This window comes from Phyllobates terribilis, unplaced genomic scaffold (assembly GCF_046119375.1).
Source record: "Phyllobates terribilis strain yellow unplaced genomic scaffold, ASM4611937v1 Scaffold_5__5_contigs__length_657084704, whole genome shotgun sequence".
In the NCBI taxonomy this organism is placed as follows: Eukaryota; Metazoa; Chordata; class Amphibia; order Anura; family Dendrobatidae; genus Phyllobates; species Phyllobates terribilis.
The window spans coordinates 512,024,394-512,096,482 of NW_027362765.1; the positions used below are offsets into that span (position 1 = coordinate 512,024,394).

The following is a 72,089-nucleotide window of genomic DNA, read 5'->3' on the forward strand; positions in this document are numbered from 1 at the left end:
TAAGGTTTTTGTTACAAATGGAGAGGTGGTGTGAATGATGGCTTAGGAGTGTAGTGATCTTGAGTGAGCCTGGTGGAGGTGTGACATGTAGTGAGTAATACATTTAGGGGTTAGATTGAGTTCTCTTTTAAAGACATGAACTTCCTTATCAGCTTGAATACCAGGTTTTTCTCCATTTTACTTAAAATGTCTTTTCAGTATTATCACTTTTATATCTGTCATAGTGCAGAGCAGTAGAAACGTGTCCTGGGCAGTCATAGATCACACTTCTCTGTCATCTGATAGACGACTCTAGGTTTGGTAAATGCCATGAGAATGTGACCTGCCTGACTGCATTGTGCCAGCTGTAAAGTTTGGTGGAGGAGGATAATGCTATGGGGTTGTTTTTCAGGGGTCGGCCTTGGCATCTTAGTTCCAGTGAAGTGATTTCTTAATTTATCAGCATAGAAGATATTATGGACAAATGTATGCTTCCAACATTGTGGGAACAGTTTGGAGAAGCCTTTTTCTGTCCCAGCACGACTACGCTCCAGTGCACAAAGCAAAGTCCATCAAGGCAAGGTTTGGGGAGATTGGTGTGGAGGAACCTGACTGGCCACACAGAGCCCGGACTGTGGGATGAACCTTTGGGATGAACTAGAATGGAGATTGCTAGCCAGGACTACTCATAAATAAAGGGGCAAAAATTCCCACAGACGCCTCCAAAATCTTGTAGAAAGGGACCAACTTCAAATTAATGCCTATGGATTTAGGATGGGATGTCATAAAATTCTGTATCTCTATACTTATGTCCATATGGTGTATATGTATAATAACAATACTGTAGAAGAAAAAGAATGGATTATAAAACGCTACTGCGCATATGTGTTCTTGGGTCTGTGTGTGTGTGGGAGTGGGGGAGTTTATCATTTGTAACAATTTACTGTATGGGATTATTTACATACATTTATAAACCCTCCATAGACTTTATTATACATAATTATATTGAATACCATTGGCTGCTGGGTGCATTCTAGAATGTTGTGACATCATAGGATCGACACCATGGTCACCTCTGCTGGACATTATGACATCACGAGGACTATACTGTATAAGCAACTGCTCACCCAGCATTCCGTTGAGGGTTATAGTAGGAGTTACAGTTACAGTATACATGTCTTACACTTCTGTCCTGTCCTTATTATTTCCCATTTCCAATCTATATAAGTTTCTGATTTCTTATGACAAGCTTCCTCTACTTCCCAACTCTCATATCCCATACATTTTTAACGAGAAAACCTTATATTTGTTAGTTAGTTTTGGTAATATGTACTATTGATACAATTGGCATTTAAGAGTAGGTCACTTATAAGGAAACCTCTCTCTTTTTATCCAATTCAGGTTTCTGCAGTTACTTTAGTAAAATGATGAGCACAACTTGGGAAGCAATTTATGTAAGTGCAAAAGAAGAAATGTCATGTAATTCAGGATAGTGATTGTAATGCTGTCTCTATACGTATATATAAAAATTAATTTCTGTTGTCTGATATCCGTTCTTTATACACGGCCAAATGCCTGGACCAATCAGGTCTGTACGATTACGATGATACCAAACTTACATTTTTTTTTTTTTATTTAAAGGAAATCTGTCAGCAGGTTTTTGCTACGTAAACTGAGGACAGCATGCTCTAGGGGTTAACACACAGATTTCAGCGATCCCTTTCTTATCAAGCTCCATGCTGTTTGCTTACAATGATTGTTTTAGGACCAGTAGCTTATCATTGCTGTGACTCTCTAGTCCAGGGAGCCCTGGTCCAACACGCCCCTCCTGTGACAGGCAGCTTACTGTATATGGACATTGTATATACAGAGCCTGGTGTGGGCGTGGTTAGTTGTGGTGTGGGTGGGGTTAGCTCTCACAGCTCTGCTTCATTGCTAAATCTATGAACTCTGATTGTGTGAGAACAGCTGCACCCAGTAATCTATGTGATATATCGTTGAATTCAGCTTCTCTTTACCTATATCAGGCTGCTCACAAATGAGGTGGAAAAAAACCTGCTGACAGATTCTCTTAAAGTGGTAATTAAAAAAAATCTGAATTTCGTAAAAAAAATAAATAAATAATAGCTTGAGTCTCCATTTTTGAATACCAGTAACATTTTATTCCATGGAGCTGTGTGAAGGCTTGTTTTTTTGCGTGGTGACCTGATGTTTTTATTGATACAGTTTTGGGATAGTTACAAAGCTTTGATCACTTCCTAATGCATTTTTGTTGAGTTGTAGTAACCAAAAAACCTGCAGTTCTGGCTTTTTTTTGCTTTACAGTTTTTACAGATTGGGTCAATTACTTTTATATTTTCATAGAATGGACTTTTCTGAACATGTTAATACCAAATATGTGTATTCTTTTATTTTTTTTCCCTTTCTTTCATTTTAACTGGGTGATTCGAAATTGTAAGTTTTTTACATTTTTAAAGCTTTTTTTTTATTGCTGTTTTACTTATTTGTTAGGTCCCTTACAGGACTTGAACCGGCGATCATCTGATCGCTTGTGCTACATACAGTAATACAGCAGTATTGTGTTATACAGTAAAAATCACTGTCTTCTGACACCCAACCACAGGCTGGATGTCACATGAGAGATCACATACCAGGCACGAGGGCGTTTAGCCGGCTCCTGGCTGTCGTAACAACCCATCAGATCACTGTCAGAAACAGCGACATTAAGCCGGGTATCAGCGGCAGTCAGCGGTCACGCCTATTGCTGCTGATAGAGGATGATACCATCTACATAATATAGCGACATCTGCCCAGTGTGGAGTGGGCTCTGCTTCTGAGACCACTCCAAAGTCTCTGACACGCTCCATGACAAATATATTTATCATGGGGCAAAAAAGGGTTAAAACGATATAGCGTGCAGTACCCCGAAATACGCATAACTCTTGCATTCAGCAGATTTAGCAATGCAGCTCTGCCAGTTTGCCCCCATCTAATAACACATAAATATGGGAAAAATGGCCTCAGCTTCAGAGATTCACAACACGCAGATCATTTATTCACCATATTTTATACTTGAATAAGTGGCTAATAAAGTCAGATGTCACTGAGTTGTCAGCAGATGCCTGGTCACTTACCAGGCTGTTTATGGACTATATTAATGCTGCATGGGGCACAGACTGTCTATGGACTATATGAATGCTGCATGGGGCGCGGACTGTCTATGGACTATATGAATGCTACATGGTGCACGGACTGTCTATGGACTATATGAATGCTGCATGGTGCATGGACTGTCTATGGACTATATGAATGCTGCATGGTGCACAGACTGTCTATGGACTATATGAATGCTGCATGGGGCACGGACTGTCTATGGACTATATGAATGCTGCATGGGGCGCGGACTGTCTGGACTATATGAATGCTGCATGGGGCACGAACTGTCTATGGACTATATGAATGCTGCATGGGGCGCGGACTGTCTATGGACTATATGAATGCTGCATGGGGCGCGGACTGTCTATGGACTATATGAATGCTGCATTGGGCATCGACTGTCTATGAACTATATGAATGATGCATGGGGCGCGGACTGTCTATGGACTATATGAATGCTGCATGGGGTGCGGACTGTCTATGGACTATATGTATGCTGCATGGGGCGCGGACTGTCTATGGACTATATGTATGCTGCATGGGGCGCGGACTGTCTATGGACTATATGAATGCTGCATGCAGCACGGACTGTCTATGGACTATATGAATCCTGCATGGGGCGCGGGACTGTCTATGGACTATATGAATGCTGCATGGGGCACGGACTGTCTATGGACTATATGAATGCTGCATGGAGCATGGACTGTCTATGGACTATATGAATGATGCATGGGGCGCAGACTGTCTATGGACTATATGAATGCTGCATGGGGCGCAGACTGTCTATGGACTATATGAATGCTGCATGGGGCACGGAATGTCTATGGACTATATGAATGCTGCATGGGGCACGGACTGTCTTTGGACTGTATGAATGCTGCATGGGGCGCGGACTGTCTATGGACTGTATGAATGCTGCATGGGGCGCGGACTGTCTATGGACTGTATGAATGCTGCATGGGGCGCGGACTGTCTATGGACTGTATGAATGCTCCATGGGGCACGGACTGTCTATGGACTATATGAATGCTGCATGGGGCACGGACTGTCTATGGACTATATGAATGCTGCATGGGGCACGGACTGTCTATGGACTATATGAATGCTGCATGGGGCACGGACTGTCTGTGGACTATATGAATGCTGCATGGGGCGCAGACTGTCTATGGACTATATGAATGCTGCATGGGGCACGGACTGTCTATGGACTATATGAGTGCTGCATGGGGCACGGACTGTCTATGGACTATATGAATGCTGCATGGGGCATAGACTGTCTATGGACTATATGAATGCTGCATGGAGCACGGACTGTCTATGGACTATATGAATGCTGCATGGAGCATGGACTGTCTATGGACTATATGAATGATGCATGGGGCGCAGACTGTCTATGGACTATATGAATGCTGCATGGGGCGCAGACTGTCTATGGACAATATGAATGCTGCATGGGGCGCAGACTGTCTATGGACTATATGAATGCTGCATGGGGCGCGGACTGTCTATGGACTGTATGAATGCTGCATGGGGCGCGGACTGTCTATGGACTGTATGAATGCTGCATGGGGCGCGGACTGTCTATGGACTGTATGAATGCTGCATGGGGCGCGGACTGTCTATGGACTGTATGAATGCTGCATGGGGCGCGGACTGTCTATGGACTGTATGAATGCTGCATGGGGCGCGGACTGTCTATGGACTATATGAATGCTGCATGGGGCACGGACTGTCTATGGACTATATGAATGCTGCATGGGGCACGGACTGTCTATTGACTATATGAATGCTGCATGGGGCACGGACTGTCTGTGGTCTATATGAATGCTGCATGGGGCGCAGACTGTCTATGGACTATATGAATGCTGCATGGGGCACGGACTGTCTATGGACTATATGAGTGCTGCATGGGGCGCGGACTGTCTATGGACTGTATGAATGCTCCATGGGGCACGGACTGTCTATGGACTATATGAATGCTGCATGGGGCACGGACTGTCTATGGACTATATGAATGCTGCATGGGGCACGGACTGTCTATGGACTATATGAATGCTGCATGGGGCACGGACTGTCTATGGACTATATGAATGCTGCATGGGGCACGGACTGTCTGTGGACTATATGAATGCTGCATGGGGCGCAGACTGTCTATGGACTATATGAATGCTGCATGGGGCACGGACTGTCTATGGACTATATGAGTGCTGCATGGGGCACGGACTGTCTATGGACTATATGAATGCTGCATGGGGCATGGACTGTCTATGGACTATATGAATGCTGCATGGAGCAAGGACTGTCTATGGACTATATGAATGCTGCATGGAGCATGGACTGTCTATGGACTATATGAATGATGCATGGGGCGCAGACTGTCTATGGACTATATGAATGCTGCATGGGGCGCAGACTGTCTATGGACTATATGAATGCTGCATGGGGCGCGGACTGTCTATGGGCTATATGAATGCTGCATGAGACACGGACTGTCTATGGACTATATGAATGCTGCATGGGGCACGGACTGTCTATGGACTATATGAATGCTGCATGGGGCACGGACTGTCTATGGATTATATGAATGCTGCATGGGGCACGGACTGTCTATGGACTATATGAATGCTGCATGGTGCACATACTGTCTATGGACTATATGAATGCTGCATGGGGCACGGACTGTCTATGGACTATATGAATGCTGCATGGTGCACATACTGTCTATGGACTATATGAATGCTGCATGGGGCACGGACTGTCTATGGATTATATGAATACTGCATGGGGCGCGGACTGTCTATGGATTATATGAATGCTGCATGGGGCACGGACTGTCTATGGATTATATGAATACTGCATGGGGCATGGACTGTCTATGGACTATATGAATGCTGCATGGGACACGGACTGTCTATGGATTATATGAATACTGCGTGGGGCATGGACTGTCTATGGACTATATGAATGCTGCATGGGGCATGGACTGCCTATGGACTGTATGAATGCAGCATGGGGCACAGACTGTCTATGGACTGTATGAATGCTGCATGGGGCACGGACTGTCTAAGGACTGTATGAATGCTGCATGGGGCACGGACTGTCTATGGACTATATGAATGCTGCATGGGACACGGACTGTCTATGGACTATATGAATGCTGCATGGGACACGGACTGTCTATGGACTATATGAATGCTGCATGGGGCACGGACTGTCTAAGGACTGTATGAATGCTGCATGGGGCACGGACTGTCTATGGACTATATGAATGCTGCATGGGACACGGACTGGCTCTCTGCTCATAGATAGATTTATTAATTCTAAGGCAATCTTGTGCAACAAACTTAAGAACCCCTTCATTATCCAGTGTAATAGAAGCCTATGAGTATGTGCTGAACAATGTAAGAAGCTGAAATATTTCATGGACTTTATACATTTTTCTGTGTTACTATTACAGATGGCAATTTCCAACATGAGATGTAAGTATTCACATTCTCACCCGCAATTATAGCATTTATACCTCACGATGTTTCCCCAGCGCCCTGCCCCGGTCTGTGCAGTGGGAGGACTGAGGCTTTGCACAGCAGGCACGACCTATTGACGTAATGGGACCTGCTGAGCTGAGTCTCAGACGCACAGGGGCAGGATGAATGGTGGACCAGGAGCAGTAATATTGTGATGACGGTTGGGTGATGGGGGAACAGAGCCAGCGCTCCCCAGCACTCACGGCCATGTGGTCTGCTGCTATGGATGTAACACCCCTGTGCTCCAGTAGTTACAGTACAGCGGAAACCTGACAGATCAGATAATCGTGTAAGGAAATCTCTGTACAATAACGTTGGAAAGGAAGGGCTCATTCACATGTATATTTTTGTACCAGGTGCGCTGTCAGTATTTTTCACTGGCCCTCATATTCTATGGAGCTAGTAACATGTCAGCTTGGGGAGAATTGTGGACTAAACTCACCCATAGACTGACTACTAGGAGAAACTTCCACCAGCTTTTTCCCTTTTTTGCATATAAGAGAAATGGATGACATACTGATGATAAAAATGGGCACACAAACCCAAAAAGAACAAAAAAGATGAAAATCGGATGCAAGCACACTAATGAAAACTAGCTGGTTTGGTTTTATGCAGATTAGAATAAAATGAAGTGTGAATACGGCCTAAAAATAAGTCACCCATTGCAACTGAGTGACTTTTATTAAATAATTCAGTAAATCTAATTCTAAACTGTTGTTTGTCTTTCAGCCACAGAACTAATTTACAGGTAAGAGTCTTTCCTCTCATTGTATAGAGGTGCGGTACGCATGCACCACCTCGGCAACATCCTACCGGGGCATCTCAGAGCCGGAGGTTCCAGCGGACGGATCCCCAGAATCAGTACCTTATTCCCTATACTGTGGAGAGGGGAGAACTAAGTTGGGACATATTTTTAATAGTTCAAATCAATTACCAGTGTTATACAAAAGTCCTAGTTTATCCCTTACCGAACGTACAGATTGATATGTTTTTTTTGTGCTATAGATTGGACCCCCTGAAAATAATTCTTCAGGACCTGAGTAAAAACATTAAAGAGAAGTTCACAACAACGTAAGTGAAAAATGTAACGATCTAATATAAGTAAACCTTATAGATCATACAATGATATAGAGGTTTCCTTATCTCAGATGACTGATTCTTTTTATTCAGGTACAGAAGTTACATGTAAAGCATCGTGAAAATTAAAAATTTGGGGCTAAAACAACATTTTAGCAAGAGAAAACAATTTTCATTTTCACATCCACATTTTAAAAAGTTCCATGAAGAACCTATGAGTTCAACATGCTCAACACAGCCGTATATGAATTTCTAAAGTTTTCAATGTGACAATCTAATGTTATCCAATTCTGTGCAGTACCCTTGGACTCAAAAAGCTTCCTATACCTCTGGATAATATCCTTTCTGCTGTTTAGGCACCTTAGGGGCCGTGCAAATGTGACATGGTGCCTGCAATCTATTTCAGACAAATTTGTGTTCCAAAATTCAAATGGTGCCACTTCCCTTCTGAACCTGCATTTGTCCAAACAGAGGTTTCTTACCACATGTGGGTATCAGCGCACTCAGAAGAAACTGAGTAATAAATTGAGAGGTTAATTTTCTTGTATTATCCCTTGTAAAAGTGAAAAAATTGGGTCTAAAACTAAATTTTAGAGGAAAAATTAAGTTTCTTTTTTACATTTCACTTTGCATTAATTCCTGTGTTGCACCCGAAGGGTTAAAAAAGGAACAGGTTTTGTTAATTTCTTGAAAAAATGAAAAGTTGCTGCTAAACTTTTAACCCTTCTAACATCCTAACAAAATAAAATGATGTTTGAAAAATGATGCAGATATAAAGTAGACATATGGGAAATGTTATTTATTAATTATTTTGTACAACGTGACTAACTCGTTTAAGGATATAAGAATTAAAAGTTTGAAATTTACAAATTTCTCTTCATTTTTATCAAAATTGCGATATTTTCACAAATAAACGCAAAAAATATTGACCTAAATTTACTACTACTGTATGTACAATGTGTCATGAACAAAACAGTCTCAGAATCACTAACCTACATTGAAGCATTTCAGAGTTATTACCACAAAGTGACACTGGTCAGATTTCAATAATTTGGCCTGGTCATTAGGGTCAAAATGGACTCGGTCACTAAGGGTAATGGGAACCAGGAGAAAACACACATGAGCCACTATTGTAGTATGGCTTCTTTAGAAAGAAAGCCAGGTTTACCAAACGCTGACTACCGTACCAGGGCTAGGAGTCACGGAGGCCCCAGCGTCCAGGGAGAGTGATCTCCAAGAGAAGGCCCTACCACCAGGTCAGCAGGTGCAAGTGAGAGACAGAAACCAAGCTAGGCCTAGCTCCAGGCAGGTCAGAAACTTAGCGAGGAAAGCCACGGATCAGGAGGCCCTATACCCGCTCACTGGGGAGAGTCTAAAAGTGCACCCTTCGCCCGGAGTACCCTGGACCGTGCCTGTATCAACACCAGTAAAGGTACTGAAGCTTACGCCCGTGTGAGTGTCCGTCTTTCCTCCGGGACTGTCCCGCCGTCTCTCACCAGCATCCACCACCTACTCCTACAATGCCCTGAGGCCCGCTCCACCTGTGGGGAGCCGTCCCAACTAAGCTGCCCAAACACCGGCCTCAGAGGACTGTCACAGCGCTGGTAATCCTCACCAGACACCACAGGTGGCGTCACGACCAATCCACAAATCCCCTATAAATCTAATTCCCCCTTTTTCAAGAGCGACCCCAGGGTACGGGCCCGGGAGCCGACTACCGCGACATCCCCAAGACCAGGCAAAGGCCCAGGCGCCGAGTCGTTCCCATCCCCTGGGTGCGACATCGCTCTTTCTGGCGTCACGAACAGGATCTCGTGCCCGTTGCCACCGGGTACTGTGCGCCTTTATTGAACTGAACTGTGTGTTAAACTGTGGTGAAGATCGTCGCCATTATCGCGCTGCAGCGTGGGAAGAAGAGGGGCGTAACCGAGGGAACCTGAGAGGCGTAACTGCTAAAGCGCGCGAAGCCCAGGACATGCCCCGCCCCGCGACGTCGAAGCAGGAAGCGTCAGGTCCTGTAAGGAGTCCAGTGAGCGCTCTGACGTCAGACGCGAGCGACGCAAGGTCCTGGAAGAAGACCAGGAGGAGAGCAGAACTGTACGGTGGTGGGCTTTGGATCATCCAGATGCCACCTTTGACACCTTTAAGGATATGGCTATAAAGGGACTGCAACCCCTGGAGACAAATGGTACTGTTATCCAAAGTTACCAGGGTGGGGCCGCCCCAGTGCCCGCAGCGTCCACCTTTCCCTCGTTGACCGCTGAGGCCAAGGTGCAAACAGCGCCCCCTAATTAGCTGGACAGCCTGCGCTCTGAAGTGCGTCAGTTAAGCAAAACTCTAACCACTGTCAGGAGCGCCCTGCAGCTACGGACGGAGCCCGAGACGGCAGGAAGGATCCTGCTAGCCGACAGCCCTGAAGATGTCCCCTGGATGAGGAGAAGGAGGAGAGCAACGTCACTCCGTGGGAGGACCAGCGACCAACGCCGCCTTCCAAAGGAACTCATCTGCTACTGTTGTCGCAAGGCAGGCCACACAACACGGACCTGTCCTTTAAACGAGAAAACCCTGAGGCCGAGGGCTGACACCCAGAAGTAGATCAACCAGGCCCATCAAGCTGGTACCACCGGTTCGTGGGAGGAAGACCTTTCCTGTCCATTGTGCTGGACGGCATCGCGACACCTGCCCTGCTGGACACTGGATCTCAGGTAACCATCATGCCTGATGTCCTCTACAAAAGGTTCTGGTCCATAGACGAACTTCACCCACCAGATCCAAACCTTTCCGTGCATGCCTCAAATGGCTTTCCCCTTAACCTAGTCGAGGTTAAGGATGTGGCAGTGAAGGTGGGAAGAGTGGAACTGAAGGACCAGGGACTAATTGTAGTAGAGACTAATCCTGATGATACAGACTTGTGTAACACCCCTTTTGGGCTACCACGGTACGCTGGGTGTTATGGGGGGTCTCACCTCTCTAGGGCGCAGTGCCTCCACCCGAATCTTGATTGGAGCTCTCACTGGGACTGCAGAAGAACTGGTATCTTCTGCCAGGGGCTGATTCGGGAAGCCCCTGCCACAGCTCAGTACACACTCATCCGGAACAGGAGTAAAACGGTTTAACAGGTTTATTGCTATGCAGCAGAAATTAGGTGGATTTAAAGAAATAACATACAATACAGGTAACGGTGCGCTATAAAAATCATATACACATCACAATCTAATTCTTCCCCAACCGTGCAAATATAACGTAGCAGTGTTTCCCTTTTCTTGTATTAACTCAGTCCAAACGTTGGGGCCCAGTTGCCGCGGATGTTGGCACGCAAATTTATAACCGTTGGTGCACTTAGATGAACATTAACGTAAAAAGTCTGGGGCGTAGTATACTCACTGTAACTGGCGCTGGTAGAACCACAATTCTCAAAAGGGGCACTCACGGTGCATCTCAACCGGTCGTATGTTTCCCTGGACACCAGCTGGGGGCGGCAGGATTCACGCCTTTATATGGTGGGAGTGCCGGCAGAACTCTCCGAGTCCTTGATGTCACTTGCTTCACCGGGTGACAGGGCCGCGCTCTCTCCAGCAGCGCGGGTATATCAGAGGGGACGGCAATGCTCCGCAGCGTAGAGGGATACAAGTCCACAGCGCTCCGTCTTTCACAACAACAAGCTGCCACACTCCCTTTCCTCTCTAGTTTTACTTTCACTTTCTCTCCAGCTCCCTCCCCTAAGTCCCTCCTCCCTCCTATCCTTCCAGGCTGTGTCATCTGACTGAAACAAGGGTCCATGGGAATTGTAGTCCACTGCAGCTCAGGGAAAAAACGATTAGTGTCTGTAAGTCCCAGTATACCAGTAGCTGCTCTGACAGTTCCATGTGCAGGTGTTACATTCTCCCCCTGGTGAGTCATTGAAAGTGTCCCATCATGACATGAAGACTCACCACCTGAAACATGAATGGGGGTTAAGGCATCCTGACTAACACCAAATTTACATGCACACAAACCACCTCCTGGTGTATCAACCTGGGGACCTCAGTGGTATGTCCCATTCTATCATAGGTCAACATCATGGGTGGCCTAGTGTCCCGCTTGGGACGAGTGTGTACTGAGGGGCCCCCCTCCTCAGCCCCCGACTCTTGTCTCTCAGGAACGGGCTCCTCTAGGGGGATCTCTTCATTCAATAAATGTCCCTCTTCTTAACTTTCCCCCAATTGTGGGCAGGGTGCATTCGCCTCCTGACAAATGTCCCTTTTCTTTGTTTCTACTTCAGGGGTCTGGTTTTCAGGGTCTACGCCCATGGGGCATGGGTCCTCGGTCTCCCTGTAGCTCCATTGACCGTCAGGTCCCCATTCATCCCCAGACTCGCTGTCACTTCCTCCTGAGGCAACTCCAGTCTGGGGTGGTTTTTTACACCTTCGACTTCTCCTATTGCACGGAAGAGTTGTATGACCTCCTTGAGTTGGCAATGGGGGTAAAGGGATGTTTTTTCCCACAGGCAACAGATGGTGTCGATGATAGGTTTTAACAGCTCCGCCCCCTTTCTCAGGCTTCACTCTGTAGGCCGGGACACCGGGCAACTTCTCCATCACCACGTAAGGGTCAGGACACCACCGATCAGCAAGCTTGTGCTTCCCAGGAAGGATCAGAAGTTGGATAAGGACTCTATCTCCAGGCAGTAAAACTTGTTCTCGAACCCTACAGTCGTAGCGAGTCTTATTACGGTTCCCTGACCGACAGAGGCCTGCTCTGCCAATCTGTAAGCTTTTGTTAAATCTTCTTTCAACTGGGACACATATTTTAAGTAGGTCTTCCCATTACAACGGTCAATGGATGTCCCAAAACTAATATCCACTGGTAGTCGGGTTTTTCTTCCAAACATGAAGATATAAGGAGAGTATCTAGTTGACTCATTTGTGGTGCAATTGTAGGCATGAACCAACTGGCTCACATGCCTGCTCCAGTGTCCCTTCTTCCTGGGATCCAAAGTGCCTAACATGTTCAGAAGGGTACGATTGAATCTCTCAGGTTGATGATCCCCTTGGGGGTGATATGGTGTGGTTCTGGATTTCTTGATCCCACAGAGAGCGCATAGCCCCTGGATTAGTCTGCTTTCGAAATCTCTTCCTTGATCGGTATGGATGCGGGCAGGCAGCCCGTAATGTACGAAGAACTTCTCCCATAATGTTTTTGCCACAGTAATTGCCCTTTGATCTTTAGTGGGGTAGGCCTGGGCATATCGGGTGAAATGGTCAGTGACCACTAACACATTACTGACATTGCTTTCATCAGGCTCGATGGAGAGGAAATCAATGCACACTAGTTCAAATGGGCCATCACTGGTAATGTTCACAAGGGGGGCGGTTCTCAAAGGCAAGGTTTTTCTCAACACACACCGGGAGCATGATTTGCAGTATTCTTCAATATCCGCTTCCATGCGAGGCCAGTAAAATCGGTCGGCCACAAGACTCATGGTCTTTTCGATGCCAAGATGTCCATGGTCATCATGCAGGGACTTCATGACCATCTTCCGAAATCGGGTGGGTAACACCAGCTGTCTGCGGACTCCTCCCTTCTGGCCCTTTGCCTCCCGGTATAGTAGTCCATTTCTTACTACTAGCGACTCTAGCTGCCGAGTCAGCAAGACAGACTCCTCTGTTCTTAATGCATTCTTTTCGGGCCTCCAGCCCCTCTTCACCCACCATCGAACTACCCCCACTGACTGATCCTCCTGCTGCGCCGTTCTGACTTGATTACGAGTCAGTTGAGGGAGAGTCTGGGGTTACATTTGTTACTCGGCAGTACGACAACGGGAGCACTTCACTAGATGCTCCTAAGAATTTAGCACAGCACCGCATAGGGAGGGCATCAGTTTGATGTCTATGGCACAGAGTTTTCACCTCAGGGGCAGGGACCTCTATCCATCCTCCTTCTTCTTCCTCATTTAAGGGTTCACTAGGCAGGCGAGAGAGTGTGTCTGCATCAATGTTACTGATCCCTGGTCGATATTTTAAGCTGAAATCATACAGAGAGAGTGCGGCAAGCCACCGGTACCCCGTGGCATCCAGTTTTGCTGTGGTTCTCACGTAGGTTAATGGATTGTTGTCGGTATGAACCACGAAGTGTACCCCATAGAGATAGTCATGCAGCGTGTCCACTACAGCCCATTTCAGAGCCAGAAACTCCAGTTTGTGAGCTGGGTAGTTGCGTTCACTGGGAGTCAATCCTCGACTAATGTAGTAAACAGGACGTAGACAGCCATCATGGTCCTGATAGAGAATCCCTCCTAGTCCATCGAGAGAAGCATCTATATGTAACACATATGGTTTACTGGGGTCTGCATAGGCCAACACTGGAGTTTGGGTCAAACATGACTTCAGTTTCTCGAATGCCTCGTCGCATAAGGGTGTCCATCTTTTCCCAAAAAGTTCATTAACTCGGAAGTAGTCTCTCTTTCTTGACCTTGAGGGGTGGGCTGTCCCGCCGGAAGGGGGATACCCCTGGGTAAGGGCAGTTAACGGCTTCGCAATCCGAGAGTACTGGGGTACAAATCTTCGGTAGTATCCACAAAATCCTAAAAAGGACCTAAGCTCCCTCAGCTTGGTGGGCTTAGGCCAGTTTACCACAGCCTCCACTTTGGCGGGGTCGGTGGAAATTCCTTCTCTGCTGACTATGTGCCCCACATATTTCACAGTCGCCTGGCAAATCCGGCACTTATCAAGGGACAACTTCAACCCAGCCTCCTTCAACCGATCCAGCACCTTGAACAACCGCTGGTTGTGTTCTTCCAGAGTCTTCCCAAAAACAATAAGATCGTCTAGATAAACCAAGACCTCACGTAAGTGCATGTCCCCCACTACTTTGTCCATACATCTTTGAAAAGTGGCCGGAGCACCTGTCAGTCCTTGAGGCAGTCTCTGAAACTCGAAGAACCCAATGGGGCAGATAAAAGCGGTCTTCTCTTGATCTTCCTTTGACATGGGTATCTGATAGTAGCCACTCCGGAGATCTAACACAGAAAACCATTGGCTCCCTTGCAGGCAATCTAGAGCTTCATCGATTCGGGGCACAGTGTACTGGTCAGGATCCGTACGTTTGTTCAAGGTACGATAATCCACACACATCCGAATAGCTCCATTTTTCTTCCGAGCTATCACGATGGGGGAAGCATAAGGGCTACTAGACTCTATGATGACTCCTGTGTCTAACATACCGCGTAGATGCTGCCTAACATCTTCGATATCCGCCGGGGCCAATCTTCGGGATCTCTCTCGGAAAGGCTTTTGATCTTTCAACCGAATGCGATGCTCTACTCCTTGGGCAAGGCCCATGTCCCATTCGCCTAAAGAGAAAGCCGCCCCCGCGTCATCATGCCGTCGATGACTAGCCTCCTCTCTTCTCCTTTCAGCTCACTTCCTTCAAAACAAGGGTCAAAGCTTTCAGGCTGCAGTTCCCTCTTCTCCTCCTCCGTCCTCACATAGGCTTCCAGACAGACTGGGTGAATGGATAGGAGTAATTTTCTCCCCCAACTTCACGACACCACTGAGCTAACGTACGGAAGATGTTGACATTTGTTCCCACTATGACAGGTGTTGGTCTCTCATCTGCCTCTGCCTCCGTGCAGATTAGCGCTATGATGGGTATCTCTTTATCCATTCCAACAACAGTCTCTGGGAATCGTAGTGTCACGGACACGTATCCTTGGGAGGGATAGCTGTGCTCACTCAGTCCCCACACCACGAGTCCAGACAGCGGTTTCAGAGGCACATTGGATAAATATCTCTTATACCATCCTTCGAAGATGATGGACACTTGAGATCCGCTATCCAGCAATACTGAACAAGGTTGACCATTGATATATGTGGGGACATGTGGGGCTGGTCCCACTAACCCTTCAGGCAGTGTTTTCGATGAGGCACTATTGGAGGGGGAGGTAGAGTAGGTCTTAGTTGCTGATGGGGGCTCAGTATGGGGTTCTACTGGCCCCCTTTCCCGTTTCCCGACTGCCTCTGAGGGTGATGGGGAAAATGTGAAGAGTTCTTTGAGCTCCACCTCTTTGGACACTGACGAGCTATATGGCCTGGACTCCCACAGACAAAGCACCCTTCTGGTTTCCTACTCTCCACTCTACACAGGTCATAATTCTCTCTTCCTGAAGCCAGGGTTTGCTTCTCGGCTTCCTCTGCAGCACTTTGTAGCCGCTGTATTGTCTTGGCCTGAGCACTTAACAATTGTGTAATCTGCTCCCCCTGTTTCTCGATGACTTTCAACAGTTCCATCTCTCGGCAATCGGCTGTTGGCTTCAGGGCAACAGTAGTCACCCGAGGGGATGTCTTCTCTCTTGCGGCCAAAATAACCTCCTCCTTGCGAACTTCCTTAAGCAACTCATGAAAAGAACTGGGAATCTTCTCTTTATCACAAGACCTCATCCGCTGGGCAATTGGATCATGCGTGAGAGCTCCTCTGAGCACTTGTTCCAGACGACACTGATCAACTTCTTTAGGGCTGACTCCACCTTTAGATACTATTCTATGAACCAGCTTATCTAGTCGGTATAGATAGTCGGACATCTTCTCATCTGGCAGTTGGTAGGTGGTACGGAGTTTATAGAGTAGATCAGTAGCATCTTCAGAGGACCCAAAAGCATCTTCTAAAGCACTCATATAATCTTGATAAGTTGCTAGTGGCTTGCTCCGCCAAGCAGCCTGCACCACTTCCATAGCAGTACCCTTCAAATTTTCTACTATTCTCTGCTTCTTTACGGCATCAGTGCACTGCCACTCTTCTAAGCACAGTAAAGTGACATTCCTCCAAGTATCATATCCTTCTTCTCCAGCAGGGGTGGGGAGGGCACCCGAGAAAGTTCTTAGATGACGTTAGTTCCCTTCTGGCTGCATCTTTGCAAACTGACTGACTAACTTTTCCATAGCTGTCATAAGCACATCAGCAGGGGCCTCTGTCTCTTCAGGACTGGCTCTAAGTGGAGTAGAGGGCGGACATATACTAGTCTTTCTAGGCTGAGTGGTTGATTCCTGTTGCCGGGTCTCAACTTCGGACTCAGTAGGCCAAGTGATCTTCCATTGTCGACCATACTCTGGGGACATGGCTATCATGGATGGGAAGTATTCTTTCCTCAATGTCTGCCCGGTTGAGATCAGGGCTGTGGGTAACTGTCCCCCCTTTTCCTTCCTGCAGTCGACCACTTTAGGGTGGGCAAGTTCAGTGAGTTGGTTTACTATTTTCAGTATCTCTTCATCAGACGCATCACAGAGCTCACCACTCACTGCAAAGCTTTGTTTAGCTGTAACATCCATCTCTTCACACCACAAATACACTTCTTGCTCTGTTAAAGTCTCCATAGTAAATGCTCCTGTTTTAGTTCTGGATCTCAGCAGTACCTCCACTGTAACACCCCTTTTGGGCTACCACGGTAAGCTGGGTGTTATGGGGGGTCTCACCTCTCTAGGGCGCAGTGCCTCCACCCGAATCTTGATTGGAGCTCTCACTGGAACTGCAGAAGGACTGGTATCTTCTGCCAGGGGCTGATTCGGGAAGCGCCTGCCACAGCTCAGTACACACTCATCCGGGACAGGAGTAAAACGGTTTAACAGGTTTATTGCTATGCAGCAGAAATGAGGTGGATTTAAAGAAATAACATACAATACAGGTAACGGTGCTCTATAAAAATCATATACACATCACAATCTAATTCTTCCCCAACCCTGCAAATATAACGTAGCAGGGTTTCCCTGGTCCAGGAATACGAACAGGTATTCAGTAAACACCTACTTGATTTTGGGAGGATTAAAGGGGTACAACACCATATACCCACAGGTGACCATCCACCCATCAAAGAACGTTACAGGCCCATACCACCAGCACACTACCAGAAAACGAAGGAAATGTTGCATGACATGAGGAAGGAAGGGGTAATAAGAGATAGCTGTAGCCCCTGGGCAGCTCCCCTGGTCCTAGTCAAGAAAAAGGATGGAAGCACGAGGATGTGTGTAGATTACAGACAGTTAAATCGCATAACATACAAAGATGCATACCTTTTACCCCGTATAGAGGAATCCCTGGCTGCACTAAAGTCTGCAAATTACTTCTCTACCCTTGACCTCACTAGTGGGTACTGGCAAGTAGCTGTTGCTGAGGAGGACTGGGGAAGACGGCCTTCACTACCCCGATGGGACTCTGCGAGTTCAACAGTATGCCGTTCGGACTCTGCAACGCCCCTGGAACGTTCCAGCGATAGATGGAGTGCTGTTTGGGACACCATAGCTTCGAGACTGTACTGCTATACCTGGATGACGTGATAGTGTACTCCAAGACGTACGAGGACCATTTGAAGCACCTGGCGGAGGTATTTGAGTCGCTGTCCCGGTATGGGATGAAGTTGAAGCCTTCCAAGTGCCACCTGCTCAAACGGAAGGTTCAGTACCTGGGACACATTGTCAGTCCAGAAGGAGTAGCACCAGACCCGGAGAAAGTCACAGCCATCCAGAAATGGCCCGAACCGAAGAATCTCAAGGAGGTACGTCAGTTCCTGGGACTAGTTGGGAATTCCCGGAATTTGTAAAGGACTACACCAAGAAGGCAGTGCCCTTGCAAGATCTCCTGGTAGGACAGTCCGGGAGAGGCAGAAATCCTCCGTTCCAGTGGGGTAAGGAGCAAGCCGAATCCTTTGCAGTGATGAAAGAGATCCTGACCGGCGAAGAGATCCTGGCCTACCCTGACTACAGCCAACCGTTCCTGCTGTACACTGATGCCAGCAACGAGGGATTAGGAGCTGTGTTAAGTCAGAAGCAGAATGGCAAAGATAAGGTGATCGCCTGTGCCAGTAGGAAGCTTCGTCCGGCCGAGAGAAACCCAGAGAACTATAGCTCCTTCAAGTTGGAGTTCCTGGCCTTGGTCTGGGCCATCACTGAGCGGTTCAAGCACTACCTAGCCTCCAGTAAGTTCACTGCCTACACTGACAACAACCCCTTGACACACCTAGAAACAGCCAAGTTGGGAGCCATGGAACAGCGTTGGATGGCCCGGCTGTCAAACTATCAGCTCACCATCAAATACCGGGCAGGCCACAAGAATGCCAATGCCGATGCCCTGTCCAGGATGCCTCACCAGTCAGACAATGAAGAAGAAGTGGATGACCTGGAGGAGATTGAGCGACCTGCCTTCCACCGTAATGGGATGGTCCACGATCAACGCGCCTCCAGGAGGTATCACGGGAAGACATTAAACCCTCTGCCTCACCACAGCTGGAAGGAGACCCAGGACAGCGACCCGGTTGTCAGCCGTATCAAAGAACTGATAACCCAGGAAGGTTCCTCCCAGGAGAAAGACGCTCCTCCGCAAACCAAGCAACTGTGGAATGAGAGAAGCCGGCTGTTCATCTATAGAGAGAAGCTGTGCCAAAGATATGTCAACCCCTGGACCCATGAGATGGTATGGCAGATAGTAGTGCCCAGGACAGACATCCAGATGGTGTTGGAGGCCTACCACGATCAAGCGGGGCACTTTGGCTGGAAGAAGCTAGAAACCCTTCTGAAGGGTCGGTTTTATTGGGTTGGAATGCGCAGTTCCATAGAGAGATGGTGCCGGGATTGTGGACCCTGTAGCCTCAGAAGAAAAGACTACAGCAGCCAGAAGGCACCCCTGCAGCCCATCAAGACAACTCGACCCTTGGAGATCGTAGCCTTGGATCACGTCAAGCTGTCACCCAGCAGGTCAGGATACTCCTATGCCTTGACCATGGCGGATCACTACTCCCGGTTCCTGGTGGTCGCCCCCGTCAAGGATCTGACGGCAGAGACTGCGGCAAAGACGTTTCAGGCGTACTTCTGCAGGCCCCATGGATACCCGGAGCAGGTGCTGACGGATCAAGGCCCTGCCTTTGAAGCTGAATTCTTCAAGGAGTTCTGCCATCTTTACGGGTGTAAGAAGATCCGGACTACATCGTACCACCCCCAAACCAATGGGTTATGTGAAAAGATGAATAACATAGTCATCAACCTGTTGAAGACCTTACCGCTAGAGGAGAGAAACCAGTTGCCAGACAAACTACCTGACCTGGTAGATCTGTACAATCACATACCTGTGAGTTCCACCAATTGTACTCCAGCGTACTTAATGAGAGCAAGACCCGGAAAGTTGCCCATGGACCTGGAGCTTGGTGTAGTAGAACCCGAAGCAGATATGTCCACTGAAGACTGGGACACGACGCGACAGGAGCAGTACAGGAGAGTACAGGCCTGTGTCGAAGACAGTCTGAATAGGGTAAGAGACAAGCCGGAAGCACAGTATAACAAGAGTGCACCAGCCGAACCCTTAACCCCTGGAGAAGTTGTGCTAAAAAGAAAAAGAAGAAACCACAAACTTGACAACCAGTGGGAAAGAGAACCTTACACTGTGTTGAATTCCAGGTTCGACAATAGGAAAACCTGTCTAATTAGCAAAGACGGAGGAAGAACGACTGCAACGGTGTCTAGAGGCCATCTGAAATTGTGTCCAGGTCTGCTAAAGCCCCAGGAAGAAGTGCCTCTCATTGTACCGGAGGAGCCTAAAGAAGCAGTACTACATACTAAGTTAGGAGATTTCCCGGCAGATTGGCCCCAACTAGGAGGAGCAGTAATAATACCTGTGATCCACTTCTTCCAACAACCAGAAGACCCTCCACAGCAAGTAGAACCTGTAGGTGCCCCGGAAGAGCCTGCTCAGGAAGAATCCCCGGAAGAAGGATCCCCTGTTGGAGCAGAGCAAGAAGGCCCAGCCAATGGTACACTTGCCAGTCCCGTAGAGAGGTTAAGGCAGTCTTGCAGTCCCCCAACACTTAGAACTGACAGAGTGGGAGGTAGTACAAACACCAGTACCACACGCATCCCAATACTACGTAGGTCAACACGTAGCACGCAAGGTCAGACCAGTGTCAGATACAGAGAGTAGGAAGAGAAACTCTGACAGTATAAATAGTTGCCCCTTGGGGTATGTTATTCTTGTGTAATTTCCATGTATGTATTTATTGACTTATTTTTGCCTTACAATGGACAATTTAGGTGACATGGACACTTTTCTTGTTGCGTTTAGTTACCCGTAAGAGTATACATAAAAAGACTCTGTGGCTGAGGACTGTGTGCAGCCCAAAAACTGTTTACTTGTACATATTGCACTCCCTGGAGTGCCCCTTTTAGGTAACCATTGAAGAAAAACCTGTCTGGCGTGGCAAGACTTGTGGTCCAACATCGGATCACCTACGCCCTGCAGCCACACCCAGGACCTACGTGGAGGGTTTACGGACAGGTCCCTCAAGCTACCTTGTACTTTGCAGTGAAATGGACACCCTGTTAGGGGACTCACTGACAATTGCTCAAAAACTCTAACTATTGTACATATATTTATTATTTATTACGTTTTTGTTACCTGTAATGTTCAAGCAAAGTGCCTCCCATAAAGGGAAGAAACGTTATTACTGTTTGACCTGTTTATGAAAAATTACTTCAGTCCAGGAGTACTGAGCTTTACTAGGGGGGAATGTGGCGCCCTGCTGCGCACTGGTGCCACAGATCCCAGAGGGGTGCATGGATGGACTTCTCCACAAGAGGCCCTCAACACATTCACACACCTCCACCCTACCACCTCAGACCAGCAGAGGGAGCCCGTTAGGGAGATATATATATTGGGGGGTGGAGTTAGTTAGTCAGATCTGAGTTCAGTTGGAGTTGCAGTCAGAGTGCGGACTGTGAGGAGAGAGCGTGCTGACGCTTAGAGCAGTGAAGAGCAGCAAGCTGCTGCGGTGCTTATTCGAGCCAAGGCCTACAGCACGTGTGAAGCCTAGTGAGGGCCCTGAATGTGGCCGAAGACGAGAGGAGAAGGAAGAAGTAGCAAGGGGGCAGATGAGCATACCAGGCTCACCCCGAGATATATACCGGACATCGAGTCCGCGCCTACAGGGTCCCTTTATACCCAGTAGGGACCACCAGAACCCCTGGAGGACTACAGGTCCCAGGTTTACCAAACGCTGACTACCGTACCAGGGCTAGGAGTCACGGAGGGAGAGTGATCTCCAAGAGAAGGCCCTACCACCAGGTCAGCAGGTGCAAGTGAGAGACAGAAACCAAGCTAGGCCTAGCTCCAGGCAGGTCAGAAGCTTAGCGAGGAAAGCCACTGATCAGGAGGCCCTATACCCGCTCACTCGGGAGAGTCTAAAAGTGCACCCTTCGCCCGGAGTACCCTGGACCGTGCCTGCATCAACACCAGTAAAGGTGCTGAAGCTTACCCCTGTGTGAGTGTCCATCTTTCCTCCGGGACTGTCCCGCCATCTCTCACCAGCATCCACCACCTACTCCTACACTGCCCTGAGGCCCGCTCCACCTGTGGCGCCCGGGCCTCTTTGCCTGGTCTTGGGGATGTCACGGTAGTCGGCTCCCGGGCCCGTACCCTGGGGTCACTATTGAAAAAGGGGGAGAATTAGATTTATAGGGGATTTTTGTGAATTGTTTGTGACGCCACCTGTGGTGTCTGGTAAGGATTACTAGCGCTGCGACAGTCCTCTGAGACCGGTGTTTGGGCAGCTTAGTTGGGATGGCTCCCCACAGGTGGAGCGGGCCTCAGGGCAGTGTAGCTTGTGTACGTTACGCTGGGCGTTGTAGTGCAGGGAGGGAGAGGTGACGCAGATGAAAGAAATGGACGGAGGCAGTGCAGTGCGGTCATCCAAGGTTTTTACTCATAGTTCTTTATAACAGTTCCACTGGTGCACTGTACTGGTGTCAGCTTCCCACGTCGCGCTGCGTTCACCAGGCAGGGGTTCAGCATGTCCTCAGGAAAATTAGGAGTACTTGACAGAATCCCACTTTCTTGTGTTCCTTGCTAGGCTGTCTTCGCGCTGGGTCTTTCTCCCTCCTGCCCTACGCTTCCCCACTCTCAATCCCGCTCGGGTGCTCTGGAGTCCCTCCTGTCTCGTCGGAGTTCCCGGACCTGCTTGACCCTCACGGGGATTAGAATGAGGCTTCGGCAACTGACTATATAAGCCAGAAGCCTCCGGTTTTCCCAGCCGAGACCTGGAGTAACACGGCTGGACCAGGGGCCGTTCCCCTTCTTGCGGCCTGATCCCTCCTGCCTCCGGGCAGTTTCGGGTGTACGGGTGGCTTCCTGCTCCTTTCGTACCCCTGGGATCCCTTCTGTAGATCGGAGCCCTACTCCTCTGCTCCCTTCCTGGGCCTCTATCACTAGGCCCCACTTGTGGAGCAGAGCTCCTAAAGAGACTCTGCTCCCGGACTTACAGTCCTCACTGACTGTACACACTCTCTTCACTGACTAAGATGGCTTACCTTTATATATCTCCTACTATGGTGCTCCCCTACTCTATTTTCTCCACCCACACCCACTACTGGTTCCCCCTAACTTTGGTTCCCCCCACTCCAGCCAGGGACAGGGCAGCACACAAGTGCATATCGCCCTTCCAGCCGGCCTGGAGCAGTGTAGTGTTGGATGCAGGTGTTGGGGTTCCGGGCAGCATTCCCTCCTTACCTGAGAGAAGGAGGTACCACACCTCTGGGTGAGGGGCAGTAACTCTGTGGCGACTGAACCCTCAGGGGCACCACATTTTATAATCCGAATGTAGCTTACCGGGGTGGGGGGCGGCTGCTGTGGAGCAGGTTCCCAGAAGGCATGGTCGCTGCTGCAGGAAGCTGGTGGTGGTGTCAGAAATGAATTTGGGGGAAAATGGGTGCCAGAAGCAGCACATGTACACAGTGAGGTCTCGTCTCCCGAGATCTTAACCTGCACATGTGTCGCCTCTGGCGGCCATTTTCCCAAAGTCCACCACAGTGAAAAGGATGGGAAGTGCGGGGACTCCTCTGACATTTTGTCATTTTGTGAAAACCTGGGGCCCACCGCACCTTCGCATCACTGAACACCCCTCCTCCTGGCCATGGGCCCACAGCATCGCCCCACTTCTGACACCGCTGCCAGCTTCCTGCAGCAGTGACCCTGCCTCCTGTGACCCCGCTCCTCCACAGCCGCCCTCCCCCGGTAAGCTACAGTAAAAGTGGACTATAAGACGCACCACCATTTTATTTAAAAAAATAATTATTATTTTCCTCCCCAAAATTTGGGATGCCTCTTATAATATACTGTATTTTGCTGACTATATCAGAGAACATAGTATTATAAAGTATTATATGTAAAGGAGGATACCAGGGCCCCGAGGGCGGGACGGTTTTGGTCTAGTGCATATATTCTCTGCACTATTCCCTGGCTTGTGCTGCCTAGTGCGCCAATATTATCAAGATCAATTTATTCAGCAGCGCAGCTCGATTTAACGGGATTTATTCTTGGGATACAATATCATCAGGTCGGTGACAGTCTGAAAAAAATCTGACTACAGCATGCTGCGTTTGTAAAAAAAAAAAGCCTCGGACCCCCCCCAGCCCAAAAAAAAAGGTAAGGTGAAGAATAACACCACAGGAAAGATGCACCGTTTGGAGGAGTTTAAAGGAAACCTGTCATGTCCCCAAATGCCTGTAGACATAGGGTAAATGTGCAGGTTAAGGGCACGCTCACATGAGCGTATATAACACGGCCAAGTGCTATGTGATACAACATTGCATAGCACTCGGACCGGTGTTATTCCGTGGTACAGCTCAGATCTGCGATTATCTTCTCATGACGCTTCAGCGTGAGAAAACAATAGCATCATTCTGCAACTGCATCCAAGAATCGGATCTCAATCACCCATACAAGTCTATGGGTGCAAAACAACGGACTGCACTCAGATGTCATCCAAATGCAGTGCGATTACCACGGATGCCGGCAATGGAGGAGCCACCAGCTTTCAGTCATAGAGGAGTGTCTTGCACAGCTTCAGTCACCACTCAGTACACAGAGAGCGGCGGATGTAACCACACCCCGGCACTGACTGACAGCCGGCTACGCACTGATGCACTTCTGAGCGACCGGTCAGTCAGTGCTGGGGTGCGGATACAGCCGCCACTTTCAGTGCTGTGAGCCGTGACTGTAACTCCCCCAGGCACGCTTCAATGACTGGAGAAATAAAGTTGATTTTCTCCAGGTGACGCACTTTCAGTATAGCGGCCGGGCACCTTCATAACGCAATTAACCTGCAGATTAATCCGATATCTGCAGGTAATAGCGTTATAAGACCTCACAGTATAGTCCGAAAAATACTGTCTGCACATGATACACCGTATATTTACTACACAGATACAGTAGTTGCCATTTACTGGGTGTCGCTCATGTATCATATTTTATTGTAAAAGGAAGGCAAAGTGTTTTTTATGGGATATAAACATTATAGGAATTGTTATTTGACTTGTAAGAAGAAAAGAAAAATGAGCCAATATCTTAATATGACGTCCGTACAAATATATCAGATATTATATATATTAAACATATAGATAAAGTCATCTCACCGCTGGTGTTGAGGATTCCCAGATCGCAGGAACATCTGTCAGGAGACACAGACTTTTACAAATCCAAAATTTCAGTCGAGCAGATTTTCAGTTAACTCATTATGCCGCCAGCAATAGATATTGCAACACAGAAGCTATAGAAGGCAAACTGTGCAAATGCTTTAATGACACCCAATTAGGAACATGATTTTTAGCCACAAATAGATACATTCAAATAAGATAATAAATTGGCCCCAAAGGTGGACGACCCCTTTAACCTCTTACTGAGGCACATCACATTAGATGCTCCAATTCTGGCGCTTTGCCCGGCTCTTTCTGATTGTCCTGGTACGGTGGCAATTGGAGTAATGGTTTTTGGAGTTGATGTCAGCTGTCATCAACCCCTGAGGTTAATAATTGAGAGGCGCCTATCAGAGACCCCCATTATTAACCCAGTATGTTAACAAAAAAAACCACACAGTTTTATTGTAAAAAACTCCCCCGACCAACACTAGCCCTGTTTCACCAATTAATAATAAAAAAAAACAAAACAAAGCATCCAGTCCAGGGATTCCGATATAGTCCACCGAATCCGAAGTAGTCCACAAATGGTAACCTGAAAGACATAAAAATAATAAAGAAATAATAAAGAAATAAAAATAGCAAACAGTCCCTCATTCACCAATTTATTAAAAAATAATCCCCGCAGGTCGGATGTAATTCATGCCGCTCCCACGACGTCCACCGATTCTATACTGCAATCTATGAAGCGTCATAGGTCACTCCCGGTCATGACTAGTGTTGAGCCACCCCCGTAGTGTTCGAGTTTGGTTCGGTTCGTCGAACACCCGTGTGTTCGTCGAACTGTTCGTCGAACACCTTCGAACACCGTTAAAACCAATGGCAGGCAAACAAAAACACATAGAAACACATAGAAAACACCTTCAAAGGTGTCCAAAAGCTGACAAACTGCTCAGAAGACACAACTAACACATGGAAAAGTGACAAGTACATATAGTCATGAGAAAAGAAAAGAGGTGGAGGAGTAAAAGTAGGGGGAGACACAGATATAGGCATGTCATGCCCTTCTAAAATCCAAAAAGTGAGAAGCCGACACGTTCAGTCCGCTCCTGCCCGTGCCACCTCCGTGTCGCCGGGTTTGTGCCAGAGCCACGGTGAACCCTGACGGCCAGCCCCACTCTCCCAATACTGGTGCCTGTCCGCTGGTGGGTCGAGCGAGCCCCCCTGTGGTGGAGGCAGCTCTAAGCTTTTTAATTTAAATTGTCTCTCTAATTTGAATGAATACACTTTAAATCCATTTACAAGGATCTATTGGAGGGCAAGTCTCATGCCAGCAGCCGCGTAATTCCAGCTCCAGTAGCGTCCACTAAAGCTGCTGCAGTTAAAAAGCTTTTATAAGGATCGAGCTCGGCTGTCCACCGCAAGGCATCCTACTGCCAGTCCCAGCCCCTATGCCTTGGGGTGCCTCCTGATGCTCTTCACTGAGTATCCCGTGGTCCCGAAGCATTTCCTTTGAAAAAATTAAGTGTCCAAACTACAGGTGGTGTAGCTTGCTTAACAGCCGGGATAATCCGCTGACTAGCAGACACTGCTACTAGGCACAAAGTATTTCCTGGACTAGATGCAGTTAAAAATTTGTAATTAGATACTCTCGTTGGATGCTGAGAAAGCATTCCATAGAGTCTCCTGGCACGCCATATATGATTCTCTTAAAAAGCTTGGGGTAGGGGTCTAGGGGACCCTTTTATAGCCAAAATCACGGCCCTGTATCGCAATACGTCACCTAGGCTGAAGATAAATGGAACTGTAGCACCCTGAGGGCTCGGTTGCTACAGAGGTATTGCACCTCACCCAGAGGTGTGATATCTCACTCTCAGGTAAGGATGGAGTGTGGATCAGGACCCGACACCTGCATGCATTACACCACATTGCCGTGGGGCAGGGCGACCAATATGCTCCTGAGATGGGCACGACAGTCCCTGTCCCTGGCTGGAGTGGGGGGAGGGAACACTGAGGAAGGGGAACCCTGTAGTGCAGGAGCAGGGAGGAAGCAGTTCCTGGGTGCATTGAGAAGGGAGTATAAAAGGTGGGCACCATCTTAGTTCAGTGCAGAGAAGTCTGAGCAGAAGTGGCAGGGAGCAGGGGCTCTGCATGAGCTCTGCTCCGGAGGCGGGCCTAGTAACAGAGGCCCAGGCCTGGAAGAGGGAGAAGGAAGGAAGAGGAGTGGAGAAGGCTCCAGGAATGAGGAACGAAGGGATCCCAGAGGTGCGGACGGGCGAGTCGCCACCGCACGCCCGAATCCACCTGCATGGAGGGGTCAGGCCAAAGGGGGAGACCGGTCCCCGAAACTAGTGGAGGCAGGAAACGACCCTCAGCTAGAAACCGGAGGCTGTGACATTTTATGTGGCGCAGCCCCTCGCTACACCCGCTAGGAGGGCAGCACATAGGGTCAGGGAAACTGGCGCCAAGTTTACCAAGAGGAGGCCCGAGGCAGCCGGACAGAAGGGTTGGTAAGAAAGGCCAGACAAAGGACACACAAAGGGGGTCCTGTGAAGCACTCCAAAGTTATCTGGGAGTTGTCTGAGCCCCTCATCTGGTGAGCACAGTACGACGTGGGCAGCCGTTACCTGCAGACGTGGTCTGGATAATAAGAACTGTGAGTAAAGGCCCTGGACTGCATCACTGACTCCGTGTCGTTACTGCTGCTGCCCTGCACCATCACCCCCATCCTCCGCATACACTGCCCTGAGGCTATACTCCTCCCGTGGGGAGTTATGCTACGCTCTGCTGCACCCACAACACCAGCTTCAGCAGTCTGCCCTGCAGCGGCGGTTCACTCTGACCGCAATCCACGGGTGGCGTAGTCGGACATTTAAACATCAAAACCACATAAATAGTTCCGCCACTGGTTTGACCACCCTGAGCCACGGAACCGGGTCGCCGCCACAAAGACTACAACCACCAGCATCCACCAAAAAGGGTCCGGCTCCGAGTGTCCCAAGGCCCAGGGGGTGCATCAGAACATTTTCATCACCTTTCACAATCACCAATGGGACAAGGCAGGGATGTCCTCTGTCCCCTCTCTTATACATCCTAGTGACGGAGCACCTGCTCTCATCAATTCGCCATAACCCCAATATTAGGTGGATTGAGGTGGGAGGCACCGAGTACAAGTGCTCTCTATTTGCTGATGATGTACTAGTATATATCACTCAATCACATATATCCATCCATGCTGTTATGGCTGAAATAGATCACTTTGTTACATGGTCAAATTTTAAAATCAATGCAGCGAAGTCTGAGGCCCTCGATGTCTCCCTCCTCAAATCCATATAGGATTCCATCCAGTCCAACTTTCCCTTTGCCTGGCCCTCACAGGGTATCAAATACTTAGGAATTCCTATTCATAGAGACCTCTCCCATCTATGTTATCTTCATTTTGGGCCCTTTATTGAACAACTCCATACAGACCACGGTTGGCAAGTTAGAACTGTAAGATTCACTACGTGAACCACTGGTGTTTTGTGGAAAAGCACATGTACACTGTGTTCCAAATTATTATGCAAAAAGTGTTTAGGAGTGATAAGGGAAGAATTTGTTTGTTTGTCAGTTAAACTCATTGATGGTGATGTGTGTCAGGGCTCTTTATATCACTGTAAGCAATTGCAGACACCTGTGCTAATTAGTTTGGCAGGTGTGTCCAATGAAAGGCAAGACTACTTAAGAAGGCTGTCTCACATTATTAAGCAGCCTACATTTTCTGCCAAAATGGGAAAGAAAAAGGATGTGTCGGCTGCTGAGAAGCAACAAATTGTGGAGTGTTTAGGTCAAGGCATGACTACAATCAACATTGTGCGATGATCAGGATGAAGTGTCTTGGCAATCAAGAAGTATGTAGCTGATTCACAGTACACACGTGTGCGTGCTGATAAGGGCAAATTGAGGACTCTTTCCTACAGGCAATTACGTCAGGTTAAAAGAGCAGCGGCAAAAAAGCCTTGTCATAGCAGCAGACAAGTTTTTGAAGCTGCTGGTGCCTCCAACGTCCCCCGAACAACAAGATGCAGGGTCCTTCAGAGGTTTGCAGCTGTGCATATGCCATCCTGTCGACCTCCTCTATCCACTTCACACAAGCAGAAACGGCTCCAGTGGGCCAAACATTACATGAAGACTGATTTCAAAACTGTTTTGTTCACGGATGAGTGCTGTGCAGCGCTCGATGGTCCAGATGAATGGAGTGGAGGATGGCTGGTTGATGGACACCCCACGCAAACACGGCTACAGCGCCAACAAGGAGGAGGTGGAGTAATGTTTTGGGCTGGAATCATGGGGAGAGAGATTGTTGGCCCCTTTAGGATCCCTGAAGGCGCTAAAGATGAACTCCATAATGTATGTGGATTTTCTCAAACAGCACTTCCTGCCATGGTTCAAGAAGAACCATGTATTTCACAGCAAGATCATTTTTTGCATGATAATGCACCATCTCATGCTGCACATAAAACATCTGCATCTCTGGCTGATATGGGCATAAAAGGGGACAAACTTATGGTGTGACCCCCATGCTCCCCTGACCTCTACCCCATTCAGAACCTCTGGAGCATCATCAAAAGGAGTGTCTATGATGGCAGGAGGCAGTTCACATCTAAGCAACAGCTCTGGGAGGGTATTCTGTCCTCATGCAAAACAATTGAAGCAGAAACCATCCAAAACCTGACAAATTCAATGGACGAGAGAGTTCAGAAGCTCCTTTCGAACAAGGGGTCCTATGTGAAAATGTAACATCACCTAGAATAAAGTTTTGAGTTGAAAACTGTTTGATTTCAGTTTCTAATAACCTGCTAATGCTTATAATTTCAAAAATGACCATTTTTTTGGTCTTTATTAAAATGAAAAGGTTGATCGAAAAGTTTGGGGGATCTAAGAGTGTGGCAACCCAGTAGTCATGATTACTTCGAATTCTGACAATATGAGGGTCATGTTGCAGGTAGTGCAGCAAGAAGGCACTTATGTGTCTTGCGCATCTCGGAGCCCCAAAATTATTTTCCGGGCTAGATGCAGCTAAAAATTATTATTAATTTTAAATCTGGTGGAGCTTAGTATAGATGGGCTAATAGGATCAGTGCTGCACACTGCTGCAAAGCCCAAATTATTTTCCAGTCAAGATACAGATAAACATGATTAGTAATTTGAAAGCTTAAAACTGTTGGTAGGGTGATTTTAACCAATCATCAAGCTTTTACTCTCCCCAGGATGACACAGGGGTAGAAAAGTCGTTTCAGATCCATGATTTGTTCATCTTTATGAACGTGAGTCTGTCTACATTATCAGTGGAGAGCCGCGTGCGCTTATCTGTCAGCACACCACCAGCAGCGCTGAACACACGTTCAGACAGAACGCTGGCTGCGGGGCATGACAAGATCTCCAAGGCGTAAGTGGCTAGCTCCGGCCATTTATCCAGATTGGAAGCCCAAAAAGAGCAAGGGTCCAGTGACACAGTCATGGCTTCAATGTTTACTTGGAGATACTCCTGTACCATCGTCTCTAGGCGTTGACTATGTGTCAGACTTCTTGTCTCCTGTGGCCTTGCAAAGGATGGGCTAAAAAAGTGGTGAAATTATTCAGCAAAATTGATGTTACCAGCAGATACTGTGGTTCTGTTACGGTTTGAGTGCTGAACACTTGACGGTCCCACGGTTGGCAAGTTGGAACTGTGAGATTCACTACGTGCACCACTGGTGTTTTGTGGAAAAGCACATGTAAGATTCTGCAACAGTCTCTGCTGATACTCCTGCATGCGTGCATCCCTTTCTATGGCAGGAATAATTTCTGCAAATTTACTTTTGTACCGGGGATCTAACAGTGTGGCAACCCAGTAGTCAGGATTATTTCTAATTCTCACAATTCGAGGGTCATGTTGCAGGTAGTGCAGCAAGAAGGCACTCATGTGTGTTGCGCATCCAGGAGCACCAAGTCCCTGTTGTGTTGGTGGCGAGGTAACAATTATGCTTCCTTCCTCTGTCCTCTCCCCCCAACCTCGCACAACAGAAATGTGATCAAGGTCTCCCTCATCTGATGAGTCTTCCATCAGTTCGTCCTCCACTTCTTCCTGGGCTCCTGCACCTTCCTCACTAGTTTGGCTGCTACCATGCGCCCTGGTAAAACCATCTCCCCCACCCTCACATGCCTGCCTCCTTGGTGCTGCCGACCGTCTGGACCTTGCAGATGTTAGCCCTTCCGCATACAACTCCTCCTCCTCTACTTCCTCCACCTCCTCTTGTGCCACCACCTGACTCCGAATTCTGTTTAACATGTGCTCCAGCATGTAAATCACCGGAATAGTCATGCTGATAATGGCATCGTCAGCACTAAACATCTTCGTCGCCATTTCAAAACTGTGCAGAAGGGTGCATAGGTCCCTGATCTGAGACCACTCCTCCAGCGTGATTTGCCCCACCTCCGGATCTCGTTGGCCCAGGCTATACGTCAGAACGTATTGCACCAGGGCTTGTCGGTGCTGCCACAGTCGCTGCAACATGTGCAGAGTTGAATTCCACCGGGTAGGCACATCGCATTTTAGCCGGTGAAGTGGCAGGCCCAACGACTTCTGTAGAGATGTAAGTCGCTGAGCTGCGGGATGCGAACGGCGGAAGTGAGCACACAGCGACCGTGCCCTCTGCAGAAGGCCATCTAGTCTGGGATAGTGGGCTAAAAATTGCTGGACAACCAGGTTCAACACGTGAGCCATACAAGGCACGTGTGTGACATTGCCCCGGCGAAGGGCCACACCCAGGTTTGCAGCATTGTCGCACACGGCCTTCCCTGGTTTCAGGTCCAGTGGAGACAACCATTCATGAAATTGGTTCTCCAGAGCTGACCACAACTCCTCAGCTGTGTGACTCACATTTCCCAGACATTTCAAAGTAAAAACCGCCTGACGACGTTGAGCCCTACTGCCAGCATAGTAAGGAGGTGTGCAGGATCCCTTCTGCGCAGTTAGAAAGCTTGTGGCATGACCAGACAGGCTTTGGGTGCAGGTGGAAGACCGAGAGGAGGTTGAGGAGGCAGAAGCAGTGGAGGAACTTTGACATAAAGAGGATGGACGCACAACTCGTGGGGACTGCAAGACTTGTACAGCAGCCCCTTGTCCTGCTGTCACCATAATTACCCAGTGCCCAGTCAGCGACATGTAACGCCCCTGTCCATGCCTACTCGTCCAAGTGTCTGTGGTGAAATGCACCCTGTCACACACAGAGTTTCTCAAAGAAGCGGTGATGTTGTGTGCGACATGCTGGTGGAGCGCAGGCACACCTTTCTTTGAGAAGTAGTGCCGACTGGGCATCTGGTACTGGGGCACTGCGATGGACATAAGGTCTCGAAAATCCTCTGTGTCCACCAGGCGGAAAGGCAGCATTTCTGTAGCCAAGAGCTTGCAGATGGTGAAATTCAACCTCTTAGCTTTCTCATGGCTAGGAGGAAATGGTCTTTTACTTGTACACATCTGAGGGACCGAGGGCTGGCTATTGTGCTTAGACGGGGTTGATAAGGGTGTCCCCGGCAAACTGCCGGTCTGTGAGGAAGATGCAGGCGGACATGTTAGGTTGCCTTGATCCAAAGGTGGTGCTATCGATGTCGGACAGCGCTCAACACCAGCTGGTGTTACCACCTCCAAAGAAAATGATGACCTGCCAATCACGCTGGCTGTTGCGGGTAAAGAGGTGGCAGGTCTGCGCCCCAAAACAGGTGTGACTGCTGTCCCCCCAGTCACAGAGGATGAAGAGGCCGCGGATGCACAAGATATGGCAGACGGTCGTTGGCCCGGCCGGCTAGGCCGCATTGTAGCACACTGAGCTTCCCACTGCAACTTATGCTTCATGTCCATGTGCCGGTTCATGCATGAAGTACTCAAACTATGTATTTTTTGGCCTCTACTTAGCTTTTGCTGACAAATATTACAGATAACACGAGTTGGGTCATCTTTATCGATCTGAAAAAATGCCCAGGCTATGCAAGGCTTAGCACCCATGCGACCTGAAGAGCCACCACGACTTGTGGTGAGAGGCAGAGTTGTGTTTGAGGATGCAGTTGTTGACGTGCTTCCAGTACTACGTCTCTGTCCAGGAAGGCGCAACCTGACCTCGTCGTCACTAGCATCTTCCTCCACCTCCTCTGCTGACCTCATCTCTTGGCTGACTGTGGGTTGACAGTAAGTGGGATCTCCAACCTCATCATCATCACCCTGTGCGTTATCACACCCGTCGTCCTCAGAGCCAACCTGTTCCTGCCCTGACAAAAAACTAAAGTTGTCGCTCCAATCAGGTATTTGAGTCTCATCATCGTCTTCCTCATTGTCTCCACCAACAGGAGTTACAGTTTGGGAATGAGGGTCTACATTATGGTCAGAACCTTCTGCGTCTGGTCCTGGATCCGATTCATAAAGATTCTGGGCATCAGTGCAGATCATTTCCTCGTCTGGATTCACAGAAGCGCTGGAGTCGACCTCTGATTCCCAGGCTATAGTATGAGTAAACAGCTCTGCAGACTCAACCATCTGTTCTACCTCATACTCAGACGGGCAGCTGGAGATTTGGGAGCTGTGAGGAAGCAAGTGCGATTGGGGTGACACCTTTGAGGACTGGAGTATTTGTGATGTTGAAGTTGATGTGGAGGAAAGCCCACTTAAAGGAGCACTTGATATCCGTTGAAGCACCTGCTGTTTTTGTGCCTCATCTGGAATTTGTAGCGATTGGTGTGGCCGTAAGAAAGGGATCTTATCACATTGTCCGCTAAAAGAAGTAGACATTTTAGTTTGGCTGGAAGATGGTCTTTCTTCTGCAGATGCTACTGTTGCTTTAACACCTACCCCACGGACACAACCTTTTTTCCCCTTCCCAACACGCCTATTCCCCTTTCCACCAGCAGCAGGCCTTTTTCCACTCATTTTGGTGGTTAACTAATTCACAACTCTGGAGTTGTTTGCACAAAAAAACAATGGATGGGAACCGAGCACAGCTGAGTGGCCAAACTGTGGTATTAGGCCAAAACTATTGGCTGGGTTAGATGCAGAAAAAAATTATATTCAATTTGCAACCTGATGGAGGTCAGTATAGATGGACTAATAGAGAAAGTCCCACACACAGCTAGAAGCCCAAATATGTTTTCAGAGGTAGATGCAGAAAAAAAATATATTCAGTTTGCAACCTGATGGAGGTCAGTATAGAGAAAGTCCCACACACTGCTAGAAGGCCAAATATTTTTTCAGAGCTAGATGCAGACAAAAAATTATTTTTAATTTGCAACCTGATGGAGGTCAGTATAGATGGACTAATAGAGAAAGTCCCACACACTGCTAGAAGGCCAAATATTTTTTCAGAGCTGGATGCAGATAAAAATTATTTTTAATTTGCAACCTGATGGAAGTCAGTATAGATGGACTAATAGAGAAAGTCCCACACACTGCTAGAAGGCCAAATATTTTTTCAGAGCTAGATGCAGACCAAAAATTATTTTCAGTTTGCAACCTGATGGAGGTCAGTATAGATGGACTAATAGAACAAGTCCCACACACAGCTAGAAGCCCAAATATTTTTTCAGAGGTAGATGCAGAAAAAAATTATATTCAGTTTGCAACCTGATGGAGGTCTGTATAGATGGATTAATAGAACAAGTCCCACACACAGCTAGAAGCCCAATATTTTTTCAGAGGTAGATGCAGAAAAAAAATATATTCAGTTTGCAACCTGATGGAGGTCAGTATAGATGGACTAATAGAGAAAGTCCCACACACTGCTAGAAGGCCAAATATTTTTTCAGAGCTAGATGCAGACAAAAAATTATTTTTAATTTGCAACCTGATGGAGGTCAGTATAGATGGACTAATAGAGAAAGTCCCACACACTGCTAGAAGGCCAAATATTTTTTCAGAGCTGGATGCAGATAAAAATTATTTTTAATTTGCAACCTGATGGAGGTCAGTATAGATGGACTAATAGAGAAAGTCCCACACACTGCTAGAAGGCCAAATATTTTTTCAGAGCTGGATGCAGATAAAAATTATATTCAATTTGCAACCTGATGGAGGTCAGTATAGATGGACTAATAGAATGATGGTATGCCCAAAAGATTTTACTTCACTAGGTGCAGTAAAAAAATTGGTATTCTATACACAGGTGGTATATCTTGCAACACAGATAGGCTACTCCACTGACTAACACACTCTGCAATAGGCCAAAAAGGATTAGCTTTGCTAGATTCAGCCAAATGCTGTGAAAAAAACTTGCACAGCACTGGCACAGATCTGCCTGGCAAAAACTGATAGGAACTGATGTAACCTAGTCCTGAAAAGGACTGCAATTACAATTAGTCTTTACTCCCACAACCTATCTATTTAAGAGCACAGACCTGTCTGATAAAAATCGTAGGAAATGCTGTAACCTAGTCCTTAAAAGGACTGCAATCACAACTATTCTCTACTCCCAAGGTATCTGTAGATTTGTGCGAAAATTGGCTTGAAATTAACAAGGTATAGCGCACACAGCAACAGCGGTGCCGTCTAACACGCAGCTGCAGCAGTGAGAAAATGGTGGCGACGGGGAAAATGGCTGGGTCTTATAGGGCAAGGACATGTGACATACACTGCCAATGACACATGCCCTTGCTTGTGTGAAAAAAGCACTTCGCTCCGTGTGTGCGCTGCTGATAGGCTGACAGATTGCACCTCCCCACTGTAAATGCGGGAAAGAGAAAAAAAAATGGAGATCTTCATTATTCCTGCAGAGATCCATCCCCTGCCCCTCCCCCCACCCCGCTGTACACTCAAACTGCGTATTAACATTAATTTTCATCATTACTGAGAAAAAATCCAGTTATGATTTTGGTGCACGAACAGTTATCGAACATAACCTCGAACAGCCGAATTTTTCTCAAATCGTTCGTGTTCGCCGAACGGCTCGAACACAGCCCAAAACAGCTCGAATTTGAGATTGGCGAACAGTTCGAGTAGAACAACGCTCATCTCTAGTCATGACTCACGAGCAATGACGTCTTGTGAGTGATGACCGGGAGGGACCAGATCTGCATTATATATGTATTGTGGTTCTTTTATTGTGAGTGGGAAAGTTGCTTTAACCCGATGATGACGGCATGTGGTGGCATCAGGAGCACAGAGCGGCTCAGAAACTGGACCAGGTAGATACTTGCTGCGTTTCACAGCTGTCATCGGCCTATAACAGCTGCAGCGGAGTCAGCTCCACCTGAGGTTGTTTACCTATTTAACCCCTTACCAACATGGTCATTTTCCATTTTTTGCTTTTTTTTTTTTTCCCCCTACTTCAAAGTCATAACTTTTTTTACTTTTCCATCGACAGCCATATCAGGGCTTGTTTTTTGCAGGACGACTTGTATTTTTGAATAACACTATTCAATTTATCATGTGATGTGTGGGCAGCACGGTGGCTCAGTGGTTAGCACTGCAGTCTTGCAGCACTGGGGTCCTGTGTTCAAATCCTACCAAGGACAACATCTGCAAGGAGTTTGTATGTTCTTCCAGTGTTTCCTCTGGGTTCTCCAGTTTCCTCCCACACTACATAGACATACTGATAGGGAATGTAGATTGTGAGTCCCAATGGGGACAGAGATAATAATTATGTACGCTGCAGAATATGATAGCGCTATATAAAAATAAAGGTTATTATTATTATGTGTTAGAAAGCAGAGAAAAAAATTCCAAGTGCTCCACAATTGCCAACAACAAAAAAAGAAATTCTGCAATGTTTTTTGGGGATATTTACTTACAATGTTAAATACAGTTAGGTCCATATATATTTGGACAGAGACAACATTTTTCTAATTTTGGTTCTAGACATTACCACAATGAATTTTAAACAAAACAATGCAGATGCAGTTGAAGTTCAGACTTTCAGTTTTCATTTGAGGGTATCCACATTAAAATTGGATGAAGGGTTTAGGAGTTTCAGCTCCTTAACATGTGCCACCCTGTTTTTAAAGGGACCAAACGTAATTGGACAGATTAAATAATTGTAAATAAAATGTTCATTTCTAGTACTTTGTTGGCAATGACTGCCTGAAGTCTTGAACTCATTGACATCACCAGACGCTGGGTTTCCTCCTTTTTGATGCTCTGCCAGGCCTTCACTGCGGTGGTTTTCAGTTGCTGTTTGTTTGTGGGCCTTTCTGTCTTAAGTTTAGTCTTTAACAAGTGAAATGCATGCTCAATTGGGTTGACATTAGGTGACTGACTTGGCCATTCAAGAATATTCCACTTCTTTGCTTTAATAAACTCCTGGGTTGCTTTGGCTTTATGTTTTGGGTCATTGTCCATCTGTAGTATGAAACGACGACCAATCAGTTTGGCTGCATTTGGCTGGATCTGAGTACACAGTATGGCTCTGAATACATCGGAATTCATTTGGCTGCTTCTGTCCTGTGTCACATCATCAATAAACACTAGTGACCCAGTGCCACTGGCAGCCATGCATGCCCAAGCCATCACACTGCCTCCGCCGTGTTTTACAGATGATGTGGTATGCTTTGGATCATGAGCTGTACCACGCCTTCGCCATACTTTTCTCTTTCCATCATTCTGGTAGAGGTTGATCTTGGTTTCATCTGTCCAAAGAAAGTTCTTCCAGAACTGTGCTGACTTTTTTAGATGTTTTTTAGCAAAGTCCAGTCTAGCTTTTTTATTCTTGATGCTTATGAGTGGCTTGCACCGTGCAGTGAACCCTCTGTATTTACTTTCATGCAGTCTTCTCTTTATGGTAGATTTTGATATTGATACGCCTACCTCCTGGAGAGTGTTGTTCACTTGGTTGGCTGTTGTGAAGGGGTTTCTCTTCACCATGGAGATTATTCTGCGATCATCCACCACTGTTGTCTTCCGTGGGCGCCCAGGTCTTTTTGCATTGATGAGTTCACCAGTGCTTCTTTCTTTCTCAGGATGTACCAAACTGTAGATTTTGCCACTCCTAATATTGTAGCAATTTCTCAGATGGGTTTTTTCTGTTTTTGCAGCTTAAGGATGACTTGTTTCACCTGCATGGAGAGTTCCTTTGACCGCATGTTTACTTCACAGCAAAACCTTCCAAATGCAAGCACCACACCTCAAATCAACTCCAGGCCTTTTATCTGCTTAATTGAGAATGACATAACGAAGGGATTGCCCACACCTGTCCATGAAATAGCCTTGGAGTCAATTGTCCAATTACTTTGGTCCCTTTAAAAACAGGGTGGCACATGTTAAGGAGCTGAAACTCCTAAACCCTTCATCCAATTTTAATGTGGATACCCTCAAATGAAAGCTGAAAGTCTGAACTTCAACTGCATCTCAATTGTTTTGTTTAAAATTCATTGTGGTAATGTCTAGAACCAAAATTAGAAAAATGTTGTCTCTGTCCAAATATATATGGACCTAACTGTATATAGTAAAAATGACCCTGCAATATGATTCTCCAGGTCAGTATGATTATGGAGACACCAAACATGCATAAAAAAATTGCAAATTTGGGGGGAAAAATATTCTGCTTGTGTCGTCATTTTCTGAGATTTGTTTTTAAAACTATGTAAAAAATAAAAAGTTTCAAATCATCCCCCTTTTAATATTTCAAAAGTAAAGGAAAAAAAAGAACATTTGATATTAAGTGTCCATAAAATTCTGATCTATCAAGATATAAAATGATTTTAACCACACGTAAAACACCAAAAAGTCGTCAAAACTAAAGAATATAACTTTGGATGCTGTAACACCCACAAAAAATGCACTAAAAATAAATTGAAATGTCGTATGAGCACTAAAATGGTCTCCATAAAAATGGAAGCTCAGGTCTCTGCAAGTCTCAGAAAATGGTGTCACAAACCAATTTTTTTTATTTACAAAGTTTTAAATGATTTTTTACCACTAAATTCTAAAAAAAATCTTTATAAATTTGGTATCACCGTACTCTGACATAAAGAATAATACTGCCAGGCCATTTTTACCAAATAATACATGTCATAATGAACTGTCTTTTTTTCATCATGTTACCACTTTTGGACTTTTTTTTCCGTTTTTCAGTACATTATATGGTAAAGTGATTGTTGTCCATCAAAATTAGAATTCGATCTGCTAATTCAAGTCCTGAAATTGTTGTAAACCAAAAATTAAAAGGATATGGATCTTGGAAGAAGGGGAGTAAAAACTGAAGGTTCCAAAATGGAAAATTTCCCAGTCATTAAAGCATTAAATAAGTCTGAGATAGATGTATATCAGAAGTATATAATAACCATGAGGTCTATTTATGCCTCCTGCCTACTAGGTTTCTTCTGTCCATATACAGTGAGCGCCCTCTAGTGGTAGCTTCATGTAGACAAAATTGTATAATTTGTGTAATGTTGGCAAAGTATTTTGGATGGAGGCCAAGGGGCAGAATTTGTTCACTAATGCTTTTCAAATTGCTGATATTTCTATACTTACATATGAGCTGATGATGATAATTATGTTCCATGTACAACAGGAAAGAAATCAAACAAGTGTTACTCGAGAGATTAGAAAAGGAAAAGAAAGAGCTGGATGAGATAGAGAAATCTCTGTAAGTGCTTTTATTCAGGTAGAAATTATATAACCCTGTCTGTACATAGTATATAGTAATTTCTCAGTTTAGGAGATTTATAGGACACAAATTAGTTTAATTTTATTTATTTGACTGTTTAAAATGGTACCAGGAGAAATAGACCATGGCTCAGCATTTGTATATGGCTCCATTAGAAAGACATGAGTTACATTTATAAGTATGTATGCTTTCTATAGCATACCTCCTGTTTAGGATGCCGGATTTGGGAAGCTGTCCCAGGAGGTCGGCACATGTCCTATCTGTATTCTCATAGATATGGTTGAACACAATAGTGGAGCAGAGAGCCGTCAGCTCCCTGCACCACCACACGGCCTATGCTCTCCACGCCTTCTAAGGTCTGGTGCAGAAGACATAGTGATGTCGCTAGATCATGGGTGCAGCGCCCAGTCTCATACAGCATAGAATAGAACTTGTAGATTCACACTTATCCTGGGGACAAGGCATTGTGAGGTTTTTTAGCCATTGCACTATTCTGAGTGTCGTGGGGTGGGCACTGGGGAGGGCATTTTGAGGCATTGTACTGAGTGTGAAGGAGCCCCTTGGGGCATTATACTGTGGGGGAATCATAGTCCGAGGGGGCAACATACTGTGTGGGGCTGCAACTTTTTGGAGCATCATGTGTAGGTGCATTGTAGTGTGTGTGTGTTGGGGGTATTATCCTATGGGTGGGAATGCATCCCTGGGCTATCATACTGTATGGAGGGGCATCGTGGTGGTGTCATACTGTAGAAGTTTTATACTGTGGGAGTGGGGCATATACGGGGGTATTCTACTATGATAGAAGACTAAGTACCCTCACTACACATGACCTTCGTTTCGGTCTTTCAAAGTTACATTAAATGGGAGTATACTCGGGACTACAGAGCAGGAGAAGGACTTGGGTATTCTGGTTACAAGTAAACTGAGCAGCAGAACTCAATGTCAAGCAGAAGCTGCAAAAGCAAACAAGATTTTAGGGTGTATAAAAAGACAAAATCCTGTGATCGTTACGTACTGTTTCCCCTTTATAAATCACTGGTGAGGCCACATCTGGATTAAAGGATCCAGTTTTGGGCTCCACGTTTTAAAAAGGATATTCAGAAGTAAGAGTCCGATCAAAGGCGGGCAACTAGATTATTACAAAGAATGGAAGGCCTCTCATATGAGGAGAGGTTGAAAAAGTTGGGTTTGTTTAGATTAGAAAAAAGATACATCAGAGGGGATCTCATTTATAAATATAACTGTGCTCGATGCATACAACTTCCTTCCAAAGACCATACTAAGGACCAGGGGCACTCATTACAGGTGGAAGAAAGGCGATTCCGGCACTTAAACAGGAAAGGGTTCTTTACAGTCAGAGCAGTAAGACTGTGGAATGCCAACCACAAGAGGTAGTAATGGCCGACACTATAACAGCTGTTAAAAAAGGGCTGTATGATTTCCTCAGTACACATAACATTGTGGGTTGTAGATAATTTAGTGAAAAAACGTATAATTGGTGGAGAAAGGTTGAATTTGATTGACCTAGATCTCATTTCAACCTATGGAATAAATGGACCTCACATGTAAACACGAGTGCAGATGAAATAGAAAGTAATTCCCTAAAATCATTCTCATCCCTTCTTTAATTCGTAACTAGTGTTGAGCGATACCTTCCGATATCAGGAAATATCGGATCGGATTGGATCGGGCCGATACCCAAAAAGTATTGGATATCGCCGATTCCGATACCGGAAACCAATGCAAGTCAATGGGACACAAATATCGGAATGAAAATAAACCCTTTCTTTCCTTGTAGGTTAATTCTACATGAAGGAAAACAACTAACAATAATGTAGAATGTATTGGGGGAGGTGGTTGCCCAAATCGATGGGAACATGAAAAGCCGGCAATTCAGCAACGGCATACACCGGTACCCGACAATTTAGAACAGAAAGAATAGAGCTTCACACATAGATTAGATAGATAGAAACATGTCAGTCACATATATAATAAGTACAGTGACAGTGTTGCTTACTGTACTTGTCATTTAGTGTAAAGGATTTATTTAAAAAAATATTAGTGTTCTCATGTTCTCTTTAAAAAAGCCGGCCGGCAATTCAGCAGCGGTACCCGACAATTTACAACAGAAATAATAGAGCATCACACATAGATTAGATAGATAGAAACATGTCAGTCACATATATAAGAAGTACAGTGACAGTGTTGGTTACTGTACTTGTCATTTAGTGATAAAATAAAGGATTTATTAAAAAAAAAATTGGCGTGGGGTTCCCCGTAATTTTAGTCTCTAGCGGAGGTTATTTATAGAATAAATAATTAGCGTGCACTCTTGTCATAAGACGAGAGGTGCTGATGAAGAGACACGAGGTGTCCAATACATATATTAAATTATATCATCGCACACTCATGAAATCTGATGCAGTGTTCATTTATTAACATTTGGCATAATATCAAACCGATCAAACGTGATTTGCGACAGTGATTGGCGACAGAGACGTTTCGGCCTTTTCCAGGCCTTATTCATTGAGTCGCACTACTAAAAGAGAGGAAATACGGTGTTAGGAGTAGGGATATAGGAAATCACATTAGTTAAAACAGAAAGTCCAAAATATACATTATTGAAGGACGAGAGGGGAGAGGGGGGGGGGGGAGGAAATGGGGGGGGAGAGGGGAGAGAGAGATAGAGGCAAGGGGAGGCAGAATAAAATCACAATTATGCATATGTACATTATATACAGTGGAATCATCAAGTAACATAAAGTATACTATGGGGTTACCTTAAGTGGGTTCAGATGAAGGTATATGCCATAAGAGATAGAATAAAAATCTTTATATGGTGCTGTAATAGTAAGAAATGCATGTTAAGCGCCTGGAAAATCAAACAGGGTTTTTTTAGAGAAAACAGACCACTACCTTTAATGTCTCTTGGTTCACAGCCTAAAGGAGACTTTCATGCTGGTGTGACGTGAAGTCTCTACGTCTTGATACAGTGCTGGCGTCCCTGTTGTGGCTGTTTCATATAGTAGAGAGGAGCGGTGTGGCCTTTTCCCTATATTGTTATTCATATAGTGTGGGGGACTGGAGTAGGGAGAATGTCCCAATTAGTAGGAGGGGTGAAAGAAGAGGGGAGGGGGAGGGCTCTTGGGAGCTGGGTACCTTGTTCCTGTTGGCTTCCGTTTCTGGCTGTGGTGCAGGAGTCCCAGATATGGCTCGTTGTTGCAGGGGAGGAGGAGGGCGGCGTGACCGTCTCCCAGCGCTGTGGAACGTGCACTGGGAGTCCTCATTTAAGTATGTGCGCGCTGAGCGCTGGGGCGGAAGTGCGTCACAAAAGGGGGCGGGGAACCGGAAGTGACGTCGCGCTAGTGGAAAACTCACTTATGTGTGTTTTGGTTGCTATGGTGCGCTGTATACACTGATAGCTGGTTGGCTAATGCACATGCAGAGCGTGTACACTTCACAGCATATCGTGTCATGCCAGTAAAGGGGCATACCTTGCTGCTAGGGGTAAAAATACTCCAGTAAATCAACCATGAGGACTATATGATCCACAGAAATTGTGGTAGTGGAACAGGGTTAAGGTGACTAAACCTCATACTTAAAGAAAGGAAATCTAGGTGCACAAATTGTCCTGGATCCCTTAATACACTGTATGTAGTCATGGGTAGTACAGATAGTAATGTTGTCTATTTAGGGGGGGGGGGGCAAATGATAAGAGAAATATCATGGCATATAGATGGGCACATCAAAAAGTCAGATAGGATAACTTTTAGTTGTGTAATCTTTAGGGGGAGGCAACTGGTAAGAGGGATATCATGGTATGTATAAGGGCACATCAATAGGTCAGAAAGGATCACTTTTAGTGGCAAAAGATAAGAGGGATCTCATGATATGGGCACATCAATAAGTCAGAAAGGGTAACTCACCTAAGAGTGTGTTCAATGGGTCTGTAGGAGCAAAAAGGTCAGTAATTAGAGGTGAGAGAAATAAACTCAATAGATTAAATGGCAATTTTTAGAATCAATGGATCCAGTTAATTTCTCGGTTCAAGCCTTTAGGGGATAGTGTCTGGAGTGTGTGGATCCAGTAGGACTCCCGCTGTTTCAGTAATTTAATATGGTTGCCACCCCTCCTTGGTCTTGCCACATGTTCAATTACTTGGAAGCGGAGTTGGGCCACTGTGTGCCTAGCTCTGGTAAAGTGGTCGGGTAATGGGAGCCAATTTTTGCCGCAGCGGATGGTAGACTTGTGGCTCGCTATGCGATCTTTAATATGTTGTGTGGTTTCCCCTACGTATAGAAGACCACATGGGCATTTGATGATGTAGACCACAAAATTTGAATCACATGTAAAAAAGCCTCTGATGGGGTAGCTTGTCCCTGTCCTTGGGTGCGTGATGGTATCAGACTTGATGATGTTGGAACATGCTGCACAATTGAGGCAAGGGAAAGTACCGTGACGACGGGTACTGAGTAGGCGTTGGGAGGCAGTTGTGCGGGAAGATCCTATGTCAGCCCTAATAATCCTATCTCTGATGTTAGGGGCCCGCTTGACGCACATAAGTGCAGGATTGGTAAATGCGGGGATTTCTGGATAGGCTCTAGATAGGAGAGGCCAGTGCTTCCTAATAATGGCTTGGACTTTAGGTATTAGTGGATGGAAGGTATGTACAAATGGTATTCTCTCAGGGCTAGTGGTAGTCAGCTGGGGTGGTTTGGGTTCTAATGCTCGGTCTGTCTCTTGTCGTAGGAGTTGGGTGGGGTAGTCACGTTCTCTGAATTTAGTCGCCATTTCCTGTAGACGTCGAGAGAGTGTGTCCGGGTTGGATACGATTCGAGTCACCCTGTGGAATTGGGAACGTGGAAGGCTGTTTTTTGTCGATTTGGTGTGGCAGCTTGAGTAATGTAGGAGGCTGTTACAGTCGGTGGGTTTCGAAAAGATGTCGGTTATTAGTTTATTATTGTCATCACGGATGACTACGGTGTCAAGGAAAGAAATTTGGTTGTAATCATGGGTAATTGTGAACTGTAGTTCAGGTCTGATTGAGTTGATATGTGTGAAAAAGGAATCAAGTGTTTTTGGTGGGCCTTGCCATATGAGGAAGATGTCGTCTATATATCGATGGTAAGTGGTGCAGTACTGTTTGAATAGCTCATTGGGGTATATGAAGTCTTCCTCAAACTTGTGCATATAGGCGTTGGCATAAGCTGGAGCTACATTGGAGCCCATTGCGGTGCCCCGTCTTTGTATATAGAAGTCATCGCCGAACAGGAAGTGGTTTTGATGTAGGACTAGGGACAGTATTTCCAAGCAGAATTGGATAGAGAGGGGGGAAAGGTCAGATTCGGAAAGAAGATGTGCTGAAGCTTCAAGGCCTAGTTCATGGGTTATGGAAGTGTACAAACTGTTGACATCCAGTGTAACCAGTTGACTGGTCGGGGAAAGGCATGGTTTTTTTTTGATGATGTCCAGAAAGGCGTTAGTGTCAAGTAAAAAAGCTCTAGTTTTCTTCACAAGTGGTGTTAGAATTTTCTCAAGATAAATCGCTAGAGGGGAAAGGATAGAATCGGTAGAGGCTACTATCGGTCGTCCCGGAGGATTGCTCAGTGCTTTGTGTATCTTGGGGAGTATGTAGAACACTGGGGTTATTGGGTGGGAGTTGGTTAGGAATGTAGCGGTTTTTTGGTCAATTGTCTTACAATCAAGATATCTGGTAAGAATCGCTTGAATTTTAGAATGAATGTTATGGGTGGGGTCATGGGTGATACGATCGTAGGTTGTAGTGTCCGCCAGTTGGCGATTAACCTCGTCTATGTAATTCGTCCGGTCCATGATGACCGTCGCACCCCCCTTGTCTGCTGGTTTAATCACAATGTTTTTGTTACCACTCAGACTCTTGAGGGCCCTTTTCTCCTCATTTGATAAGTTTTGATGTGTGGGAAAGAAACCTAACTGTTGCTCATGTAGCAGACTTCTAATGTCCCTTGTGATGAGGGCAATAGTTGTCTCAGTTGCGTGGTTGGTGTGTGGGGGATTGAATGTACTGTGTGTGCGTAACCCCAGATTAACTATTGAAAGCTCCGTTACAGTATCACCCCCAGGTGGAGGTGCTCTGCATATGGAGGTCTCTTTTGACAGTCCAAAGTGAGTCTTCAATCGTAGGGATCGATAGAAGCGTTGCAAGTCCTTCTCCAACTGGAATGAGTCCCAGTTTGGTGTCGGACAGAAGGATAAACCTTTCTGTAAGACTGCCAGTTCAGTGGGGGAGAGGGTGTAGCTGGAGATGTTCATTACCAGGTTCGATGTCTTACCTGGGAGCGGGTCGTCATTCTTTCGTTTCCGCGATCTCCTTGTGGGTCTGGGTGTTGGCGTCCTCCTTTTTTGTTTTTCCATAAAAAACTCGACTCTTGTCGACCGGTGGAGGAATCGCTTCCTGAGCTGAAGGAGTTGTAGTTGCGATGGCCAGCTTGGTAGCGGCGGGTGGGGGGACCGGAGGAGGCGTTCCATCTGTAGATCCGATTACTGCTGTAGTCCTCTTGGTCTCTCTGAAATTTCTGGCGTTTGCGTTCCTGTAGAGTTTTTTGGTAGTCCGAAAGGATCTTATCAGTCCTGTTTTTCAACGTCGTCCACTCGGTTGAGGACAAGTTGGCGGTGAGTTGGGTCTCGATGGCGGTGATAGTTTTCTGACTTTCTTTGATGGCTCTCTGTAAGAAATCCACTGTGAGTATAATTATATCAAGAGAACACTTATTTAATATCTTTTTAAATTTTTCACAGTATTGTTCGTTGTCTGAAAAGAGAGTGGGTCGGAGATTACTCCTGAGACCCCTAGGGATCTTTCCCTGTCTGTGATATTCGGCTAAAGTTACAGCATGTAGGTCATAGGAGACGAAACGTCGTCTCTCTTTCTCGTAATCCTTGCTTCTTATCTCCTCTGAGGGAGTCTTAAGGAATTCACATGATGTAGTTACTGATGACAGTATATTGTGGCTGGTGGTCTCGTCGTAGGCGAAAGTATCGCTTGACATCTGGAAGACCGGTGCAACGCTGAAGACCAGGTAATTTATAGAATAAATAATTAGCGTGCACTCTTGTCATAAGACGAGAGGTGCTGATGAAGAGACACGAGGTGTCCAATACATATATTAAATTATATCATCGCACACTCATGAAATCTGATGCAGTGTTCATTTATTAACATTTGGCATAATATCAAACCGATCAAACGTGATTTGCGACAGTGATTGGCGACAGAGACGTTTCGGCCTTTTCCAGGCCTTATTCATTGAGTCGCACTACTAAAAGAGAGGAAATACGGTGTTAGGAGTAGGGATATAGGAAATCACATTAGTTAAAACAGAAAGTCCAAAATATACATTATTGAAGGACGAGAGGGGAGAGGGGGGGGGGCAGGGGGGGAGGGAGGGGGAAGGAAATGGGGGGGGAGAGGGGAGAGAGAGATAGAGGCAAGGGGAGGCAGAATAAAATCACAATTATGCATATGTACATTATATACAGTGGAATCATCAAGTAACATAAAGTATACTATGGGGTTACCTTAAGTGGGTTCAGATGAAGGTATATGCCATAAGAGATAGAATAAAAATCTTTATATGGTGCTGTAATAGTAAGAAATGCATGTTAAGCGCCTGGAAAATCAAACAGGTTTTTTTTAGAGAAAATTTCATGAAATAATTAAAAAAAAAAAAATACGTGGGGCTTCGCCCTATTTTTGTGTCCAGCCAGGTACAACTAGGCAGCTGGGGGCTGGAATCTGCAGCGCAGGGAGGCCCAAGCTTTCTGCCCCCCCCCCCCCCCACTGCAAATTGCAGTCCGCAGCCACCCCGGAAAATGGCGCGTTCATAGAAGTGCCATCTTCTGGCGCTGTACCCAACTCATCCAGGGCCCTGGTGCGGTGGCTCACTGGGTAATAAAGGGGTTAGGGCCAGCTTGGTATTATCAGCTGGCCCTAAGCCCGAAATTCATGGGGTCACGCCAATATTAGACATGACCGCCATGAATTTCTAGTAAAATATTTAAAAAAAACACAACACCCAGAATAAAGTCCTTTAATTGAAATAAACACACAATTCTTTATTGTTCTAAATTAAACCATACATTGGCCCCCTCCCAGGCTAGAAACACCAGCCGTCAGCCGCCCCAGAAATGGTGCATCCATAGGATGCGCCAATTCTGGCGCTTAGCCTCGCTCTTCCACGCTGCCCTCGTGCGGTGGCAGGGGGTAATAGGGTTGGGGTTCAAGTCAGCGCCAGCTGCCATGAAGCCCAGGTTAGTAATGATGGGCGTCTATAAGACACCCCCATTACTAACCTACAAAGTGTTAAAAAGAAAAAACACACACTACACCCAGAAAAAAAGAATTTATTTGAAATAAAATACACCATTTTTATTTAATTCTTAGTTTACTAAAAAAAAATAGTTACCTGTCCACGTTCCTGCGCTGATCTCCCATGCACAGCTGTCACATCTGGAGATGGTGACAGCTGTGCATGGCTGCTGTAAGCTCACACGTCCGCTCCCGGCAGCGTGAGCCCTGACTGAGGTCACCGGAGTGCATTCAGTCAGCGCAGCTCCGGAGACCTCCTTTACGGCACTGCTGTACCGTGGGAATTTCTCACGGTACAGCAGGGCCGTAAAGGAGCTGACCGGAGAAGCACTGCCTGAACTCCGGCGAACCCGCTTATGCAATGAAGGGCTGCTTTACGGCCCCGGCATTCTAGCGGCGGCAGCGGTTCAGAGCGGTCACATTCTATGTGGCTGCTCTAAACTAGAGATCATCGTGGGACACTCGTGGACTACTAAGGAGGGGTAAGGATAAGGTTGTGGTTTATTATTTTATATTTTATTACAGGAGATCGATGGCTTCGGGGAATTAGGTGTCTAGGTGAGTATAGGTATAGTTTTTTATTTTTTACTTTATTTTAGGTGGCGATCGGCGGGGACAGGTAATGTATGAACTAATTTATTTTAGGTAACCACTGGCCACCAATGACATGTATTTAAAATTTATTGGGGACACAGTAGGGCAATTTAAATAGCAGGATCAGGCTGATGGGAACTAATGCTCCCATCGAGCTGATCCTGCTGGCACGAGTGGACGGGGGACAGACATAGGCCGATGGGAGTAGTAGTGTCACATCGGCCTATGTCTGCCTGCACGCACACACCCGCACACATCACGCAGACACCCGCACACACCAATCATGACGGGCTGATGGTCTGGGAGGTGAGGCTGACCTGTGCGGCCGTGGGAAAGTTCATGTGAGTTCATGCAATGCAGTCAAGCATGAACTCACATGAACCCTCTGAGGGCACCGCGGTGACTTCAAATGAACAGCTGATCGGCATCACCTGATACCTCAGCTGTTCATTTGAAATAACCGGCGGGAGAGCGCAGCACAGAACGGGATAGCCGGCTGTGAAGTCTTTTCATTGCCGGCTTCCCCGCCCGGGTCCTTCTCTCCCCGCCCGGTCCTAACTTACGATCGGGATGGGAGGTGGCGAGGGGAGCGGAGGATCGGGGTGGGAGGCTGCGGGGAAGCGAATATGGGGCTGAGTGATTGTTTAAAAGCCGGCGGGCGGTAAAAAGCCAGCGGGCGGTAAAAAGCAGCTGGCTTTTAAACAATCAGGAGAATTCTCCCACGCTGCGATGGCATTCTGATGACAGGCTGGATCGCAGCTGAGCGCTGCCATCCAGCTTGTCATCCTTCAGAGACACTGCAGAGCGCAGGCATTATGGGAACTTCCGATTCCGGTATCCGATATTCTAAAAATATCGGAACTCAATATCGGAACTCCGATACCGCGAATATCGGCCGATACCCGATATTACAGTATCGGAATGCTCAACACTATTCGTAACATTAAAGTTGAAAAGAAAACCCAAAATGTCACTTTTTTTATTGTAGATTTTGAACTTACGCACCAAGTACACCCAGTGGGCGCATTACTCAGCTCCGTGACCAATTTTAACTTTAAGAAACAGTTACTTTTATAAATAGAAGAAAAAACTGGATCGGAGTTATATTAAGAAAGAAAAACTGAGGCTCGGATACATAAAGACCGGTGATTTTCGTTGTGGTCTTGATGAGGGACGTGGTGGCGTCAGACGCTCCTGACCCATGATGAGGTGTCTGCCTCTTCATGAATCGGGCATCTGACGAGTGGCGTGCAACATTTTGGGAGAAAATTATATCAAAACGCCAAAAGCTGCTAAATATTTACGCAGCTCCAAGTTGTACTAAAATTTTACAATTTATCCCAGAATTCTGGTTAAATTACTTTGATAAATTCGGGTCTTAGACTGTATCAAAAACTAAAGGGTCGAGTAATAAAACACATTACTTAACCGTCCATCATCCTGAGCTGATGAAAGAAGCTGTAGGGAGAGGAAGCTGCCATTAGATAGGGTGTAGTGTGACTGCGGGGGGCACCACTGAGTGGTGCGATCTCTCCGATATGTCACCTATGTCACATCATTGTGGCTCTGAGGTCACTGTCATACATTGGCTGCTGGAAAATATTTATCACTACTTTTCTTTTACAACAGAAGGATCCACAAAATCACAGAAAGACTTTTCGGGCCATCTATTCAGGAAAATAGTATGAAGAGTTCATCCATTGAAACCGTCCAGTATGTAACGGGTCTGGGAGGCGGAACCTCTGAGCAACTTATACAAGGGGGCGGTCCTTTTAAGGAAGCGGGTGGCGACCAGGGAAGACAGGCAGGCAGTCACAGCAGGTGACCGGGACAGTCTCTGGGTAAACGGGCAGGAGGTCACGGCAAGTGACCGGGACAGTCTCTGGGTAAACGGGCAGGAGGTCACAGCAAGTGACCGGGACAGTCTCTGGGTAAACGGGCAGGAGGTCACGGCAAGTGACCGGGACAGTCTCTGGGTAAACGGGCAGGAGGTCACGGCAAGTGACCGGGACAGTCTCTGGGTAAACGGGCAGGAGGTCACAGCAAGTGACCGGGACAGTCTCTGGGTAAACGGGCAGGTACGACCTGTGACGGCTGAGCCTCCAGGTAGGCTAGCAGGCAGATGGCAGATGAGTGCTCCCAGGTGAGCAGGCGAGAGTCTCTGGATAAGCAGGTGGTCACAGCATGTGACGGCGGAGCCTCCAGGTAGGCTAACAGGCAGGTAGCAGATGAGCGCTCCCAGGTGAGCGGGCAAGAGTCTCTGGACTGGCAGGTGGTCACAGCACGTGACGGCGGAGCCTCCAGGTAGGCTAACAGGCAGGTAGCAGATGAGCGCTCCCAGGTGAGCGGGCAAGAGTCTCTGGACTGGCAGGTGGTCACAGCACGTGACGGCGGAGCCTCCAGGTAGGCTAACAGGCAGGTAGCAGATGAGCGCTCCCAGGTGAGCGGGCAAGAGTCTCTGGACTGGCAGGTGGTCACAGCACGTGACGGCGGAGCCTCCAGGTAGGCTAACAGACAGGTAGCAGGTGAGCGCTCCCAGGTGAGCGGGCAAGCTGGTCCATATACAGACTGACAGGTGTCGGAAGGCAGACCGTCGGACCTCAGGCTAGCAAGCAGGAAAGCGGATGACAGGCAGGAATCAGGCAGCAAACTGGCAGGAGACTGGCAGGTAACTGGCAGGTAACTGGCAGGTAACAGGCAACGGGACCTGAGGGCTGAAGCAGAGTAGTGAACAGTGCAACAACATTGCTCGGGCACCTCCATTTTCGAGGAGGTGCCTTATATATGGAGGGATCCTCCGGCCGTTGGCCGGGGACTCCTTAGGGCGACGCGCGCGGCCCCTTTAAGAGAGGGGGAGCGCGCGCGCGCGCGCGCCCTAAGCACAGTGACCGGGGGAGAGCGGGCGCTGCAAGCAGAGCGGGAGGAAGCCGCCGGGCACGGAGCAGAGAGGTGAGGGGAACAGCGTCCCTGCCTAGCAGGACGCAGGGACGCCGACGCTACAGTACCCCCCCCTTTAGGCCCCCCCTTTTTTAGGCCAGACAGAAATTTAGCAAGGATGAGAGGGGCATGGATGTTCTCCCGGGGCTCCCATGTTCTCTCCTCAGGACCAAACCCCTTCCAATCCACTAGAAAAAAGGTCTTTCCTCTTACCCTTTTGGTGGCCAGAATGTTCTCTACCTCAAACTCGTCTTCAGCAGAAACCGGAGCAGGAGGCGTACCTGTAGACTTGGAAAAGGAGTTAAGTACCACGGGTTTGAGAAGAGATACATGGAAGGAGTTAGGGATCCGTAAGTTGGCCGGGAGTTTCAATTTATAGGCCACCGGGTTGATCTGTTTGATAACCTCCAGTGGGCCGATGAACCGAGGCCCTAACTTATAGGAAGGAATCTTGAGCCGGACATATTTGGATGAGAGCCAGACTTTATCTCCGGGACGAAATTGTGGGGAATCCAGGCGTTTTTTGTCGGCGTGTCTCTTCATCCGCTCGGACGACTGGAGGAGTGCGGATCGGGTACTCTCCCAAATGGAGGAAAATTTGCTAACGAGAGATTCCGCGGCCGGGTTGTCCACAGAGGTGGAGACAGGAAAAGGGATCCGAGGATGCTGACCGAAGACTACAAAAAACGGGGATTTAGAAGAAGATTCGCTCTCGTGATTGTTGTAAGAGAACTCGGCCCATGGTAGGAGATCCACCCAGTGGGCATTAACGAAGTGCCGGAGGTAACTGGTCAAATTCTGATTGATCCGCTCCACTTGACCATTGGACTGTGAGTGGTAAGCGGAGAAGAAGTCCAGTTTGACGTCGAGCAGTTTACATGTGGCTCTCCAGAAGCGTGAGGTGAACTGAACCCCACGATCCGACACGATGTGGAGAGGCAGACCATGGAGACGGAAGATGTGGTGGATAAAGTCTTTAGCTAGCTCGGGAGCAGACGGGAGGCCTGGCAGGGGAATAAAATGAGCCATTTTGGAAAAGCGGTCAGCGACCACCCAAATGACCGTACAACCGGCAGAGACGGGGAGATCTGTTATGAAATCCATAGCTATATGTTGCCACGGGGCAGCAGGCACAGGCAGAGGAAGAAGGCGGCCGGCAGGCAGGTGTCTTGGAACTTTGTTGCGGGCGCAGGACACACAGGCAGAAACAAAGTCAATTACATCCTTGTGCAGGGTAGGCCCCCAGTAGTGCCGGGTAATAAGCTGGAGGGTCTTTTTCTGACCGGCGTGCCCAGCTAGCTTAGACGAGTGACCCCAGTGTAGAATCTTCTCCCGATCGGACTCTGTTACGAACGTCTTACCGGGAGGGAGACGATTTAGGCCCACGGGGGCTACCTGCATTACTCTGGCGGGATCGATGATGTGTTTAGGCTCCTCCTCAAGATCAGACACCAGAAAGGATCGGGACAGGGCGTCAGCTTTGATGTTTTTGTCAGCCGGACGAAAATGAAGAATGAAATCAAAGCGGGCAAAAAACAAAGACCACCGGGCTTGGCGCGGGTTAAGTCTCTGGGCGCTCTGGAGATATGCCAAGTTCTTGTGGTCAGTGTAAATTATTACCGGGTGGAGAGCCCCCTCGAGCAGGTAACGCCACTCCTCCAGTGCCATCTTAATGGCCAACAATTCTCGGTCTCCTATAGAATAATTGCGCTCAGAAGAGGAGAAAAGTTTGGAGAAAAAGCCGCAGGTTACCTTTCTTCCGGAAGAAGATTTTTGGGTAAGTACCACCCCTGCTCCGGAGGAGGAGGCGTCAACTTCTAGGAAGAATTGTTTGTTGCCGTCCGGACGATGCAGCACCGAGGCGGAGAGGAAGGCCTGTTTTAAGGAAAGAAATGCCTCCTCTGCTTCGGGCGGCCATTCTCTGGGGTTCGTACCTTTACGGGTGAGAGCAGAGATAGGGGCGGTCCGGGAAGAGAAGTGCGGAATGAACAGGCGGTAATAGTTGGCGAAGCCCAGGAACCGCTGAATAGCCTTCAACCCCTCTGGTCGCGGCCACTTCTGGATGGCAGACAGTTTCTCAGGATCCATTTGTAGACCTGTCTGAGAGATTATGTAGCCCAGAAATGGAAGAGAGGTCTGCTCAAAGATGCACTTCTCATATTTAGCGTATAGGTGGTTCTGCCTGAGCCTGAGCAGGACCTGACGAACGTCCCTCCGGTGAGTAGGAAGATCCGGAGAGAAGACCAAGATATCGTCCAGGTACACCACCACGCAGGAGTAGAGAAGATCACGGAAGATGTCATTGACCAACTCTTGAAAGACGGCAGGAGCGTTACAGAGACCGAAGGGCATCACAAGGTACTCATAGTGGCCGTCCCGGGTATTGAATGCCGTCTTCCACTCATCCCCCTGACGGATACGGACCAGGTTATACGCCCAACGGAGATCCAGTTTGGTGAAGATTCTAGCCCCCCTCAGACGGTCAAATAATTCAGGAATAAGCGGAAGGGGGTATTTATTCTTCACAGTAATCTGGTTTAGGCCTCTATAGTCTATACATGGACGGAGTGAGCCGTCCTTCTTTTTGACAAAGAAGAAGCCTGCTCCCGCCGGGGAGGTAGATTTCCGGATAAATCCCCGGGCCAGGTTCTCCTCAATATATTCAGACATGGACCGGGTTTCAGCAGCGGACAAAGGGTAGATTCGCCCACGGGGAGGAGTAGAGCCGGGCATCAGGTCGATTGGGCAGTCGTATGGTCTATGGGGAGGTAAAGTCTCTGCCTCTTTTTTATTGAAGACATCCGCATAAGACCAATAGGGAACCGGAAGACCGGGCAGATTGGCTGGGGTAGGAGAAGGACGGGCAGGAAGAACGGGAACTAGACAAGTCTTATGGCAGTCCTGCCCCAGCGAAGGACCTCTCCGGTCTGCCAGTCAAGCATGGGTGCATGTTTCTGGAGCCAAGGCAGGCCAAGCAATAGTGCGTGAGAGAGTCCAGGCAGAACATGAAAGGAGATGCTCTCAGAATGCAGCATTCCCACCTGTAGAGTCAGAGATTCGGTGATGAGTTGGATGGGATGTGGTAAGAGACCCCCATCCACGGCGGTGACAGATAAAGGTACGGCCAGAGGTTTGGTGGGAATGTGGTATTTTTCTACCAGGGATTGAGAGATGAGATTTCCAGCAGCTCCAGAGTCAAGTTGAGCCAGTTCAAAATAGCGGTTCTCTCCGCAGAAGATAGAAACAGACAGCATCAGGGATGGAGAGGGTTTACTTTTGTCTAGGGCGACCTCTCTGAGCGATCCTAGACACAGGCGTTTCCCGACCTCTCAGGGCAGGAACGGATCCGGTGCTCCTTACTGCCACAGTAGAAACAGCTCCCCTCGGCACGACGTAAGTTTTGACGGGTCTTGACCATCTTGGTCTGGTCGACCTGCATAGGCTCAGGTGAGTGTGCCTGGGGAGTAACAGAGGGAGTGACGGGTCTCTGGAAGGTAGGGACTAGACGTGGAATCCTCCTCTCACGGGTGACCTCCCTAGCGCGCTCCTGGAACCGGATGTCAATCCGGGTGGCAAGTGTAATCAAGTCGTCGAGAGTGGTAGGAATGTCCCGACCGGCGAGTTCATCTTTAATACGGCCGGACAGACCCTCCCAGAAGACGGACACCAGGGCGTCGTTATCCCAGGCCAGCTCCGAAGCAAGGATACGGAACCGTATGGCATATTGGCCCACGGTGAGACTCCCTTGACGGAGTCGTAGCAGAGATGAGGCGGATGAGGTCTTCCGTCCGGGTTCATCGAAGACCTTCCGGAAAGCCGTGAGAAAGGCTGGCAGGTCGGACACCAGAGGGTCTCCTCTCTCCCATAGAGGATTTAGCCAAGCCAGTGCCTCTCCCGTGAGATGAGACATGATGAAGGCTACTTTGGCCCGGTCGGAATTAAACTGGTGGGACTGGTGTTCAAAGTGCAGGGTGCACTGGTTAATGAAGCCCCGAGCTTGAGCGGAGTCGCCTCCGAAGCGAGGAGGTGCAGAAAGTCGGATTCCAGAGCAGGATACTATGGTATTGGTGGGCAGCGGAGCAACCGGGCTGCGAGTCATGACACTAGCGGTGGTTGCTGGTGGGGCAGTCAAAGTGTCCAGGCGAGTATTGACATTCCGCAGGTGACCCAGGATGGACTCCTGTTGGGACCTCTGTCGGGACAGTTCATGACAAAGGTCCGAGAGCGAGGGAGCTTGGGTGCCACCGGGTTCCATGGCCCGAGCAAACTGTAACGGGTGTGGGAGGCGGAACCTCTGAGCAACTTATACAAGGGGGCAGTCCTTGTAAGGAAGCGGGTGGCGACCAGGGAAGACAGGCAGGCAGTCACAGCAGGTGACCGGGACAGTCTCTGGGTAAACGGGCAGGAGGTCACGGCAAGTGACCGGGACAGTCTCTGGGTAAACGGGCAGGAGGTCACAGCAAGTGACCGGGACAGTCTCTGGGTAAACGGGCAGGAGGTCACGGCAAGTGACCGGGACAGTCTCTGGGTAAACGGGCAGGAGGTCACGGCAAGTGACCGGGACAGTCTCTGGGTAAACGGGCAGGAGGTCACAGCAAGTGACCGGGACAGTCTCTGGGTAAACGGGCAGGTACGACCTGTGATGGCTGAGCCTCCAGGTAGGCTAGCAGGCAGATGGCAGATGAGTGCTCCCAGGTGAGCAGGCGAGAGTCTCTGGATAAGCAGGTGGTCACAGCATGTGACGGCGGAGCCTCCAGGTAGGCTAACAGGCAGGTAGCAGATGAGCGCTCCCAGGTGAGCGGGCAAGAGTCTCTGGACTGGCAGGTGGTCACAGCACGTGACGGCGGAGCCTCCAGGTAGGCTAACAGGCAGGTAGCAGATGAGCGCTCCCAGGTGAGCGGGCAAGAGTCTCTGGACTGGCAGGTGGTCACAGCACGTGACGGCGGAGCCCCCAGGTAGGCTAACAGGCAGGTAGCAGATGAGCGCTCCCAGGTGAGCGGGCAAGAGTCTCTGGACTGGCAGGTGGTCACAGCATGTGACGGCGGAGCCTCCAGGTAGGCTAACAGACAGGTAGCAGGTGAGCGCTCCCAGGTGAGCGGGCAAGCTGGTCCATAGACAGACTGACAGGTGTCGGAAGGCAGACCGTCGGACCTCAGGCTAGCAAGCAGGAAAGCGGATAACAGGCAGGAATCAGGCAGCAAACTGGCAGGAGACTGGCAGGTAACTGGCAGGTAACAGGCAACGGGACCTGAGGGCTGAAGCAGAGTAGTGAACAGTGCAACAACATTGCTCGGGCACCTCCATTTTGGAGGAGGTGCCTTATATATGGAGGGATCCTCCGGCCATTGGCCGGGGACTCCTTAGGGCGACGCGCGCGGCCCCTTTAAGCACAGTGACCGGGGGAGAGCGGGCGCTGCAAGCAGAGTGGGAGGAAGCCGCCGGGCACGGAGCAGAGAGGTGAGGGGAACAGCCGACGCTACACAGTACGTATGTTGTTTTTGGAAATATAATACTATATGACCAGCGTGATATATAAGGTAGTGTTTCCGCTTGACCCAGTGGTGGAGTACAGTACTTGTAGTGACCCAGCTATTTATTGCTCATACTCGGGGGTCCAGGGCTTTCTATTACTCACTAGTTACCCAGTAGTTGCTTTACACCACAGGCGATCCACCTGGCTGACTAGTGGCTCAGCTTAATAATAGCATACCTTGTTTCTCAGGAATTGCTAATAAAGGGCCTGCTTTGTAAAAAACACTTCTAAAGTGAGTAATAATGACTAGGATATATCATTCATATGGAATATAAACTCTTCTATATCGATCATTTTGGTTCCTTTATCTCAGCGGTAGACAATTACATTCCCCGAGGGTCTACACGAGAGACCGTTCACTGTTGTGGAGGGTTAAACCAATAGGCTGAAATTAATTCTGCTTATTACTATTATTTAGGGTCAGCGTTACGGGGGTCAAACATTTGTAGCCACTCCATGGCGCAGTTGCCAACATCGTTTATACTCATCCCTTCCATAACCCATACCAGTCACATTTATGTGGTTTTCCAATATATAAAAAATTGGCTGAACAAGAGAAATCCCACAAGGACAGTGATTAGCTGCAGCGGTCACATGGGTAGTCGCTAACTTCAGTGCAGTAGTGCAGGATTTATCATGTGAGAAATGGCTCTATTATTATTTTATACCATTTTCTCCATTTTGGTCCAATTATACAAATTCTGAGCAGTCTTCTGTTTGCTTATGGGGCTGTCCAGTTGGGAAACGCGTTGAGTGATTTGGTTACAATATGTTTAGCGCTGATTGGGGCTTTGTCTTTTAGGCTACAATCACTTTTAATGCCATATATGAGAACTTGCTCTCTACTGTTTGGATTTCTACCTGTGTCCGGATATGTCCCTTCTGTAATTTGACTTCACAACTGTGACCTGTTCCCCTATGCAAAAGATTGTTGGGGTCCATTGGGATAATTTGGGCCAGTCTTTGAGCAGTGACGCCATCTGGGTTTTCTAGGGTGCCAACCTCTACGGTTAGGTAGGATATGTATTAGGGTCAGTTTGGGACCCCACATCATCAGATGTTACACTTTTAGTTTCCATAAGGGATCACTATCCGGCCCTGCACTGTGTTGGTTGTAAGTATTGCTCTTTTTAATGAATATCTAATAAAGTATGATTTTATTGGTATATTTTCACTGTGAATATTGATCCTAATCCACACTGTTACCTGCACATTTACATGAGATTATATATGTTTTATGTACTGTAGAAACAAGACCATCGAAAATGATGAAAAGGGGAAGACCACCACCCTGATCATGTAAGAGCAGAGATTACTGAGCAACCCTTCTAGATGACATAAGGATAGAGATGATTCCTTTCTACTGTATATATCTAACTGCACAGATAGCGGCCATTTATTGGTCACGCATCTTATATGCCGGATTTCTAAGAGGTTTTGGAGGAGTTTTTTCCCTGATGCGTTCTTTGCTGCCTTCTGATTGGACACTGCCATGTTTGGAGAAGTTTCCTTTTGGATCCTCTTCAAAGAAATGACGTGCAATTTGTTTTTCTAAACCTCTTCAGAGAAAAAAAAGCTAAAAAAATCCTCCTCATATAAAAAAAGAGTGGATTTCCCATAGAAATGAACTGGAATTGCTTTCCAAGAGTTTCTGAAATAATTTTTGAGGTGAATTTCGGAGAGGATTTTCTTAAAAAGAAACCTTCAAAAAAAATGTTATGTGCACATAGTCTTCGTGATGCAACCAATTTTTAGTTTAGGCTATGTGCACACGTTGCGTTTTTGTTGTGTTTTTTCCCACAGGCAATACCTGCTCTCTTGGCAGTAAAGAAGATTCTTACAAAAAGCAGGTTTTGCTGAGTTTTTCTACATTTTTATTGCTGCGTTTTTCTTGTCTCTTCTGCATGTTGATAGAGTTTAGTGGCCCCAAAAAACCATGATGTAACTTCCTTAGGTGTTTGCACAATAAATGCAGCACTTACCCATTGTTTCCTATGGGTGAAAAAACGCTGAAAGAAGTGACATGCTGCAGTTTGCAAAAGCGCAGCAGTTTCCAAATCAGTCAGTAGTTTTTATGAAAAAAATAAATACATAAAAAGTTTTGAAAAACTTGTAAGTTTTTTAGGGAATGAAATTAAATCAACAGTAATTTCACCATTGCTTATTGGGATTTATAGTCACAGCATTCACCGTTCAGTATATATTACATGATAACATTATTCTACAAGTCAAGTACAATTACACTGACAAGACTTATTGTTTTGTTTTACAAACTAATATGCACTTCTGAAGTCACATTCTATGTGATTTGTTTTATAAGTCATATAGCATATATACTGTATTTTCTGGACTATAAGATGTATTTTTTTAGGAAGAACAAAATTATGCTTAACCCTTTCATGGCATGCGCCGTATATGTACAGTACATGGCATGTCTCCCGCTTTGCCACGGGCTATGATTCTCCTCATCAATATGATGGTGATTCCAAACTTGTAGAGTTTTTTCATTATTTTAGTGGTGAAAACAAAACCAGATATTTGAAAAATAATTGGGGGGGATTGTGTCACCATTTCCCAAAACAAATAATGTTTTCATTTTTCGGACTATAGAGCTGTGTGAGGACTTATTGTTTTGGGGGGTGAGACAATCTTTTTATTGATACCATTTTTTGATAGATATGACATTTTGATCACTTTTTATTATCTTTATTTTTAAATGGGGGATAAAGGCATGGATTCAAACTTTTATGCTTTTTTTTCATATTTTTAAAAACTTTTTACTGTATTTGTTAGTTCACTTACGGGACTTGAACATGCGATAGTCTGATCACTTGCACTATACACAGTAATACCACAGTATTACTGCATATAGTAAAAACCACACTCTCTTTTGAAGCCACACCTCAGAGCATGCAGGTCTTCATTGGCGCCCTGCGATCACGTTACAGAGGCGCTGATGGGCGCATATAATGACGCGCCACCATGCCAACACACTATTAATGCCGCTGTCAGAGTGTAACAGCGGCATTTAATAGGGTGACAGTCTCGGCTGTTAGACGTAGGTTCTGGCTGTGTGTCACAGCCAGTATCTGCCGGGTATGGGGCGGGCTCACCCCTACACCCGCTACCGACTTGCACCATACATTTATAGTGGATGTCAGTAAAGAGTTAATCAATGGCAGTTTTATTCACTTGAATGGTGCTACTGTCCCAGAACATCAGGAGATCCCCTCATATTTCATGAGTCTTCAGGACATATTTGTAGAGTAAGCGAGTGAACTCAATATCATGGGATCTGGAAATGGAGGATATTTTTCTTAACACTCGTGTTTCTGTAATATGCTGCCTCTAGCTTTAAGATTTTAATTTCCAGTATTCTAAATTTTTACTAACTTATTACAAGCTGGTATAATTCACGGTAGTCAATATGGACTCGGAATCCGTTTTCTATGTCTTCTGTTCTTTGTTTGTGTTTGGGCATTTAAAACCTTATTCCCCCAATGACAGTGTTTTACACAAAGCTCCAAATCTGTATAATTACAGTAAATATACAGACTAACTTAACAGGAGATTTTTTTTTGCCCCCTTTTGCCTTTTTTTTTACTCTCCTTCAGCCCCTCCATGTATCCAGCTTAACATAGCTGAGCGGACCATCCTATTCTTCCAACATTTAATTTCCCAGAAGCACACGGCTTCTCCTTGGTGCTTCAGGCCAGATCACTGTGCATACTCGGCCAAACTGCCTATAGAGAAATAAAGAGCCAACACTGTGCATGCTCCACTGATAGCATTGGAGCCATGGGATGGCAACATGAGGGGGAATTTGCCTAAAGGGGAGATTTAACTGAGTTGCATTGGCATACATAAATAAATATGGTCTTAATTTTGTACATGAATATTATGATTTTTGGAGTACCCCTTTATGTGAACGGTTATTACAACATAGCTATTTTTACAGTATATGCAGTTGCCAAAAACTACATAATTTTAAAGGCATTTCCTTAATTTTTTTCTGCAAAATCGGACATTAAGCCATTGCATGTAGGAATGGTCTCGGCATTAAATGACATCCTGTAGTTATAGCAAATTATGCGGTAAATTTATTCATTATTAACCAGGATGGTAAGATGTTAAGAATTGCTAATCTGTTACGTAAAGGGGTTGTTTTGTCACGTCACAAGATATTGATTACCTATGCTTAGTATAGATCATCAATATCAGATTAGTGGGTGGTCCAACATCCGGCACCCCCACTGATCAGCTAAGCTCCGGCTTAAGATAAACATACTGAATAGAGTTCCAATGTATTAGTCCCAGTCAAAGTATAGTATTTGTTATATCTCCACTCTATATAGCAAAGAAACATCCATCTAGCAACAACAACTACCAGCCAATAACATCTGGCAACCACCACCATCACCGGCCAATACCATCCGGCGGCAAACACCAGCCAATACCATCCGGCAACAAGCACCACCAGCAGCCAATAACATCCGGCAACAAGTACCACCACCAGACAATACCATTCGGCACCAAGCACCACCAGCAGCCAATAACATCCGGAAACAAGCACCACCACCAGCCAATAACATCCGGCAACAAGCACCACCACCAGCCAATAACATCCGGCAACAAGCACCACCACCAGCCAATAACATCCGGCAACAAGCACCCCCTCCAGCCAATACCATCCAGCAACAAGTACCACCACCAGCCAATATGATCCGGCAGCAAGCACCACCACCAGCCAATACCATCCGGCAACAAGTACCACCACTAGCCAATACCATCTGGCAACAAAAACAACAACCAGCTACTACTATCTGGCAACATCAACCAGCTAATACCATCTGGCAACAAAAACAACAACCAGCTAATACTATCTGGCAACAGCAACCAGCTAATACCATCTGACAACAACAACATCCAGCTAATACCATCTGGCAACAAAAACAACAACCAGCTAAAACCATCTGTCAACAACAACAACAACAACCAGTTAATACCATCTGGCAACAAAATAATTCCACCTGGCAACAACTACCAGAACATTTCATGTGGAACAACAAAATTCCATCTGGCACCAATTTAAAGAAGTTGTCCAACCCTAAAATCCAATTTTTAAGATTATCTGTGCTCTATTGTAATTTATAATATCCCTATAAAAAAACTTTTAGTTTCTAACTTTTGTTCGTCCTGAATTTCACTTCATTGCCTGCACCCAGTCTGTTTACATGCTGCTCTCCAGACTAGGCAACTCCCTTTGCTTTTTTCTAAACTCACAGGCAGAGCTAGAACTGCCTGGCCCAAGTATCCAGCACTACCTTCTGCTTATCAGACTCTGGATGATACTAGTGAGTAGGATCACATTGTCAGGACCGGCTCCAGGTTTTTGTGGGCCCTGGGCGAAAGAGTCTCAGTTGGCCCCTTTAACACATACCACGATTCATGATGCACAGATACCGCAGAGAAATATATATTTAGTACAATGCCGAAGATTTCACTTATTACATTACATGAGCGATATCTATTGTAAATTCTACAATAGCTCAGAAACAGGCGAATCCTCGCAGCACACAGTGCAGACCGGATAGTATAGTCCTCCATACAATATCCCCCCATATAGTGCCCCATGCAGGATGTCACACCCCCACATATAATACCGCATGCCTCTATCTTCCAGCTCTGGGCTGTGACTGCTCAGGAGAGGGCGCAGTGGAAAAACGTCATCGCGCCCTCTGACCTGAGACGTCACAGTGCAGCAGCCGCGGAAGATGCAGGATCTGCTGCTGAGGCACGGGGAGAGGTAAGTATTGTGCCGGGGTCCTGAGCAAGCGGAGGGGGTGGGTCGCATAGTGCGCTGGGGTGCCCGAAGGCGAGTGGGCCCCCACCGGCTCAGGGCCCCGGTATTTGCCCGGGTGCTGATGCCAGGCCTGCACATTGTGACCCCTGTGGTGATGTGACAAGTTACGTTTTTTTTAATTGCTTGTCACGGTACCTAGGCGACGTAATGTATTGGACCCTATTCACTTATTTCTACTCCTATGTAGTGTAGCAGCAGATTACAATGATTTTGTGCTGCACAACCTGTGCCATGGCCAAAGTCACTGTGTATCCAGCATCAGTATATAATACAGTGTAATGTAGAGCTGAATAAAAAGATCCATAGGACTCCATGGTTATCGGATCAGGGTCTTGCAAAGTTATTGGGTCGGTCAAGAAATAGTGTGTCCTTGTAAATGCCACATACATCCAGGATGCTTGTGTCCCAATACCAGCTGAAGAAGTTTGCAGGATCTTGGTCCGACTACAATAGATCCTGTGATCGATTGGCTCGAGTCTGTAGATATACATTTCATATATGAGGACAGGTGTGCAGTTATTGTTTTACATATAAAAAAATAGTAACCATATGATTAGAGATTGATTTACTGTAGATACATATTTATTTATAGTGACATACGGCAAAAAATGTCAGCACCCCAGACATGATGGTAAAAAAACAGGTTTTTACTCACTTATGTATGTGCGACGTTTAATCTCTTTCATCTGTGAGCCATGAGCATTCACAGTGCAGAAACAAGGTATATATAGGTTACACGCCATAATCAGTTATTAACTCTTTTACCCCCGAGGGTGGTTTGCACGTTAATGACCAGGCCAATTTTTACAATTCTGACCACTGTCACTTTATGAGGTAATTACTCTGGAACGCTTCAACGGATCCCCCTGATTCTGAGACTGTTTTTTCGTGACATATTGTACTTCATGATAGTGGTAAAATTTCTTCGATATCACTTGCGTTTATTTGTGAAAAAAACAGAAATTTGGCGAAAATTTTGCAATTTTCAAAATTTGAATTTTTATGCCCTTAAATCAGAGAGATATGTCACACAAAAAGTTAATAAATAACATTTCCCACATGTCTACTTTACATCAGCACAATTTTGGAACCAACATTTTGTTTTGCTAGGAAGCTATAAGGGTTAAAAGTTGATCAGCGATTTCTCATTTTTCCAATAAAATTTACAAAACCATTTTTTTAGTGACCACATCACATTTGAAGTAACTTTGAGGGGTCTTTATGATAGAAAATACCCAAAAGTGACACCATTCTAAAAACTGCACCCCTCAAGGTGCTCAAAACCACATTCAAGAACTTTATTAACCCTTCAGGTGCTTCACAGGAATTTTTGGAATGTGGAAGAAAAAAATGAACATTTAACTTTTTTCACAAAAATGTTACTTTAGACCCAATTTTTTTTATTTTCGCAGGGGTAACAGGATAAAAAGGACCCCAAAATTTGTTGTGCAATTTCCCCTGGGCACGCAGATACCCCATATGTGGGGAAAAACCACTGTTTGGGCGCACAGCAGGGCTCGGAAGGGAAGGAGCACCATTTGACTTTTTGATTGTAAAATTTGCTTGAATAATTAGCGGTCGCCATGTTGTGTTTGGAGAGCCTCTGATATGCCTAAACAGTGGAAACCCCCCACAAGTGACACCATTTTGGAAACTAGACCCCCCTGGGAACGTATCTAGATGGATGGTGAGCATTTTGAACCCCCAGGTGCTTCACAAATTAATCCGTAAAAATGAAAAAGTATTTTTTTTTTCACTTTTTCATTTTTACGAATCAATTTGTGACGCACCTGGGGGTTCCAAGTGCTCACTATGCATCTAGATAGGTGCCTTGGGGGGTCTAGTTTCCAAAATGGGGTCACTTGTGGGGGAGCTCCAATGTTTAGGCACACAGAGGCTCTCCAAACACAACATGGTGTCTGCTAACAAATTGAATGGAAAATCCGCTCAAATTGTTAGCGGACACCATGTTGCGTTTGGAGAGCCCCTGTGTGCCTAAACATTGGAGCTCCCCCACAAGTGACCCCATTTTGCAAACTAGACCCCTCAAGGATTTTATCAAGGGATATAGTGAACATTTTAAACCCAGAGGTACGACACAGAATTTGATAACATTAGGTCATCATATTGAATAAGTTGTCATTAGTCATGAGAGCAAGTACTCGCTACTTGAGCTTACATCGGGTACTTGGGTATGCACCATGTACTGCATGTGCTCGAGTGACATGCTCAAGTCCCTGCCCCGCATGTTTCACGGTTATTAGACACCCAAAAAAAAACATGCAGGAATCGCTCGTGCATGGCAGGCAATCCCCGCAAAAATTTTTTGCCCGCGAAGCATATGGGGCGGAGACTCGAGCATGTCACTCAAATACCCACGATACTCAATGCATACCAGAGCACCCGATGCAAACTCAAGTAGCGAACACTTGCGCTCAACACTAGTCGCCATATCGCCATCTTTTTTTCTTACTTTTGAAAAAAATCCCAACCCCATGACAACCCTAAACCCAACCCTAACCCGAACCCCAGCCCAACCCTCACCCCAGCCCAACCCTAACCCTAGCCCTAACTCTAACCTGAGAGTTTATTTTTTACGCCGTTCCTCGTGCGGTATAAGTGATTAGACGACTTTATTCTTCGGGTCTGTGCGATTACAGCGATACCAGAATCATATGGGGGTTTTATGATTGACAGCTGTCACACACTAAAAGACGCATTTTTTTGCAAAATTTAGTTTTTGCATCGCCATATTTTGGGAGCTATAATTTTTCCAGATTTTGGCAGACAGTCATGTGATGGCTTGTTTTTTGAAGGATGAGTTGATGTTTTTATTGGTGCCATTTTCAGGCATGTGACATTTTTTGATCGCTTTTTATTCCGATTTTTGGGAGGCAGAATAAACAAAAACCAACAATTCAGGAACTGTTTTTTTTAAAAAATTTTTATTCTGTTCCACGTGTGGTAAAATTGATAAGGCAGCTTTATTCTTTGGGTCAGTACGTTTACAGCGGTACCACATTTATATAGTTTTTCTATGTTTTGGCGCTTTTACACAATAAAAGCTATTTTATAGAAAAAATTATTTTTTAGCATCGCTTTATTCTGAGAGCTATAACTTTTTTATTTTTTGGCTGATGGAGCTGTATGGCAGCTTGTTTTTTGCGGAACGAGATGACGTTTTCAGCGGTAGTATTTTTATTTATATTTGTCTTTTTGATCGCGTGTTATTCCATTTTTTGTTTGGCGGTATGGTGATAAAGCATTGTTTTTTGCTTCGTTTTTTTTTTACCGTGTTCACTGAAGGGGTTAACTAGTGGGACAGTTTTATAGGTCAGGTCGTTCCGGACACGGCGATGCCAAATATGTGTACTTTTATTTGTTTTTTTTTTCATAATATTTATTGATGGGTACATTATATTTTTATTTTTGGTGGATTATTTTTTTAATTTTTTTAAAAATATTTTTACAATTTTTTTTTACATTTTTTTTCACTTTCTGACAGTTTTTTAACTTGTTTACTTTGTCCCACTCTGGGACTTTAACTTTTTTTTCTCTGATCGCCTGCATGGCACAAGAATGGAGCACCATCCCTGTGCCGTGCAGGCTGTCAGCGCTGGACAAGGAGAAGATAATTTGGAAATGCACTGCGCATGTCCAAAAAATCTTCCTGCTGTTTGATGACCCGGATGTTGTCATGACGACATCGGGTCATTATGGCAACATCCTGGAAGCCGCGGCAGACAGCGCTGGAGGCCGGAAGAGGAGGTGAGTATACCGATCACCTCCTCTTAGCCACCGCAATGCTGCGATCGACTTCGATCGCAGCATTGCGGGGGTTAATGTGCCGGGAGCGGTGCGGGACCGCTCCCTGCACATAGCACCGGGTGTCAGCTGTGACAATCAGCTGACACCCGGTGGCGATCGCGCCCGCACAGCCTGTGTGCGGGCGCGATCGCGATGACGTACTAATATGGCACAGGCTTTTAAAGCCCAGTGCACAAACGCGTATTAGTACGTCATAGGTTGTAAAGGGGTTAATATACATCAGGAAAGCATAGTAAACATGTGTACAATCTCCTCATATGTCATAATGATATAACAAAAATTCATTTTTATTCTGTGCAAGATCACATGTATTGTGCATATAATACAAAAAAATACCTTAATTGCATCAACGATAATGTGAGAAACCTTGTATTGTAATTAAACATTGCTCACCAGTTGCTGATGTACGGTAAGTAATATGCATAGTATGGCGTACCAGGGACGGCATTGCATGTGCTCTAGGCTCAGCTGTGATGTTAGGGATCCCAGATACTCACTGCACCAGGGGTGGAAATATCGCTGGTGCAGCTGCATCGGGGCCCAGAGGTGGAGGGGGCCTGGATGCACATGCAGCTGAAATGTAATGTAATGTGCCGCAGGGGACCCACCAGATCTTTTCACTGCAATACACGCTACAGCCAATCAGAAGTCGGCAGCTGATGTCAGCGTGCCCGTAACTGGGGGCACATGGCAATGACGTCATGCACCATGGTGGGGACGTAGTATGTCTTGTTACATACCGCCCCTTACATAGCGTATTCTCGTTATTTTTGTTAATCACAGTGATTTCTCTTTTACATAGAGTCCTCTCTTGTTAGATATACAGTTGTGCTCCAAAGTTTACATACCCCGGCAGAATTTTTGATTTCTTGGCCTCGTTTCAGAGAATATGAATGATAAAAAAAAAACTTTTCTCTACTCATGGTTATTGGTTGTGTGAAGCCATTTATTGTCAAACTAATGTGTTTTCTCTTTTTAAATCTTAATGACAACCAAAAACATCCAAATGACCCTAACATGCACAGAATTTGACACAAATAGGTTTGAATAGCTACAAAAGGTAACATCCTCACCTGTGACCTGTTTGCTTGTAATCAGTGTTTGTGCATAAAAGCTAAGTGAGTTTCTGGGATCCAGACAGACTCTTGCATCTTTCATCCAGCCACTGACGTTTCTGAATTGTGAGTCATGGGGAAAGCAAAAGAATTGTCAACGGATCTACGGGAAAAGGTAGTTGAAATGTATAACACAGGAAAAGTATACAAAAAAATATCCAAGGAATTGATAATGCCAGTCAGCAGTGTTCAAACTGTGATTAACAAATGGAAAATCAGGGGCTCTGTAAAAAACTAAACCAAGGTCAGGTAGACCAACTAGAGTTTCGACCAGGAAAATTGTTTGGGATGCAAAGAAAAACCCACAAATAACATCAGCTGAAATTCAGGACTCTCTGAAAACTAGCGGTGTTCCAACATGACAACGATCCAAAACACAAGGCCAAGTCGATCTGTCATTGGCTACAGCAGAACAAAGTGAAGGTTCTGGCGTGGCCATCTCAGTCTCCTGACCTCAATATCATTGAGCCACTCTGGGGAGATCTCAAGCGCGCAGTTCATGCTAGACAGCCCAGGAATTTACAGGAACTGGAGGCTTTTTACCATCTGAGAAAATAAAGAACCTCATCAACAACTATCACAAAAGACTTCAAGCTGTCATTGATGTTAGAGGGGCAATACACGGTATTAAGAACTGGGGTATGTGAACTTTTGATCAGGGTCATTTGGATGTTTTTGGTTGTCATTAAGATTTAAAAAGAAAAATCACAGTAGTTTGACAATAAATGGCTTCACCCAACCAATAACCATGAGTGGAGAAAAAGATTTTTTGTTATCATTCATATTCTATGAAACAAGGTGAAGAAAGTAAAAATTCTGAAGGGGTATGTAAACTTTTGAGCACAACTGTATAATGACTGTGGATGGAGCAGCATCTGACTAGAAGACCCGTCCATCATCCGACTCCAGGGCCGCTATCAGGGCATTACTGCCCTTAATAGTGTATGGGGCCCGGTGAGGAGGGGATTTGGTCATTCGCTCAGTAACTGAACGTGCGTCCTTGGAAATGCTCAACTCTTCCCGTTAACCGCTGCTCCGGTCTACTCTTTTCAGCATCTTCTGACTCTGACGTCTCAGGGAAGAGGGTGCGATGACGTCACTACAGCGCACCCTCTGTGCTGAGCAGTGCAGAGAGCCAGAAGATGCTGAGGAGACCGAAGTAGCGGCCAGCGGGCTACGAGGAGTGGTAAATATTTGATTTTTTTATGTATGGAGCACTATATGGGGCCCATTATACTGTATGGGCAATTATATACTTTTTGGAGCAATATATGGGGTCATTGTATACTGTATGAAGCAATATATGGGGTCATTGTATACTGTATAGAGCAATATATGGGGCCATTATACTGTATGGAGCATTATATGGGGACATTATACTGTATGGAGCTATATATGGGTCCATTATATACAGTATGGAGCAATATATGGGGCCAGCAATATATGGGGCCCTTATTCTGAATGGAGCAATATATGGGACCCATTATATACTGTATGGAGCAATATATGGGGCAATTATACTGTATTCAGAAATATATGGGGCCATTATATACTGTATGGAGCATTATATGGAGCCCGTAATACTGTATGGAGCATTACATGGAGCCCGTAATACTGTATGGAGCATTATATGGAATCCGTAATACTGTATGGCCCGTAATATTGTACGGAGGACTATGTGGTGCCCACAATTCTGTACAGAGGACTATGTGGTCCCACAATTCTGTACGGAGGATTATGTGGTGCTCACAATTCTGTACGGAGGACTATGTGGTGCCCACAATTCTGTAAGGAGTACTATGTGGTGCCTACAATTCTGGACGGGGGGCTATGTGGTGCCCACAATTCTGTACGGAGGACTATGTGGTGCCCACAATTCTGTACGGAGGACTATGTGGTGCGCACAATTCTGTACAGGGGACTATGTGGCGCTCACAATTCTGTACGGGGGACTATGTGGTGTCCACAATTCTGTACGGGGGACTATATGGTGCCCACAATTCTGTACGGAGGACTATGTTTTGCCCACAATTCTGTACAGAAGACTATACTGTCCAGTCTAAAATGTAGTGCACATAGTGTGCGCTGCAAGGATTCGCCAGTTTCTGAGTCATTGTAGAATTTACAATAGATATCACTCCTGATGTAAGTAGTAAGTTGACTCTTTGGCATTGTACTATACCTATATTTCTTATCTGTGCATCATTAATCGTGGTATGTGTTAAAGGGGCCCATTGATGTAAAGAGAGGAGAGAACAAGGCGCAATGGGTGACTCAGTATTGCAATTGTTAGAGGGGTGTGAGGATGGCTACTAACCTTATGAAGTTGTGCACCTCTGCACAACCCCAGTGTAAAGCTCCACAAGCTCCGCTCTGTTGGTGGCTGTCATCTAATTCCAGCGGCGTTCACAGATCCTGATCTCTCGGTGGTGGATCACGTGGTCAGGTTAGTTGCATGTAACGCCGAGATGGACGCCCAGCTTCACCAACACCCCAGGCAGCGCTCCCGAGGGGTTAGGGCAGCGCAGCTTGGAAAACCTGGGTAGTGATTCTAATTAAATTCCTCCCACAGGTGAAAGAACAATAAATTAAAGGCAGCTCTACTGCACCCCAACAGGGGGAAAGGGACAATCAGTGAATATGAATAGCGGTACCAGAGCGCCAATAACAGGGCAAAAATATTAAAAGGACTGATTTATTAATATGCACACAACGCGTTTCGGTGGACACAGCCACCTTCATCACCTGATGAAGGTGGCTGTGTCCACCGAAACGCGTTGTGTGTATATTAATAAATCAATCATTTTAATATTTTTGCCCTGTTATTGGCGCTCTGGTACCGCTATTCATATTCACTGGAAGGGGCCCATTGAGACTTTCACCTGGGGCCCACGAAAACCTGGAGCCGGCCCTGACGGCAACAGTTACCAGCTGCCAGCCAACTGGAGGCTGGCAGATGAAATAGGTGTGCACGTTGCTGGCATATGAAGTCACAACCACGCGGCAGTGTGGCGGCGCCTCAAATGGATAAGGAAGAGGATGCAACGGGACCGCGGTCAGGTATGGAAAAGCATTTTTTTTTTGATGGGACCAGGATGGGACATCATATGGGGCCTGCTGGCCAGGATGGGACATCATATGGGGCCAGGATGGGACATCATATGGGGCCTGGGGGCCAGGATGGGACATATAATGGGGCCAGGATGGGACATCATATGGGGCCAGGATGGGACATCATATGGGACCCAGGATGGGACATCATATGGGGCCAGGATGGGACATCATATGGGGTCTGGGGGCCAGGATGGGACATCATATGGGGCCTGGGGGCCAGGATGAGACATCATATGGCGCCTGGAGGCCAGGATGGGACATCATATGGGGCATGGGAACAAGGATGGGACATCATATGGGGCCTGGGGACCAGGATGGGACGTCATATGGGGCCTGTGGACCAGGATGGAGACACAATGGGTGGCAGGAATGAGAGACAATGAGTGGAAGAATGAGACACAATGGGGGCCAGGAATCTGTGGGAGGAAAAAACATACCAAATAAACGACCACTATTTTCCTGCATTTCTACAAAGTACTGTATTTTGGAAGTATGTACACAGTTGTAATCAAAATTATTTAATCACCACTGCATATTAGGTTTATTAGTAAAAATGTACAAACTTTCTCCTGTTTGTGGGAAACAAACAAATGAAACAAAAACTATATATATATATATATATATATATATATATAGATCAACACAACTAATATAACAAGTGGTTTCTCCAAATTCATCAAAAAAGATGATTTTTAATGACTATTGCAGTCTCAGAATTATTCATCTCCTTTGTGACAAACATCCTTATTACTTATTTATTTTACTTTCTTTTATAGCTCCATCATATTCCACAGCACTTTACAGATATCATCATCACTGTCCCCATTGGAGCTCACAATCTAGATTCCCTATCAGTGTGTCTTTGGAGTGTGGGAAGAAACCGGACCTGAAGGAAACCCACACAAACATGGGGAGAAGATACAAACTCCTTGGAGATGTTGTTCTTGGTGGGATTTGAATCAAAGACTCAAGAGCAACTGTAAGGGTATGGACAGGCTGTCT

The 72,089-nt window shown here is 46.5% G+C and overlaps 1 long non-coding RNA gene across 1 annotated transcript; it reads left to right on the top strand.

The window, feature by feature from the left end:
* The first annotated feature begins 1,404 nt into the window (after nt 1-1,404).
* LOC141271302 (uncharacterized) lies at nt 1,405-39,734 on the top strand. Its single transcript, XR_012321887.1, has 5 exons — nt 1,405-1,433; nt 6,593-6,614; nt 7,389-7,407; nt 7,665-7,730; nt 39,661-39,734. It is a non-coding gene; the product is annotated as an uncharacterized lncRNA (long non-coding RNA).
* The last annotated feature ends 32,355 nt before the right edge of the window (nt 39,735-72,089 follow it).